Source organism: Lynx rufus, unplaced genomic scaffold (genome assembly GCF_022079265.1).
Source record: "Lynx rufus isolate CCGP_SWC_20201006 ecotype Redwood Valley unplaced genomic scaffold, mLynRuf1.p SCAF_4, whole genome shotgun sequence".
Classification (NCBI taxonomy): domain Eukaryota; kingdom Metazoa; phylum Chordata; class Mammalia; order Carnivora; family Felidae; genus Lynx; species Lynx rufus.
The window spans coordinates 111,475,643-111,547,731 of NW_025814856.1; the positions used below are offsets into that span (position 1 = coordinate 111,475,643).

Here is a 72,089-nt window from a genome sequence, read left to right on the forward strand (position 1 = left end):
CCCAAATAGTATTATATAAATTAAAGTAAACTGAAATAGTATGTTTATCTTTTATTTTAGGCATGGTAATATGGTATGTCTTCATGTTTGATATTCAGAATTGTTGATCAAAGCATGTTATTTGGATTCAGGCTTGGCTTGGTCAGGGAAACAACAAAGGAACATGTTTTTCTTTAGAGCTGTTATTGTTGCCTTTTATGTTGTGGTTGGCATTTTGGCAGGCGCAGGTATTAAATTTGTGCTACCCAGAACTAAATAGAATTAGTTTTATCAGGCTGAAAAGAAAGGGATCTTGGCTTTTTAGAGGTTAAATAAGCTTTATATTCATGACAATTGGTTGTAGTGCAATGCTTCTATTTTTACCAATCATATATTTATTATATATTATTCTTAGATTATCCTTTTTATTTTTTTTCTTCTAGCAAAAACAATTTAGTGCCAGTGTTTTAAGTAATGAATGCTTCCCAGAGAAAGAGTTAACGTTTTCCAGTTCAAGAGGAAAAGTGGTTAAAGTGGAAAACCCCCTCATTCCTAATCTTGTCCTAAAATGCAGAATAGTCATTGCCTAATCTTAATGCCCTCAGGGCTTTAGACAGACATTGCCACCTAAAAAAAAGATAAACATAGGAGTTTAAACATGTTTGATAGAAGTGTAAATAAAGGGGAAATATTAAACCACAAAAAAGGAGATTTATATTTTTTCCTAAATACTTGTGTCTCTAGTAAATAAGCTTCTTAATCCTTATTGATGGAGGATTTTGGCAATGATAATTAGAATACTATTTTGTCAGGCAACTTATTTAAACACTGTATTTCTAAATGAACCATCTCACCTTTTTGTATGAAAGGTGATAACATATTTATTATGGTCCATTTCATAAATACCCACTTACAAATAGACCTCTTCACACCTGGGTGTGCCTATTTGGAGACACTCAGAAGAAATCCTCCCAATGTGAATTACTTCTTGACTTTCAGAAGTAAGATGAAATTGCTTAAAATAAAAAGAAAAATAAAAATCTGCTTATTTCAGTGTACATTTGGAAGGTTACAAAAATTAGGTCAAATATTGATGTTTGCTTTTTGGTATTTTTGTCTTTTAATTGGTAAGTTAATAGGGATATTTCCTTGGGTGAGATCATTTTCTGTGAACTTGGGAAGAATTGGTTTGCCTGTTTGCCAGTGGACATGTGGAAAATACATCACTGAAGCATATGTTGTTTATTTTTTTATTATGAAATATTTCAGTAATACAGAAAAGTATGAATAATAAACTTAATAGTTATCTACACATATGCCCCTGTCAGATCTCTATATTTTGTGCTATTTCCCTCAGGACTTTTTGTTTTAATAAATAAAGTGTTTGAGATGTACTTGAAATACTGTTAATTTCATTCACTCGGAGGTAGCCACTATCCTGGGTATGGTGTTTATCATTCCTATTCATTTATTTATTCTTTAGCTATAATATATTTATCCACAAATATTGCCGTATCATTTTGTATGTTCTTGAACCTCATATAAATGGTATATTATACAAATAATGCTTTAGCTTATTATTTCACTAATTTACAATAAGCTTTGAAATGTATCTGTGTTGATATGTATATCTAGAGGTCCTTTATATTAATTACTATAGAGTATTCTTTTTTATATTAGCATTTATTCATTTTCCTGTTGATGAACATTTAGATTGTTTTCAAATTCTGTTCTAAATAATCTTGCTGTGAACATTCTTGTGCAAGCAGTCGCATGGGAGAATTTCCCTAGGAGAATAATTGATGGGTCATTTATTAGTTTCCTATTGCTGCTGAAACAAATTACTGAAACCTGGTGTTTTCAAACAACACAAATTTATTATCTTATAGTTATGGAGATTAGAAGTCTGACACAGGTCTCAGTGGGCTAAAATGCAGGTGTTGGCAAAGCTGTGTTTCTTATGGCACCTCTAGGGGAGAATCCGTTTCTTGCTTTCACAGTTTTCAGAAAGTGCTCATTTTCTTTGGATTATGGCCTCTTTGCTCTGTCTTCAAAGCCAGCATTGCTGCATCTATTATTCCATAGTCACATCTCCATCTGACTCTCTTCTGCCTGTGTCTTCCACTTTAAAACACTTGTGAATACATTGGGCCCCCCCTGAATAATCAGGATAACCTCCCTACATTAAGGTTATTTTATTAGTAAACTAAATTCTTCTGTAATCTTCATCACCCCCTTTGCTATGTAAGGTAACATATTCACAGGTTCTGGGAATTAGGTCATGAACATCTATGGGGTATCATTATTTTGCCTACTACAGGTCATGGAGTGCTATAAATCTCCCGTAGACTAAATAGTTTTAAGTTTCTATTCTAAGTGGTGTGTGCTTAGAATATTCTCTCTTCAAGTGTAGGAGAATTTCAGTTGTTCCATATCCTTGCCAACACTAGGATTATGCGATTTAAAAATGATATCCAATCTGACGGGTGTGATTGGTATCTCATTGAGCATCTTTTCATGTAATCATTGGCTGCCGAAATTCTCCTTTCAGTTTGTTGCCCATTCCTTTCCTTTTCCTATCCTAAATTGTTCTTTTTTTTGTTTTGTTTTGGTTTCTTACTGATTCATGGATGTTCTTAAAATATTCCTGTTCCTAATTCTTTGTTGGTTATTTGCATTGCAATATTTTTTCCTCAGTGTGATTTATCTTTACACTTTTTGAGAGTTTCTTTGATTGCACAAGTTTTTTAATTTCAAAGTTGACAAATTCTGGCTCATTGAAGAAATAATATCCTATTTGAAGTCATGAAGATATTCCTTTTTATTTTGTTAAATGTGTAACAGTGTAAGTTGTTCATTTTAATATATTTTTTTGTCTCTAGCTGTATATGTTTCTGTATTTGTGACATGTAGCAACACAAGTCTGATTTATTGGGTTGGCTCAGTTTTATATAGGCTGTAACTGAGAACTATATAATTTAAAGGTTGATGATTTTATGAAATGTTATTGCTAGGAAGAACTTCAGAGGTGATCTAGTTTAAAACTGAGGCCCAGAGAGACAGGGAGCAGCAATTCTAGAACTACTTGTATTGATGTGGTGAACTACATAGATACTGCATTATATTATCTTCATGGCTGAGGAGTCTGCCTGACCTTGAAGACATGTTTTATACTATTGGTAGATAACTTAACTCTTGGATTGAGTAAAATAATGCATACTGATTTACATCCAAGAAAATAAAACAAAATTTACAGAGTAGAGATTTTCATGAGATGGTAGTAAATTATTTTGTTTGAACTTACCAGGGGGAAAAAGTATCTGAAGGAAGGAGTTGTTGATTTCTGTGACGGTAATGCTTATTCAACCTTCAGTGATGAGTGCATGATTATAAAAATAACTAGACATCAGTTTTGTTGAGAATAGCCTATTTCCTCTAGAGTACATATTTTCTTTTGGAAAAATTCTGTCACAAACATGCCTTTACTGTGGATCAGGTTCCAAAAGGGAGACTGCCTTTAACAAAGTCTCTCACTTCTCTATCTAGGTACTCACCCACATCACTACCTGTACCACACACACTGTCCCTTCTCCAGTTCACTGAACATATTTATTTTCTCAATATTATTCAATTCACAGACTCTTTAAACTCAGGGATAAAATTAAGTGCATTTCTGATGCCCAAAATAAGCATCTCAAGAATTTTTCAGTATTTTTTTTCTTAAAGGAGTGTTGCAGAGGAACTTAAGAGTGAGTGACAGTTGACAGAAGATGTGGTTGCCCAGCAACTGGCAATTTAAGTAACTAGGAGCTGATATGATTTACCAACCTGATAAACAGCAAGGACTTTAATACAATCTTAAGGACTGCTACAGATGTTGCATTGAGCTATTTATATGTGTTGATCTGTCTCAGTCTATTTTAATGTGTGTGTGTGTGTGTGTGTGTGTGTGTGTGTATGAATATTTTTTCCTGCAGAACGGGAATATGAAAGCAAAGACTGTATCTCTTCCCCTATGTGACATTAATAGAAGTTGCCTGCAGTAAAATGAGTTGGTTTAGCTACCCTTTGTTTTTATGCAGATACTCAGTTTCAAAGGATGCTTTCTCACTGAGAGGAAATAAATGTCCTTTGGATTGAGTTCTGGGTTTGTTTTGAGTTCTGAGATTGTATTTATATTCTCAATAATTGTTGTTACCTTATTTTTGCAAGTTTTATAATTTGAATCTTTTCTCCACTTTTTGAAACAGAGTAGGAATTGCTCTTTATTCTTCATAAGATAATGAGGTTTAATAAGATTTGCTCAGAGTGAGTTGGCTTCATTCATTAGTGTGTTTTACTAATGGGATCAATCTCTTGATCCTGTTATGAGCCAGTTAGCTTCCTTGGAGCAGTTGAATTTTCAGCTTTGCTAAAAAGGCTGCCTTCCTGACCCTCAGCAGACATCTTTCACATGGTTCTTCTAAGAGATGTTAGAAAAGCTTCAACCCATCAGTAATAATATAGTATTCCAGAGTACCTCCTCCTGGCAAGAGTTAGTACTATCATTTTGTATATAAAGAACATGGTATACTTGAGAAGCAGTCTGTATAAAATTTGTCCTCTTTTGGGGGAAATAGAATATGCCTCATAAAACAAACTACCAACATCTTGTTACTAGCATAGAGCTTGAGATAACTTTGAGGATAATTTTATTGTATTTTTTAATTTTTTTAATTTTTTAAAATTTACATCCAAATTAGTTAGCATTTACTGTAGTAATGATTTCGGGAGTAGAATCCAGTGATTTATCCCCTACGTATAACACTCAGTGCTCATCTCAACAAGTGTCCTTCTTAATGCCCCTTGCCCATATAGCCCATCCCTCACCGAAAACCCCTCCAGGAACCCTCAGTTTGTTCTCTATATTTAAGAGTAACTTTGAGGATAATTTTAACACTGAAAATATTTTATGGTAGGGGACTACAAAAATAGATCATTTTAATCATGAAATAGTTGAAGGACACAGCAAGGTAATTTAAAAATTGTTTCTTGAAGCTATTTACAATTCACTGAGGTTAGGACTTAGGGAACTTCCTGCAAAGGAGGACATTTTTGCCAACTATGCATGTTTGTATAATACTCAATATCCTAAAGCTGCATGCCAGCTTTTCCATGGTACCTTCTCCCCTCTACCTCTGAGTGCAGTGAAAGCTTCCTTCAAATCCCTGTAGCCCTTGTGCTGTCCTATTCTTTTTAAGACATGATATCTATTAGGGGTGCAGTGTTTCACAATTCCAGAGGCAGTTTGCAACACAGAGGCCCTGACTGTCATAATGATATCTCACATTTGTTGAGCACTGCGCTAAATATTTTAAATATATTGTTGCTTGTCCCTAGTTTTACAAATAGATATTAGAGTCAACAACTTACCGGTGAGCAAACTGAAGGTCAGAGTGGTAAAATAATTTGCCTGTGAGAATATAATTAGAAAATCAGAGAGGTGTAATTTACAATAAGGTCTGTCAGACTTTAAGTGTGTTTTTCACTGTGTTTCTCTCTCTCTCTCTCCCTCCCTCCCTCCCTCTCTTTCTCTCTCTCTCTCTCTGTGTGTGTGTGTGTGTGTGTGTGTGTGTGTGTGTGTGTGTGTTTTGTTATTTTGTTTCTTAATTGTACACATATATTCAGTGGTTCTCATATTTTAGCTCAGTTAAGAATTATTGTGGAAGCTTGTTAAAAACACTGTTTCTGGGCCTTTGTCCCAAAGATTTGAATCTAGGAGGTTCTTAGATGAGTGCCAAGTATCTGAATTTCAGAACAGTCCTTGGATCACACTATGAGAGATCCTTCACACTATGAGTGAAATCTGCATGGCAGGGGCCATCTGAGCTACCTTCTCAGCTCTGTACCAAACATTCTTAGTGAGCACTCCAAGTACATGTTACACTCAAGCATGGTTAAAACTGTTGCTTTTATGCTACATATAACCCACAAAAGGTTCCATAGCATGAACCTGGGTTGACTTAGCGGAACATAATTATGAAGTTTCTGTCAGTTAGAAAAGTCAGTAATAGGGGCGCCTGGGTGGCTCAGTCAGTTGAGCATCTGACTTTGGCTCAGGTCATGATCTCATGGTTTGTGGGTGCGAGTCCCATGTCGGGTTCTTTGCTAACAGCTCAGAGCCTGAAGCCTGCTTCAGATTCTGTGTCTCCTTCTCTTTCTGCCCCTCCCCCACTTGTGTTCTGTCTTTGTCTCTCAGAAATAAATGCAAAAAAAAAATTAAAAACAAAAAGAAAAATCAGTAATAATTGGTAGGGTAAAGTTCAAAGAACAAGATAGTTGATATGATGTATTTCTTACATATCAGTGTATTCTAGAAATTGAGGGGTATCCTAAGATATCAGTGTGTGTTCAAAGGAAGCCTCTGTAGAGAAAGAAAAAGCATAGGCAAGAAAAGAACCGGAGAGGGATGGAATTGAGGTAAATCTCTAAACTATAGTTCTTTGTAAGAAGATAAGAAGGAATTAAAGATGGAAGATGGGAGGTTGGCTCAACTCATTACTTAAGGAGAGTTTTTTTTTCATTTTGTTAAATGTTTTTATTTTTGAGAGAGAGAGAGCAATAGAAAGAGACAGAACATGAGTGGGGAAGGGGCAGAGGGAGAGGGAGACACAGAATCCGAAGCAGGCTCCATGCTCTGAGTTGTCAGCACAGAACCCAATGTGGGGCTTGGACTCGTAAACCATGAGATCATGACCTAAGCAGAAGTCAGGCACTTAAGGGACTGAGCCACCCAGGTGCCCCAAGGGTAGTTCTTCAGAAAGGGATTAATGAAGTGAATGACCTGTTCAACTGGAAGAGATTCCAGAAAAGGCTAGTGGAAAAGTGGGTCAAAAATGTCCATCGATGGATGAATGGAGAAAGAACATGTGGCATACACACACACACACACACACACACACACACACACACACACATATACACAATGGAGTATTATTTGGCCATCAAAAAGAATGAAATCTTGCCATTTGCAACCATGTGGATGGAACTAGAGGGTATTGTGCTAAGCAAAATAAGTCAGTCAGAGAAAGACAAAAATCATATGACTGCACTCACATGAGGACTTTAAGACACAGAACAGATGAACACAAGGGAAAGGAAGCAACCAATATATAAGCAGGGAGGGGGGCAAAACATAAGAGACTCTTAAATATGGAGAACAAACAGAGGGTTCCTGGAGGAGTTGTTGGGGGGGGTGATGGGCTAAATGGGTAAGGGGCATTAAGGAATCTACTCCTGAAATCATTGTTGCACTATATGCTAACCAACTTGGATGTAAATTTAAAAAAAGTGGGTCAAATATAGAGAAATGAGTAAAAAGAAGCAGTGACAACATGGTTCTTGACTGGGGAGGGAGCCCATGTACCTGCTGTCTTTTGGCAGCTGCCCTCATGGCTCATGGCTCATTGTTTCCCTTCTTTACCATGTGGGAACTCTGCTGTTGTCATTTCTTCCCCTCAGGTGCATGTCTGTCCATGTCTGGAGATATGTCTTGGGTGGCTTAAAATAGAACTGACCACTTTCAGTAGAGCAGTTAGTAAAATGGTTAGTAAATTCCTCCTCATAATAAGAGGAGAGGCCTTAGAGTCTACTGAAATTCCCAAGGTGATCTGTTAAGACAATAGAAAAGTTCTTTATAGAAGGATTTATACAGTGCTCGGGGAATACAGTTCCTGTTTCTTTTCAAATTTCTGCAAAATGATAATTGTTTCTAACTTACTGGATTTGATATTCTTTTGCTTTCCTTTCCATCAATACCTAAGAAGTGATTAAAAAAATATATTAGCAACATCAGTCAGTAAAAGATTAGGGTAAAGAAAGTATAGTCACAAGCAAATATTGGCACATTGTATTTCCATAGAATACACATTTGCCTTCTAAAAGGAAGAAGCAAAGAAAGGAGAAAGCTTTAGTAATTAGATCCCTGTTGTAGCCCTAGTGGAGTGAGAAAGATTAATAGCTGTGGCATAGAACTTGTTCCAGGGTGAGAGGCACTGTGTATCACAGTTTCCTCCTGGGATGGAACTTGGCCTGAAGTAAAACACAATATCTATACTAATAATGATACTAATAGTCAACATTTTTGTGCACTTTCTCCTTACCGATTACTTTACATTTATTTTTTCCAAGCCTCACAACGACCTGGTGAGTTAAGTAATTCATGTGTAAGCATCTGAGGTTCAGAGAGGTTAATTGACTTCCATAGCACCCAGCTAGTGAGACATTTCACATGGGCAATTTGCTGCATGAAGGGATTATCAGATCTTCAAGAGGTACATAGCAGCATTAAAGAAATCACAGACATTTTTTAAAAAATGTATTCAATACTGAAGTTTGGAAAAGAGAACTATGTCAATCTAAATTGCAGCAATGGATAAAGGTCTTTTGTATTTGGCCAGCTGATCATAACCCGTGCCTCCACGCTAGCAAGGGAGTAGACCGGGAGCCAGGCTCTTTTAAGCATGCTTGATCGGGCAGTTTTCTGCAGGGAAGGTTATAGTGTAAGAGTTACAAAGCCCTCCTGCTGCACAGGTATCAGAGGTTGTCTGTTACAAGTTCCTTCACTTCGACTATTACTTCCTTTTCACAATTCTATTTTGGACTTCTGTCTCGTGTGTATTTACAGGTAGACAAAGCTTTTTTTTCTAAGAACCCCTTTGCCATGACTGAAAAGGAGCCTTGTATGTCCTGCAGTTTCTGGGTATTGTGATTCTAGTTTTAAACTCAAACTGATGATAATGGCGGCTGTGACTCCCTATTCCCTATTGTCCAAGGAGGGAAGTTTCAGGTAGGGGCTTTCAAAGATGATTCAATAAAAATCAGTGCAGTAAGAGTTTTTGATAAAATGTTCTTTGTTATCTATCAGAAGCCATTTAAGATATGACTTGGGTACTGGCGTCCCTGGGGCTAAGCCCAATGTTGTAAAAAACAAGACTTACTAAGAAAAGGTCTGTTTTATTAGTGCAGGTACTGTGGTTGGCAGAACTTCTTCTTATGAAATGAAATAACCAGCAGACCATTCCTGATTGTGTTGTATATTTTTAGGTGTTACCATTGAATTATATTTATAGTATAGACTACTGAATTCCGTCTTAAATATGCAAAATACACGCATAACAACTAACCTCCCAAGCTGCGTTCCCTGCTCTGTGTTACACCTACATTGTAGCCTGTACTTAAATGGCTCTCCTAAAAGTCTTATAATGGAGCTTATTATTTGCTTTTAAAATGTAAGCACAGAGACTGCATGTGAGATGTGTGGCCCTCTGGGTGACACGTTCTGTTCTTAGCTGTACTCAAAGGTGAAGTCAGCAAACATCTGGCAAGCAGACAGGGAGTGAAACCAATAGTCTTGTGTAGGTAACTGCCCAGAGACTAGAATGAGCCAAAAGGAGTCGATGTGCCAGTCTTTATGAATGTGTTTGGTAATTTGGAGCACCAGATGTCTGCTGTAGTATTAGGTGAGGTTAAATAACTGGCTGTATCTTTAGTGTGGCTCTTGTTGTGTCCATCAGTTTTCCAGTCCCCAGAGTCCCTGGGGTCCTGTTGCTTAAGACAACTTTTAAGTATTGTCAGGAGCATTATTTGCACAGTCCTGCTTCTGTTGTTAAAATTGAAGGGGAACAAGTATCCTTAAATCTGTATCGCATTCTCTTGTGTCATGATGAATAGTGGTTCGATGATTTTGATGTAATGGTGAAGTTATAAAACTTGTCGAATAAAGAAATGGACTTCCTCCAGTGGAGAAAAAGCTGGGCTAATAAGGTGAGAAGCTGAACCCTTTTAGTGATCTGGGAAATCACTTCATATGATAAGCCATAGAAAATGACAGTATCTTGGATAACATAATTCACAGGCAAATTTGGTTTTGGGTGAATGGTGTCTTCCCCTGATCCGTGAAGGCATCCACCCCCTGTGGGTCTGCTCCTCGTAGATGGTGGCCCACAGTGCAGAGTATTTTCTTTTCTTTTGACCCAAATCAAAGGACTATGTTCTAGTCCTTCAGAACTCTATAATAAAACATTGGATAAATGATTCTGCAGCCAAATCGGGCAACTGCAGATTCATTAGTTCAGCCCTTCACCTTTGTTAACTCATCTATCAATAATTTATCATGTGCCTGCATGTTCCAGGTACTGTACTAGGTGTAGGCATTACTGAGATGAATACAGTATAATCCCTGAACTGAGGAGCATAGTCTTATGGTAGATAAAAGTACTTCACTAACATGAGAGGCATTATTATTATCTAGCACAAGGGGTGTTATTACAGGTACAAGATACAGTGGGAAGGGATATAGATGGGGAAGCTGACCTTTTACTTGGAGTGGCTGGTTAAGCGTTCTCATTGAAGATGGTCTTAAAGAATTTGAGCTGGAAGGTAGTGAAGAGATGATAGTACTCTTTGTAGAAAGAAGTACAAAGGCATGTAAATATGAATATGAATGATACTATACAGGAATAATCAGGACCCACAGTCCGCTGATGTGCATTAGTACAGCCGTACAGGTAGTGTTCATTTTGATTATTTGGTGCCTGTGCCTCAGGAGTAGTTAACAACGTGGAACATCACCCTAGGAATAATGACAGATTGTATGGAACCATAGGATTGTGTGAGGAAAAGAAGGAGAGAAAATGAGGTGGGAAGAAATGAATTATGCAGGAACCTGAATACCAACTAAAGAGTGTGCTGGTCGCCAAATTTTATTCTTTCACTCACGTATTCATTCAGACATTCCCTAGAGGCAGGGATACCAGATAGAAGGTCAGATAAAGAATCTAATTAAGATGAATGATTACTTGGGCCAAGGCAGCACTCATTGAAATGTAAAGGAGGGCCCAGATATGAAAGATATTTTTAAGACATTAGTGTACTGGCTTTGGTGACTATCTGTGGGAAATGCAAGAATCAGAGAAGTGAAATATAATCTGAGCTTTCCAAACTGGTAATGGAGTATCTTGTATGTAATCAATAAGAGTTTGTTGAATTGAATAGAATGTTAAGAGTAATTTTCTAGTGTTTTCCTCTAAATATAAAATTGTGGTAGAATTTCATGTTATTCTAAGGCATAAGAGAGAGAGACTATGGGCTTGATGATACTCAGTGCACTGGCACAGTAGGCTTATTTCACCAGTAAACTCTCTTCGAGTGGATGTTATGAATTGAGTCAGCTCATGGTGCCTACTCTATAGAGGAATAGTGGCTAACAGCTCCATCTAAGAAGAGAAGGACTGCAGATGAGTGTGAATGTCTTTGTAGACTGAGCTGTGCATTACAACATACCCTAAGTCTGGGAAAGATATTTTAGAGACACATAGTTTTTGTTAGCTACATAACAACAGAAGCATTGTTTTCTTGGTGGCACATTGTCTAAGATAATAGCAATTGTCCACAAGGAAAAAACTGTAATAAAAGGTCAGACTATAGTTAAAAAACCAAGAAAGTTTGTGGTAGGACCATGAAGTCCAAGTCTAAGGAAATGAAAGCTTATGGTGTGAGAATTCATGTAGACAGACATTCATTCCAACTTTTTGATTTATTTTATTGTTTTTGTTTGTTTTGTTTTTTGTTTTTTTTGGGGGGTTTTTTGGTGACTGAATTCAGTCTATTCAATGGCTAGATAGGTTCTTTAGTAAGGGAGACCTGTTACTTAATGAGCCATTACTGAAACTGTAATGACTAGGTAGACACAGTCTTGATATTTAAGCAGCTCTGCTCGAAGGGTCTATAATTCGTTGTGATGCTACAGAGAACACTGGGCTAGCAGTCAGAAGACCAGTTCTTCCATTTTACCACCTACATGTCTGTGAACAAATCTCTGAAATTCTCTAAGCCTCAAATTCCTCATCTGTAAAATGGGAATAATAATGGCTTATCAGTGTACTCCAAAGAGCTGTTGTGAAGATCAGAGGAGATAATCCTTGTGCAAATTCTTTATGTCCTGTAAAGTCCTGGTGACTTGCCATGTTATTATTGTAGAACATGTCATACAGGTAGAATGGCTAAAGGACCTGTGGAAACAACCCTACAATGATGCTAATGAGAGCAGTGTGGCATGGGGTGATATAATGTATTAGTGCCCTTCTTTCCCTGGCTGCATGGGCAAGCTGAGACATTGCAAGATATCACCCCCTTGGACTGTTGCACTATGCTTGTGCTATGTCCCACGATATCATAGCAATAACTGACTTGTAGGCAGCTGATCAACCTGCAGTCAGAGGTGGTCTTTTGGAAGCAAGACTCCCAGTGCCTTATTGTGGATTCACAGAGCTCAAAGAATATATTCAGGAAAAAAAATAACCATTCTTGGATCTCAATAGGTAAAAGATTCATAGCAGCAATTTTACTCTTGTTGTGCTTGTGCTTATCTCCTTAAATGTGCACATATATATTTTTATAGCATGAACAAATTAATGTGCAAATTAGTTGAAACTATTAATTGAAAACAAATATATTTCTATATCTGCTTGGGTAATCTGTACACACAATCAGCATTACTTGCTTTCTTTTTCTTTTTTTCATTTATCAACCCACTTGAAGGCCAGTTTCCTATTATTTCTACATTAGGCTTATTTGTAAGAATGACTAATGTACTAGGGGAAAATGTTCCCATTCTAAGAAAACAGTCTGTTTCTCTGGAGCTCATTTGGATAAAGAAGTGTAGGAAGATTTAAGAATAAATTGCCCATTCTCATTGACAGGTGTTCCCTTGCTGACCACCCCTCTTTCTTTTCTAAGTAGCTAAAAACTGTCTTTTGTAAAAGGTTTATTTGCTTATCTTTGAGAGAGATAGCACTCGAGCATGAGTGGGAGAGTGGCAGAGAGAGGGAGAGAGAGAATCCCGAGCAGGCTCCACACTGTCAGTGCAGAACCTGACATGGGACTCCATCCCACGAACCGCGAGATCGTGACCTGGGCTGAAACCAAGAGTCGTGAGCTTAACCTAGTGGATCACCCAGGCACCTCTGACTTAATTTGTGTAAAATTCCGTATCAATTTTGTCCCTATAATGTGTGAATACAGTTGCTAATCTGTCGATTTTGTTGGCCATGAGGAAAGAGAAATTTATGTAGCTGATGATACACACGTGTATGCACATGCACACACATACACACAAGATGCATGTATGTGTAGAGGATCGATACCCCTGAAACATTTTAGGAGAGATTTTGATATGCCCACAGTTCATTTATGCAGCTATACTGTCATGATAATTTTGGTTTAATGCAATAAATGGGAATTGGGATTTATCAACATGGAAATGCACATTAATTTTCTTTATGCAGAGTTCAGATAATAAGACTTTAATAATATTAGAAGGATATGTCATGTTTAGGCATAAAAGGCTGAATGGCAGAGTGAGTAGATTACATTTTAAAAAGTTATTTACTGATATTTTAGAAGCCAAATTCATATTTCCATCTGAGGTTTATTTTGCAAGTCAGGTCTAGAGCTATGAAGTCAAAACCCAACAATTATGTACATAGCCATGAATCAGCATGTCATGGACATTTGTTATGTATGTTTGTGGAAATAAATGGCAGGTGTGTGGAAATAGAAATAACTTTTTCATTTTAGATTTGGGGATAAGTAGTAAAACTTTGGCTTTAGTATTATCACAATTAAAATTTTGGACATTATTGGCTAAATTTAGTTGTATTTGTACATATACAAGTATTTGAACAAAGTAACATAGATAAAAAGAAGTGTTTTTTTTTTTAACACAGAGTAACTCTGCCACTGATGGAAGACACATTTCAGTACTGCCTCCCTCCAAACTCTTAAGGTTTCCTGGTTGTTGCTTTTTGTTATTCCTAATTTAAAATCAAATTGTACATTGGGAAGCCAGAATGTATCAAGAGCATTTATGAAATGTTTCATACTGCATTGTGAAAAAGTATAACTGCCAAAATCCTCAACGTTCACATTCATTAATTTTAGTGTATAAATTCAAATCTCACTCAACTTTGTTTTTGCTTTTGCTTTATTACCTTTTAAATATGAAGTAGATGATATCTCATTTTTCTCACTCATAAAGAGAGGGGAGAGTTACAAGTACCTATTAGCATGGTTAATGTGAAAATGATATTAAATACGATGATAGGTTTAAAAGTACACTGTAACTATAAAGAACTATGCACATGGTGTTATTACTTTAAAATATGACATTGACATCTTTTCATTTAGAAGCCAATGTCAACATGTCTCTGCTGATAGAGAAATCAGAAGAGTTTTCTACTTTTCATTTTTCATTTTTTTGTAGAAATATTGCTTTCTCATCAACATGGAAATTAAGATTCTTAAAACAATGCTAATAAAATAAGCACATCAGCATAATTTTTAAAGAAGATTTACGAAAGTATACGTTATATTGTTACATGTATGTAGCACCAAAGATATGATGAGAAGTAACCAGCTGGACTGATAATTCTCCACTGTTTTAGTAACTAGCCTATTTCTATGTAGAGACCATTGAAAATACTATAGGTGTTCTTGGTGATGTTATTTAGTTCTTCAAAGGAAATATGTATTTATATCCTGCTTTATACATTTGGGCAAAAATAGTATAACACTTTCAAGATACTGATGGGAAAGTGAGTCCCAGTAAATATGTTGGATTCTCAAGATAAAGAGAAGTACAATTCTCAGTGTTCACAGCATTCTCTCTACAAAAATAGTCCAATTGGAATATGCTATTTTAGTAAGAAACTCATTAAGTATAACTTTAAAAGCTTCTTCTTCCTTTTCTTTTTTTTAAACTTTGACATTCCAGTAAACTGTGAGGAGAATGTCCTTCCAATTGCGTTTCCTTTGCTGAAGTGTCTAGAAGTGAGAGTACATTCAAATTGTAAGCAGAAAGTCCCTTAAATTCCTTTCCAGAAGTCCATCCTGTAAGTGCCACTCCTAGAAAGATGATGGCTGTTATTGCTTTTGGCTGGAATAAGACTGCAAAAGGTTTCAAGGAGAAATGGAAATTGTAATGGGGGTTTTCTGTCACTTGTATAGTTTATGGCCGATTTGTTCCTTATTTTAGTCCATTAAAATTTTTTTCACTAAGAACTCCTGCCTCTGGAAGGAAATCTTTGACAGTGATAGTCAAGAATTCTGTGTAACGAGACCCTTGTATCCACATTCCAAAACATGTTTTCAATTTGTATAATAATGATCACAGTGAACAAATTATAGTGAACAGTAAACAGGAAACTAATTATAATTGTGTGAAGTGCTTTTCTCCTCACAGATTCTTTCCACACCTATTGTATTATTTGGTGTTCACAATATTCCTGTGCTTTAAGGAATTTTGTTCTTTTATGGGTGAAGATTTAAGACACCAGGGAGGTTGATGTGACTGTTTCCATGGTCCAGCTGTGGCTGAGCTGAGATGCAAAGCCAGTTCTGTCTCTTTTCCTATGTAACTTGACATAACCTGTATCATACACATCTTTTTTTTTTTTACATTTTAGGTTTCTCCTCTACCAGTCTGTCCAAGACCAACACTGAAAGCGGAAGGAAGGCGGTGAATCTGCATCCCATCCCATTAGTCCTTCTCCAGATTCCCACGATGAGCTCGCCAGTGCAGCCCGGTCAGTCTGGTTCCTTCTTAAACCATTAACCAACTTTATGTGAAAGTTGTTGCTTTGTGTTGCTTCAAAGCAAGAAATTTCAGTCATGAAAGGACTTTTTTTTTTCTTTCTGACAAAGATTGGTTAATATAATGAATTTTGAATGTTGTATTCTACAGCTAATCCTCTATTACATAACCCAGTTTGCTTTCCAGGCAGTAATTTCATTTGCATTGTTATCTGAGCACTAGGCTTTAATCCTTCTGCTCCTAATGTAGCATTTGGATTGCATTTTATGACGTTATTAATATTTATTACATATGATGTTGGCATCTACTTCACACCCATAGTCTTTCTGACCTAATACGTGTCTGTATGCTATTAAATTGTGCTGTGGGCTTGGGAAATCAGCTTGTGGATTTACACTTCTCCATCTCTTTGACACACAGGAAGGATATTTCTCCTCCCTGCCCTTCTTTGCTGCCACTCCTGTTTCCTATATACATATTTAATTATAATCTCAGCACCTGCTTCCTCTGAGTCTAGTGTAATACGTTGCTCATATAGTTGTGATCAGCAGAGCCAACACCCATTCCTACAGGAACTGGATGTCACTTTTGGAACAAACATAATCCAAGTCTCGAGAATGATGGAGTAGGGTCAGATACTACATGTTAATCATAGACACATTTTAAAAGAATTTTCTGCTTGGATAATTGTATATTCTTAAAGAAAAAAAACACCCTTTCCTCATATTGATGTCCTTGAGTTATCCAACTCTTGAGGTTGAAGCTAATATAATATTATTTTCAGGATTTACAAAAGGAAATCTTTTGCCAAGATTTTCACTCTGTGGTGTGCCACACCCAGATCAGCTACTGTGATATTCCACTGTCTCACCAACTTTCCCCACATCCTCAACAAGCTGCCAACTTGTATGTTGAATTTGGAACTGAACATTATTGGAGGGTATATCCATGACTGTTGATTCTAAGTGACGTAGTAAAGGTATTCCAGAGTTTTTAGTTACAATCATTATTTATAATTGGCCTTGTCTTCTGGATACACAGATGAAGAGTTACCTAAGGCCTCTTACCTCTGAGTCTTTGTGCTCCAGTGGTTCTCAAACATTAGCATGCATTAGCATTACTGGGAGGGCTTGTTAAAAATTCGCCCATCCCCTTAGTATATGATTCAGCAGGTCTGAGGTGGGGCCCAACCCTTGCAAATATTATAGGTTGCCCCAGGTGATGTTAGTATTGGCCTGGAGACTACACTTTGGGAAGCACTGGTCTAGCCTGCTGTACTTGTTCCTTCCTGCTCCACCCCCACCCCACAGACAGCCCTGTGTGTGAGCTACATTGCTTATCACAGTTCTGGTATACTGTATTATCCTTTCTATTAAGATGAACTTAAAATCATGTTTGCATTTTATATATGTATACATTGTATTTTAAATGTATTATATATCGTGTATGTATAAATTTAATGTGTCACAATTGCATAACTTACAAAAAGTCATTTAATTTAGAACCACGATAGTTAAATATTTTTTTCTTGTGATGGGATGTTTTGATGTCATTAAAAACCATACTAAAGTCGATAGGGACAAATTGGCTAAGTACAGAAGTGGCAGAAAACTTCTTCTGTTTCTGGAAATTATTGTCTAGAATTTATATAGGGGTTTGTCTTTAATTCTCTAGACCAGAAAGTGGACTTTTTATATATTAAAAAAATTGTACTGTCCCTTTATTATCCACCACCTTGGTCATATGCTCCCCCTATTGTCACCTCTCACTCTGACTGGGAAGAGTGATGGGTAAGATTGAATGATGAGAAAATAGAATTTATGGCAGTGACTACAACTGTATCCACATGAAACATTTGAAACAGCAACTTTACCAGGATATGTAATCTTGAAATGGGCACAAAATGCAGATGCCATCATGGCTAATGAAGGATAAACTATATAGGACAAATTTGGATCCAAATTATAATTAAATTCAATGTATGATGCTCACTCACTTTTAAATAGTGCAATTTCAGTGTCTGTGTGGTTTTTATTTAGCATCTTTCTAACACATTTAGACCTGGACCCACTTATTTTTAATGAGAAACACATAATCCCATTAACAACACTATTTTAAGTGGTTAAATTCCCAGTTTAGGCCATCAAAGGCTATTTAAAGGTTACTAGCTTGCAGTGAATACAGAAATATCTTGACAACCTTAGTTAAAGAAGAGAATCAATACAATATAATAAGAAATATTTAAAATTTTTCCAAGCCTAAAGGAAAGTAGACCACATAGCAGGAAGATAAACAGGTGGGAAATTTTATACTTAATGTGAGCTATGGGTACCTTAGAGAATTTCTCAGGTAGGTCCATATTACATCTAATTTTGTTCTAAAAGTAATGTTTTTTTTTGAAAGGTTGGTGTAAGGGTGATAATAGTCTTAGTTTTCTCACCTTATGTGGAACAGGGTGAGATTTTTGTTGCTTTTGAGATAACTGCTTAAGAGGTAAAGTATATTGGGCAAGAAAGCTATAGAAATGGTATTTATATGTAAGGAGCTGGTGGCCAGAAGTAACATTTACTGAACTTTGTGTGGTAAAAGAGAGAAGTAAAACATAGAGTGCTTGTACCTAACTCCTCCTGAGGGAGAAGAAACATGATTAAAGGGGATTTGAGGTTAAATAGAAGTCTTACTGTACACCCAGCATAGGTGTTTGTTTCATAGAAAGTGGATATGAATCCTTGCTTCAAGGTACATATGGAGAAGGAGGGAATAGTATGTGTAGGTCAACTTTTTTCTGCTCAAGATGATAACAACTTGTAACATTTTTTTTTTTTAATTCAGAGCTTCTATGTGTAAAGGTACTGTAATACATAAAATGGGCAAATACATTGGACTCTCTTTCAAAAAACATAAAGTAAAATAATACCAAATATTTGATTAATTCCATATATACCTGATACAGCTTATAACTGGTAATATTTGACAATTGAAATCAGCATACCCTTCCCCCCGCCAAGAATATTGGTTTTATAATATGAAAATATCCTTTGAGACTGCTGTTTGAATGAGGAAGTTCTTGCCAGCCATGGTAATTGTTCAGTTAGGAGAAGGGAAAAAGTGGGTGATAAATAAGACAACTATTGACTGAAGCTCATTAAAATTTCCTTGTGTACTTTTCTTATAAATGCTCTGCTCTGTTGAGAGCAGCACTATCGAGAGGCCTCGGTCAGTTCTGTTTGGGAAATTTTTATGAATGAAATCTGAATTGAGGAAAGTCATAGCAAGTGGGCCAGGTGGGTTGGAGTCTTTTCTATTTGTTACAAATGCAAACTATGATCAGAGACCTGAAATGCACTTTGCGTATATAAAGGAAAATGTTCTGGCCACAGACATGAAAAAATTCTCCTGCTATCATTAGCCTGTATCTTTTGGTGCCATATATATTCTGCTGGTGAGAAATAACCTAATCTTTTGACTTAGAAAAAGTGTTTTTCTTACATCTCATTAAAAAAAAAAAGCGCTATCTAAAAAGAGACTTAAATTGGCCTGAGGCAATCACCATCCATTTGTTTTGCTTTTGTTCTGCAAAGGGCTCTAAGGAGTTATTGTGCACCAGAAAAATAGCCTCACTCTGGTTATTCTAGAAATTCTTTAATAGTCAGTGTTTTGGACAAAGTATTTATGTTTGTCTTGAAAATTGGTTCTGGGATAGTATGCATTCTTGTTTTCCCCGTAAAACTTCTCCATCCATGTTCAATTATAGTTGATATCAAGTACTAAATATTACTGTCTTGATCATGTATTCAGTCAAACAATAAGTGCTGATTTTTGAATATAGAATTCGCTAGTTTTTATTTTAATCCTGGTGCCTCAATAATGTTCTAAGTTAGAGCAGTGTGTATTGCTTTTGGGCACTGAGGAGCCTGCAAGGAGGGCAGACTGGATAAGATTGGCAGCTAGCTGCTGCACTTGGGATAGTCAATCATTCACATTTCATTAAGCATCCATTTTGTGCCAAGTGGTGTGTTCTTCAGTAGGGACGCAAAGAGTACTAAATTATGGTTTCTACCCTTATAGACAGCACCCTTTAGTGGAGAGACAGAAGAATGAGTAGTTTGGGTCCGTTCAGTGTGTTAAAGTATTTTAATAAATGTAGGATCAGAAATTAATTTCTTCTGTATAGCAGTATGGATGCCATTTATAGTAATTTATTTTTTATCAGGATTGCCAAATCTCAGAAGGAAAGACTTTAGGTCTCATCCAATCTAGAGTTTCCCAACCATGTCAGGTAATAAAAGTCACATGGGGCTCTTGTTATAAATACGGATTCTCAGACTCCTCCCCTAAAGAGAATTATGTAGTCAGCTTGCAGGGAGGGTACCAGATAACAGATTTCATAGTGCTCTTCACTGTGACTTGGCAAAATGCAGAAATGTTTTTTTTTTAAGTTTATTTATTTAATTTGAGAGGGAGAGTGAGCAGGGGAAGGGCAGAGAGAGAGAGGGGGGAGAAAGAATTCCAAGTAGGTTCTGCACTGTAAGCACAGAGCTCAACATGGGGCTTGAACTCACAAACTGAGATTTCATGACCTGAGCCGAAACCAAGAGTCAGACACTTGACCTATTGGGCCACCCAGACGCCCCCCAGGAATGTTTTTTAATCTGTCTAACAAGCACTAGTAATTCTCATTTTGAGACTCTAGAAAAACAAAAAATACATCATTAAATCCTATCTCAATAGAGGTATTTCTCTTGTGAGCTAATATATAACTCAGTTATTTTGCTTTCTGCCAAATGAAAAGCTAGTGCTATTGAAAATTAGAGGAGGTAATCATTTGTGGAGAAATTCTGAAGGCTTCTATGCATTCTCTGCTATCTAGGCCATCCTGTTTTTATGTGGAGGTGAAGCAAAGATATTCTTATAGAGAGAGTGCATTTCCCCCCCCCACCCCTCATATTTCTACCTATTTTAAACCAGATCATATTTTCAGGATGATCTCAAGAATACAGAAGACATGATGTGAGCCTGAACATTTTTAAGAGTAAATAAGATAGGCTGAATCAACCCTAGAATGATTCTACCTTTTACTTTTGATGGATCTATTTTGTATAATGCAGTTTTGATGAAAATGTACCCAAAGAAGTTTTGAAACAAAGAACACAACATACATGATGCCTCTTTATATTGGGCAATGCTGTGGCCTGATGGGCATCTAGGTGAGTCTGGATAGTAGAGATACTCTAGCTGTATTGCAGCATCCTATAACCTTAGTTTTCAAAGCGCATTGCACAAAGGTAGGTAATTTCTCTTTTCTTCACCATTGTGAAGACACTTATAATGCATATGGAGTGAGAGGGCCAGGATTGTCTAAACAGAAGTTAAAGGTTTTGTGGAAAGATCTTATATTCTATTCCTTTTCTGATTGGCATATCTTAGGCAAAAATTAGCTGAGTTTTCCCTGCCTGCCTCTGTTTTGCTAAAGAGCCGAATTCTCTTATAGAAATGTGGTGGATTTAACTAATGATCAAAAAGTTCTTTGAAATATAAATTGTTATGGAAATGCTAAGTAGTATAAACAATTTGAGGGCAAGCATTAATAAAAGCTTCACTGCAAGCATTTTTAAAGAGGACTAATAAAAGTTTCACGGTTCAATTAATACAGCACAACATTGGGTTTTCTAGAAGCATATGGGGCCCAGAAGGCCTGCCCCTGTTTTTAAAATTTACGAACTCTTTAATGATTCACCACTTTTACTCTAGTGTATCACCCACTGTGGTGCCATTTAGTCATTAAGTAGGAAACTAAAACCAGGACAAAGCTACAAACAAATATCAAAATGTCCAAGTGGGTATTTTTTTCTTCAGTTTGTTCACAATATGTTACCATAAAAAATGAATGGTAAATGAAATAGAGTCATAGGACAAATCAAGTAGGTTAAGGCTTCCCCTGATAAGTCTGATAAGCTTTTTAATGAAATACAGGTGAAATCTCATTACAATAAACTCTGTGTAACTAAAATATTTTCAGGCCCCCAGCTAATTATTTATTTCAAAGTTGTGATCAAGATAAATATTCTAAGATAATCAAATCAGTCTCTTCAAGTTTTGTAGCAGAATTTGATTAGAGTACAGTATTGATAGGAGATAATGAACATTAAATTTGTTAAATATTATTTTGGATTTTCTTTTACTACTTTAACTTCACAGTTATGTGACTCATTCTTTTGCTATTGCTAAGTCTAAACTTCTCAATCTGATATTCAAGTTTGAAACAAACCAGATAGAAGATTTTATTTATTCTTCAGTTCCTGAGGGACAGTGCTTGAAACGTGAGGCACAAATCTTTTACCAAAATATTCAGTTTAAATTTATTTTGCACATGTATTTCTTCTCAACTTTACTTTTCACAATTACTTTTGATAGGTAATTCAGTTTATATATTTATTGTGTTCATTACTATAACACTACCAAAAAACTCCTCATAATGAAGTTCAAACAGAAAAGAAGGCTGTTTCTTCCTCACATAAAGACTAAAAAGACTTTCCTGAGTGGTAGGCTCTTCTTTTGTAGTGGCTGTGGAAGCCCCAGATGGTTGCTGTCTTGTGACTTTTCTTTCTTCTCCTTGTGGATTCCAAGGTTAGTATACATCTCTCCGTCAAGCTGATGGAAGGAAAATGGAAGAGGTGGGTTTATGTGGGACGTTTCCATAGGCACACCCACATTTCTTTGGATATAATTTAGTTACATGATCATACCTAACTGCAAAGGAGGCTGAGAAAAGCAGGCTAGCAGTGGTCCAGGAAGAGTAGGAAACAAGTTTGGTGAATAGCTGGTCAGTCTCTCCCACATTTATTGTGAACATTTATAGCTGGGAGTAAAAATATGGTAGTGCTTATAAGAGGTAGGAGTATTTCATAATGTACTCTTGATTATACCAATTATTAAAGAGTTAAATAAGGTTCTTTCAAAGAGGTAGAAACATATTGAAATCAGGGCAAATCATTTTCTAAGAGATTCTTCAGTAAGCCTTTCATTAGGAATCATGTGAAATAGTGAAGCAGTGTAGCTATTAGTAAATTCAAGTTCTGGTTAGTGGAAGCTTCCCAGAAAGTGGGAATAATATGTATAATATAGAATATTATGTGTCCTTAATTAGTATACAAAAGTCATATCAGTGGCAGCTGAAGGCTGTCTGCCAAAAATAAATAAATAAATAAATAAATAAATAAATAAATAAATAAATAAAGTCATGTCAGCTTATCTGAAATTATAGTTACATCTACTGAGGAAGAAGTAACTTAATATTCACAATTCTTATGTTTGCTGTCTATTGCATATTGGCATCACATTAAATTTTTTTTTTTAACATTTACTTATTTTTTGAGAGACGGAGACAGAGCTTGAGCAGAGGAGAGACAGAGAAAGAGAGGGAGACCCAGAATCCAAAGCAGGCTCCAGGCTCTGAGCTGTCAGCACAGAGTCTGACGTGTGGCTCGAACTCACAAACTGCGAGATCATGACCTGAGCCTAGGTCAGACACTTAACTGACTGAACCACCAGGTGTCCTGCATAACATTTTTTTTTTTTTAAACTTTTTTTTTTTCAACGTTTATTTATTTTTGGGACAGAGAGAGACAGAGCATGAACGGGGGAGGGGCAGAGAGAGAGGGAGACACAGAATCAGAAACAGGCTCGGAGCCATCGGTCCAGAGCCCGACGCTGGGCTCGAACTCCCGGACCGCGAGATCGTGACCTGGCTGAAGTCGGACGCTTAACTGACTGCGCCACCCAGGCGCCCCACTGCATAACATTTTTAAACACCTTCAGGATTTCACATATTATGTTGAAAATCTAGGTCAAATAGACAGTGGTTGATAAACACTTGTTTTACAGTGAATGCAGTTATAAAACGATGCTAGGCTTCATTTTATTGAAGATCCAGTGGCAAATTTTAGTACCTTGGCAAAACAAATGGGCAGCCTTTTGTTTATAACTGTATGTGGACCTTTGCAGATTTTTTTTTCTATATTCGTTAGGGTTTGCTGTTAATAATATCAAAGTTGTGGGTGTGTACATGTGTGTGTGCATGTGCGTGAGTGTGATTGTTTTGCAATATTGTAATAAGTGTCAGGAAATACAGAGGTATGTAGAACCATCTAAACTCCACTAAAAAATACTCAAATGCTTTAGTTTCTATGCTTTTATATATATTTAATTTTTATGTGTTATCTTTTGAGAATGTTAATGTATAACAGTCTTCTCCACTTATAATTTATTACTTCTAATTTGTTATAGGATTAGAAAGCAAAGAATTGTGTCAAATAAAATGTTAGTGAGCTAAGAATAAGTTCTGAAGAGATTAAAAAATTCTTTGTTATGAGCAAAATATATATGTTTGTTTTTTCTTACATACTATAATTACATTTTAATTGTCTCCCATCCCCCTTATTTTCTTGTTTTCTTTCTGCCTTTGCTATATAGTTTTTTACAAATTCTAAGTTTCTAATAGGTGAGCCATTATTATGGCTTTGATTTTGTCATGTTCATCCTTGCAAATTATGATCAATACCTTTTATCCACACATGTCTCATGTGTTGATTTTAAGTTGCTTCAGAGTTACTTAAATACCCCAAAGGAGAGACTCATGACATACTATGGGTGAGTATTTCCTTAAACTCTTAAATCGATTTACTGGGAATAGAAGAATTCTGAGATAGTCTGTGAAATTGTTTTGAGTCTTTTTTCATGCTAACTTTCTGACATTTGATTGTGTAAGACTCTTTGCTCTTATGATGGATGGGTTGCTCCGTAGTTAGCACTGCATAATTAACCTTTCCTTCCAGGCTCTTAACTTCTAAGAAGACTTTATATTGGTTTCATAGTTCCACTGGCAACTGGCCTAACTGGGGAATTTCCTTTGAAGTTGGAATTTGGCCTAATAATTTTTCCCACTTTGGAATTCTGTGAGTCCTAAGAGAGGGCAGATAATCATAGGGGCACATATGCAGGCATTCATCTTGTAACCTTCACCTCAGAGGAGATTGTTCTTCAGAAAGAAACACTGAGCGCGTTTGGATTTTCTGAGAATGTAAGCGAGTTTAACAAAAGCTGGTGGTGACACCTGGATCTGTTGTTACTGAAAAGGTTACTTGATTACCTCACCTGTGTTTTTCTGGTTTTGAGATTTTGAGTGCTTTTTGCAGAGCTAAGACTGCTGTACAAATGGGCAAAGACAGAACTGTATCTTGAACTCCTCTTTTGGAATCTCTATCTGGTTGGAAAAAATATAGAAAGTTATTGTAGTTACTTGTTTGGTTTGTTACTGGGATCCCCAAATATCTGCCCAGTGTGTTCATGGATGGGGACTTATGGGGAATGTTACTGTCATTCAGTGAATATTGTCTTTTGTAGTAAATTATTAACCCAGTGATTATGAAGTAATTCTTCCTGAAAACCTGTCTTCTCTGCTTATATGTTGTATTAAAAGAAATATTATAATTAGGGATATTTTGAAAACTACTTTAAGAAAATAAAAGCACACAGCTATGAAAATTGTTTTTAGGTGGTTTTTATGTTATTTTTGAACGTATCTGTATCTTTGTGCCTATAATATGGTGCTTCATTTTTAATGGAGAATTTAATATATCTTATTTTGGCTTTATGTTTAAAGTGAAACAATCTATTGGAAAACAGATTTTAAAGGTATTAGTATTTCAGTGAAAGGAGCTGAAAATTAGAAAAAGTCAGGAGGCCAATTATAGAAAGAAGAAAAATAATACATATGATAACTTGTGTTGGATAATGTGTGCTATTGGATCTCTGAATTTCAATAAAATATGTCAAAGTAGAGTTCATTTTCCCTTCTGTTGGGAGAACTGATAATCCGCCTCCCCATCTGCCTTCTTACCTTTCTTAGTTGTCTTTCTTTCATATTCTTTTCTCCTGCCTAACTCCCAAGAAGGATTTGGGATTTATATAATATGTTTTAAAAAATAAAATACATGACGAGGAAATGAAAGAAAAGAAGGGAGATTAGATAAAGCAAATGTCCTTGGTATATATACTCAAGTTCTGTAAAGTTGCTAGAGAAGTAGATTTGGCTTTGAACTTCTTGGTAGCAAGTCTTTTTTCTACTATGAGATGACTCTCCTTCAGCCAAACTGATTAAGTCACCGCCCTGTTTGAAAAATGTCAGAGACTGTCTATAGCCTCTACCTGAGGGACACAAGGACCCCACACCCTTTTCTTGTTAGTCTTTCTTTTCCTCCTCCATGCACCACGAGCCTGTTCTGGTCACCACATGAAGCTATGTGCCTTCCCCGGTTCCTGCTTTTCTGCCTGTAGACCTTTGGGTGTGACTTTCTCACTGTTGGGAGTGCCCTCCCCTTCATACCAACACACCTCCAGTCCTTGGGAAATTTCTTTATTTATTATTCAAGGCATGCCTCTGTTTCATTCTTCTGTGAAGCCTTCCTTGGTGATCCTGGGCTTCTCTGATACCTGTTACCTCATTGGAAAAGGAACTTATCTCCTATAGCTGGGGGGTTTTCTTAGTCATAGCTTAGTAATAAACTAAGCTCTTTGAAAGCAAGAGACATCTTTCTAAGATTTTTTTTTAAATGTAAAACATTTGGTTATTTGACTCATGGTTCCTTGATTAGCTAATATGTTGCCTAGCACATAAAAGGAGCCAAATAAGTGAAGAACAAAGGATATTTTGTGAGGAGGCTGATAAACTATCTTAGGAGTGAAGGGAAACAGTTGAAAATATCTCAGCAAAACCAAGGTGCTTGATCTCTGTGGTAAATCATGCCCCCTCCCTTTGTTTCTTCTTATTTATTCTTTTGTTGACTTTCTGTTCTTTTAACTTCTTCATGACGGTTTTGAGCTGTTCTTTTGCTTCTGTTTAGGTGCTACCCATTGAAATTTTTTGTGTCCCTCTAGGGTGTCTTGTCTATTCCTTAAACAATAAACAGTGCAAGAGGGCGGTTATCCTTTGCAAGAACTGTGGCCACATACTGAGTTCCCTAAATGTTAAGTCCAAGTTTGGAGCTGCTGTAGCTAGCACAGTAGTAGAAAGCCGACCTACCAGCCTTTTGCCTTTTAGTAACTTGAACTCTCCCTGTTTCAATACTTACAAGCTACCTCCCACCCCATTAAAAAAATACACACTGTAGGTAAGAACAGAGGAAGGAGTAAAAGTATTTTCAATTGTGGTTAAGCAGCAAATTGTTTTAAGTTGAATTCATTGGTACAACACCATTTAAACCTTTAAAATTTTATTTGTTTACTTATTTTGAGAGAGGGACAGTGCAAGTTGGGAAGGGGCAGAGAGAGAGGGAGAGAGAGAGAGAGAGAATCCCAAGAGGGAGAGAGAGAGAAAGAGAGAGAGAGAGAGACAGAGAGAGAGAGAGAGAGAGAGAGAGAGAGAATCCCAAGCAGTCTCTGCACTGCCAGCGCAGAGCCCAATGTGTAGCTCAAAGGAACAAAACTGTGAGATCATGACCTGAGCTGAAACCAAGAGTCAGACGCTTAACTGACTGAGCCACCCAGGTGCCCCAAACTTTTAAAAATTAATGCATTTTTGAGGTGCCTGGGTGGCTTAGTCAGTTAAGCATCCAACTTTGGCTCAGGTCACAATTTCACGGTTCATGGATTTGGGCCCCACATCCTGCTCTGTGCTGACAGCTCGGAGCCTTTAGCCAGCTTCAGATTCTCTGTCTCCTTTTCTCTGTGCCCCTCCCCTGCTCATGTTCTGTCTGTCTCTCTTTCTCTCAAAAATAAGTAAGAATTAAAAAATTTTAAAAAATGGATGCATTCTTTGCAGACTGTATTATTAACAGTAGTAACATTTTTCTGAGGAACTTCCATGAAATATGTATAAAGGAAAACAGCTGGTTTAAAATTTATGACATTTTGATCTCTGTGTTTTCATTTCTTCTCATTTAAATTGATGAACTCATAAGCACTTTAATATGATAGTTGAAGTCTTCATAAAAATTAAATTAGGTTCCTAAATTTTCTGTGTGTCCCCATTAAAGATGTGCTTTGGCTTTATTATTTGCCACTGTTGCAGCATGATATTGGATAGATGGAGTGATCTCTTCCACTGGCATATATGTAGTCATATGGGGTTCCTTTCATATCTGCCCAGGAAGTTCATTACTCTAAAGCTCATGGAAAGAACAGATGTGGAATAGGCAAGTACTGCATATCTTTCACTCACAGCTCTCTGGGGAACCTCTTTGGGTAGGCTCTTGTTTGTCACGCACAAAAGAAGTATGTCTTTACCCTGAGTGATGCAATGGTCCAACCTCCTGTGGGGTAACATCCACTGACAATAACGCCATAACCCATTAGTTGATCGCAAACTCCCTGAATCCATAGGGATTTGCCCCAGTCTAAATGAGTGACTAATTCTTAAACTACACGGCAAACCTGAGGTCCTTGGGGAATTGGGACATGTTAAGGTTGGATTGTTTATTTTGCTTGTTATAACTGTAGGATCATTATGGATATGTTTACATCCTGCTGTCGTTGTATGTTCTTAACCAATATACGAGGTAAAGAGGTTTAGTCTTTTTGCTTCTGCTTTCCTTCTGTTCTTTGTCATCCTACCTCCACCCCATAAAAAAAGTGTCCACACTCATCAGATCTAAGGGAATCTATGTCTTTTGCTTTGAATACTTTGTTACTTTATCTGTTACTGAGAAATTATACAAATGCATATTTGAGGTTATTAGTAAAAGCCCACGGACTTAAAACATAAGCTCTGGAAACAAGTGTTACCTGTCATCTATCTGCTGTTCACTAGATCTCCCTTTGTCCCAGTTTCTTTATTTGGAAGATATGTAATGAATTTGTTATATCAATATATAAAAGATATAATTGTAAAAGAGATACTAAAGCATTTAGTATTCATTTAGAGTTAGTATACACAAATTTGTGCTTTTGTCTCAACTGTGACCTGTAACTATCCTTTTGTGAATGTCACTCTAAATACCCACGTCTGTAGGTCTTTTCACACTGGTGACAAAACCATCATTTCCACATTCTATCACAATTTCTAGTTGTGTCTGCCACTTGCTCAAAAGCTTGTTCACTTTTGAGCAAATGGAATTATGCCATCCCTCTTTTTTTTATATATTGGCCTCCTACTCTGTCCCACCTCCAATAAATGATTGTGTTGCCTTGCTTCACCTTTTGGTGTGTTTTTACTCCATTTGCCATGCTGGCATTCTTGTGTGCCTCCCTCTGAATCTGTTCTTTGCCTCTTCTAACTTCTGGTGCCTTAGTTTGTGCAATTATCACTCCAATCTCTGCCTTTCTGTTCACATTGCCTTCTCTGTGTATGTCTAATCTCCCTTTAATAAGGATATATATGATTGCATTTAGGGCCCACCTGGGTAATCCAGGATAATCTTTCCATCTCAAAATCATTAATCACAATTGCAAAGTCCTTTTTTTTTTTTTTTTTTAACATATGAGATAAAATTCACAGGTTCCAGGGATGAAAATGTGAGTATCTTTTGAGGGGTCATTATTCAACCTACCCTACACACCTGACTTAAATAATGTCTCAAATCCTTCCATTTCGTAATTTCTGTTCATGAATTTGCTCGTTCACTCACCCATTCATCAGACTTTTATTTCATGCCCACTGTATGCCAAACACTGTCCGAGGTGTTAGGAATAACACCCTGACCATACTTTTAATTACTTGATTATTTTGTCGATAAGATGTACCATACAGAGTAAACAGAGATACAGGCAAAAGAGACAGTTTGATCCAGACTGTCAGATTAATTCTTTATATGTCTCCTTTTACCTAATTCTAGAGCTTAAGTCACCATCATGCCTCAGTGCTCATAAATTAGTTCAGTAACTATAGAGGTTATGTGTAGCCTATGGGCCAGAAAGTATTTTACAGGAGGGAAAACATATATCAGCTTAAATTCAATTTCAAAGAATGTGTTGAGTACAAAATATAGACCTTGCCCTCTAAGGAATTTATAATCTTATACAATTCTTATCAACCTTTGCTGCATGTCAACATCAACAATAGAGCTTTAGAAAAATATCCCTGCCTGTTCCCCACTACATATCATGCTTGATTTTGATTTTGGGTGGACCCTAGAGGTCTTTTTTTTTTTTTTTTTTTTTTTTTTTTTTTTAGCTCATCAGGAAATTCTTACATGCTGCTAGTATTGAGCACAAAGAATCTTTGGTCAAGTAGAATTGAGCTGTAACTAGGAAAACAAAGGCATAGGTACTGTTAAAAATGTAAGTCAGAATGCCGTAAGTTCCATTAAGATAAAAAGAAACAAAATAATTTGTATACTTAGAGGAGGATGAGATCATATCTGTCTCAAGGGAAATTTGGAGAAGGAAGTACACGAAATGTCCTTCACAGATGGGTAAGATTTCAAAAGATTTGTTGTGTAGGAATAGGGGAGGTGGGTGGTCATGGCTGGAGGCAAGGGCTGGGGGCTCACATCTAGGCATTAAATTTCCTTTTGCTTAGATTTTCTGTCCTGGAATCCAGAAGCATCTGAAAAATATAACTTTAAACCTGATCTTCTAATCCATTTCAAAGGCAGTAGAGTAGAAAAAAATTTTACTTAACAGCTAATAGGTTGATTTATACATTAAAAAAATTTAGAAACAGGGTAGGTGGACCTCTGAAATTTTAATCTAGGACCTGTAAATATTAGGAGCAGGCTTCAGTGAGAAAAACAGAAATAGAGGGGAAAGTTTTATTTTAAATGTTTCAAAAGAAGACTGGAAAACAGAAAAGCACAGTAGGAAGCAACAAAAGTAATTATGAAGTTCAAAAATGATAATAGAATTAGTGGGAGTAAGTGATATTGATAGAAAAGATAGTTAACTTTTGCTGAATTTTTCCCACAAGCTAGGGGCTTCATTACTATATTGTCTTCATTTCATGGAACTCTTCATAACTCTTGAGGTGTAGGTACTGTTCTTATCCCTGTTTTACAGATACGGATCTTGAGGTTTTGAGAGGTTAAATATCTTGCTCTGTCAAGGTCTCACAGTAAATTGAGTGGAACAGATCTAGGACTCAGATCTAGGAACTCTAATTCAGTAGTGTGTATTCTTGACCATAGTTCTGCTAGTTGTCAGGAATAGCTTGAGACGTAGAGTTGATGAAGAGAATTTTGTCCTAGAGCTAGAAATTTAAGAATCATCTGAATAAAGGTCATAGTTAAAAACATGGGTAGCTTAAAATTAGCAAGCATGACCTTATCAATTAAAAGATGGAAATAAAGAAAAAAGAGAAAAAGAGGAGAGGGCCAAGGACTAAGTCACACTGAAACTTCAGGGACAGTGTCTTATCACTCTTTAAGGCTGCTGCTAACTTAATACATGATTCATTAAAAAAAAAAAAAAAGTTCTTGAATAGTTAAGTAAGCAACTGAACCCATCTTTCCATTCTAAAATTTTCAACCTATGCTTCAGGTTCTACTTCCTAACTTCACTTACTCGAAGGAAACAATCCTAAACACTTTCTTAAATTCTCTTGCCTGTATTTGTGAACCTGGTTTAGTTTCAGATCCTTGGGGTCTTTGTTGGATCCCATTTTTTCCACCTTACCCCATGTTTTCCCCAGTGGAAGAAGGCTACTCTGTAGAGAGGTTATGCCAGTATAAGAGGATTTGCAGAGTGGTTCAGTATTTTTATCCTTTTAAACCATTGGTAAACTAAATTATTGAAAGGATAAATAATACATAAATGGTGATGTGTCTTGGCCGTTGGATGTCTTTCTCCTGCTTCTTTTGGAGTTCCTGCAACTTCATTTCATTCCCTATTGCTACATAGCACACAGGAGACAGCACTATTAAATAACCCAGGAAAATAAAGTTATTGCTGTTGAAATACATAAATTACCTTCTTTTTTGTTACCTGCCAGTATAAGCAGATCAGGCTTCCTATGCTTGTCTGGTTCTTTTTAACCCCATTGTTCTGCAATCTGGATCCAGCATTATTTATTCGAAGGGTTTCAGGAATTGAATGAAAAGGATTTCAGAATAGCTGTATGGTTGTGTCAGATATTTTAATGCTATAATGTTGTATTTCTTTTGCTGGTGTTTTCAGAATCACATTTTTGTCAATGATTTATAACTTCAACTATTACAAAATTAGCATGATACCTAAACTCCTAAAAAAATACCACAGAGCACTAATCTGTAACCTGCCTGACCTATTTTTTTTCTAGTGCTGTAATTTGAATGCTGTGTATAATGTGGTCTTCTTATATAACTCATCCCACCTAACTTTATGAGGAAAATTAATGGAATGGGACTCTCATAAAATCATTTGATTAGAATCAAGGGAAATCTAACTTGCATTGAAGGTCAAGACTGCCTTTCAGAGTAAGCAGTTTTATGGTTCGAAGTAAAACAACTTATTTATAGACAGCAATCAACAAGACAAAAAAAAATCCATCATTCTGTTTGAAAGACGTTGGGTAAGCCAGTGATTCTTGGTTTGGGCTCTGCCCTAAAGTCATCTGTAGCGCTTAAAGGAAACAAAGACAGAACCTGAACTGGAACCACCAACCTCAACAATTTTGATTTAACTGGACTCCTTATAGGTCTATGCCCAGGTATTCATTTAAACCTCCAAAGTGATTATAATGTGTAACCAATGTCCAGAGCCACTATGACAAGAAACATCAGGGAAGTACAAAAAAGCAGGAGAAAGTAAATAAATATAAAATTCTTGTTCCTTAGGAGATAACATTTACTTTCTACAAAAAGGCAATGTTGTTTTATTAGTTATGAAAATTAAACACTTGTTCTCCTATTTTGAAAGCATGCAAATTAATTTCATTTAGATATTAATTGTTACAAGGATATGTGAGAATACATATTGATGTGTTTAAAAAAGCCCTTTTCCTGTGTTTCTAAATGTACTTTTTTATGTTTAAGATTTTTGAAACTCAACTGTGGGTCTAGCTGCTCCCCCCATCATAAATCATCTGATTTATTAACTGAAAATGTACATTAATTTACAAATGAATAATTTAAAGTCAGAGGAATGAATGTGGCAGTTTCAGTCAATGACAAATTCATTGATTATCTTGGGCATTTCTTTCTCCATAAGGAAAGTTACTGTTTCAAAATGATGTTTGGTCACTTTGTGCAAAGTATCTTGATCATTCTGGGCCTGCATTGCTTTCTCTGCAAGACTAAGGTACCACACATTGCTGAATAGCAGAGACCACGTATTGAGTGTTCCTTATATTTCACATTCTAAATGTGCCAAATACTTTGTATGTGGTATTTCATTTATTAAAGTGAAAACCCTATAAGGTAAGGGCTATTTTCTAGAATCCCCATTTTAAAGATGAGAAACCCCTTTCAGAGATACATAAGATGTCCAAGGTTGTGCATCTGCTTAGGGTCAGGGTGTGAATTCAAGCAGTCAACACCATGGGCAGTGGTACAAAGTAACAGTAACTCAATATAAAGACAAATTTTTCTGTTTAACCAGTTGGTTAAGATCAGAATTTAAAGCTTGTATCATCTTTACAGAAACGCTTTCCAAAAAGACAGTTCTGATACTTCCCAAAGGACCGCAGATTTTTCTGTTGTAGCTAACAAGAAACAGGTGTGCTGTGGTGTTAGCATTCGTGACTGGCACTGGACTAGCAGGATGATGGGTGCTCTGTGGTGCTGGCTGCGTTTTGAGGAAGGAGCAGTATTTTCCAAACTTCCTCAGGCCCATAAGACTCTTCCCCACTCTTCACTTCCAAATCGTAGGAGGGAAAACTTTGTGTGAGGGCAAGCATGGAAGAGAGCTCATCTGGAATAACATGAATGGGCTTGATGAGTGTGGGTGGTGGAAAGCTCAACAAACTTGCGGTCAGAAGACCTCAGTTAAATTCCCCTGGCTCTGACACTCATGCCGTAAAAGTACCTCAACTTTCCTGAATCTTAGTTTTCTCATCTTTAAAATGGAAATGATGATAGTAGTAACCGAATTCCTTGACTCAAGTAGCTGAATATCAAATGAGACAATATGCTGTAAAAACTCTAAGGGATAAGGTGTTTTTAATACTGTTAAAGTTAATAAAGCAGATTTTTCTTTTCTAGCTGGAAGCCTTTATTTAACGTGCAGAATAGAAAAAACAAAACAAAACAGCAAAACAATGAAACTCGAAGAAACTTTAATTCTACAATACCACTTGATTTTCAGTGTCCTCTACCAGAACACTTGGACTTTATCTTCACACAAATGTTCAAAACCCCTAGGCATTTAAGCAGTCTCTAAGTGCACCAATTACTCTTTAATGGCCAAATCCCATGATCTTTTTTCAGTCTTCAATAGAATTGTCATAGCAGTAGTAATTCATTCATTCAACCAGTGTATGTTGAGTGCCTACTGTGTGTCTGGAATGGTTTTAAATCATTGAACATAAAAGTTGGTGAAAAGAAAAGCAGAAAAACAATGAAATTGTGCTGTTAGTCACCTACTGTGGATCAGGTGTTACAGATCATTTCATTTAACCCTTACAGCAATCCTGCAAAATTTTTTACTAGCATAATTTATAAACAAATATACTAGGATTAGAGAGCTTAAAAGATGTGTCTAGCATGTGCTAGCAAGAAGATGGTAGAACTGGGGTTAAAACCCTATTTCCTGTCCTTACAAATGATCTTTCTTTTAACCATTCATTTATGAATTCATTTAGTTATACTGTACCTAGTCTAAATTCTTTTGACCTTCTTTCTTTCTGTGAACACCACAGATATCTCCTCAGCCACTTGTGCTTAAAACAATGGTGCCACTTTTGAAACTCTTATTCTGCTCCCCTGCACATCAAGTTGGCTTGGATTTTGATTGACTCTATTTTCCGTTTTTGTTGCTAGCCTTTAGCATTCATTACTTCTGGCCACAACTATTGTCATAGGCTTCCAGCTAATCTCTCTATTTTTAGTCTCTCCTTCATTCAGCCTAATTGTACAATGCTGCCTAGTAAAGCACTGCTGCTAAAGCACAAATCTAATTATTTCCTTTATCAAAACTTTCCATGGCTTGCCATGGTCTATAAAAACTGGCAGTACTTATGAGACATTTCTAGTGTCCATGGTATAGGGTGAACCACATTTCTGGCCTTCTCCTTCAATGTGCTCCTTCCCATACATGCTAACAGTGTTTTTCAGGCTTGTCTGGAATCACATGGGGCTTATCAATACACAAATTCTCAGGCCCCACTTGAACCTACCTAGATAGAATCCTTAGGGATTTACAAGTTCTTGTGGTAAAACCTGCTGGTACTCTGATAGGCTCTGAGCACAGGAACACAGTTGTGACCACCCTGGGACTCTTGCTACCACTGAGTGTTGAGGAAATCAGCCAGTACTGTCTGACATTATGACACTTAGTCATACTTGAGGTCTCCTGACCACCCTTTTACACACGTCACTGAGGTGTAAACCAAGTGCCCCCAAACCCAAACGTTAATTAAAGTGAGATCTTGAGAGAAGTGATTTTCTCATATTTGTGTGAGCATGAGATATTTTTATGTGCGCTCATATGGAATACATAAAGATTAACTTGTAAATAAATGTTGAGTTAATATAAGGATTGTCTCATTTCTAAATTATACATATATAATTTATGTATATAGTTTTATTATATATAATTTCTAATTTATATATAATTATATGTAGTTTCTGGATATAAATTAGGTATTTGTATATATAAGTATATACAAATAAATAACATATAAATATTTGTATTTTATATAAGCATATAAAATAAATAATATATAATCCATAAAAATATAAATTATAAATATATAAATATATTTATTGATATATAATATATGACATATATAACATACAATTTCATATATGTGAAAGAGACAGAATGCACCCAGGAAAGAGACATATACATATATAATTGTATATAATTATGTATATGCATAAATGATTATGGGCATTTATATATAATGTATATGAATATATGTGTTTGTCTATAGATACACACATACACATATATGGCTTTCTTTCAAAAAAGGACGTAAACTGGCTTAGAAAAAGATCTTCAGTATTGCAAAATAAAAGACATTAACAATAAGATTATGAAATAAGAGAAAAATGATGACCAGAAAGTAAGATGGAGTAGAGGTATTATTCTGTAACACCTCTACATTACCATTGAAATGGCTACTAAATAGTATATTGAAATAAGATCATTGCTTTTCTTTTTTTCTTTATCCTTCCCAATTTGTACCACTAATAAGCAAAATTACCTAGTTTTAAAAATCTCCTATGTTACCACACTACATATAAACACATTTCTTTATTCTCAGTAATACCCATTTTCCCCAAATTCCTTTTAAACATAGTATTTTTATGAACTGCAAATTTCAAAATTGTGAGTAAAATAGCATGCAATTATTTTGTTTTGGAACACAAAAATATCTAGATCTTTTGGCTATCATACAAGTTAGGCTTGAAAATAAATATGGGTAGACGTTTAACTGGAAATTGAAGAAATCATTTCAAAACCCCTACATAAAATGAGATATTTAATTATATACTGTGAATGTGACCATTTAATCTGAATCCCAATTCATTTTTTCTTGCCTGCATCCATTCATTCACAGCATGTTTATTAAGTACCTACTATGCAAAGTGCTGGAAAAGGTGTATACTTTTAAAATTTTGCTACAGCCTTGGAGAGCCTGGGTGGCTTAGTCAGTTAAGCATCCGACTTTGGCTTAGGTCATGATGTCACAGCTCGGCTGGTGAGTTTGAGACCTATGTCAGTCTTTGTGCTGACAGCTCAGAGTCTGGAGTCCACTTCACATTCTGTATCTCCCTCTCTCTCTGCCCTTCCCCCTGCTCACGCTGTCTCTCTCTCCCTCAAAGAAAAAAAAAAGTTAAAAAAAGTTAAACAGAAACTTTGCTACAGCCTTAGTACTCACTGAGTCACAATGACTTTCTCAGAGCTGAAGAAAAGTAAATCAAATCTGTATCTCCGTTCCAGGTTAATTTGCTTCAACATGAAAATACTTTTTTTTTTCATATTGGTTTTATATTTCAAATATGTAGGTATCTTTGTTCTTTTGTTAGCTTATGAAATATTTTTTGAGAATTACAGTCGTACTATGTCTGCCATGAAACCAGTGTCTCTACCATTTTACTAGGTAGAGTGTTCTCTTTTGCAAGTGGGACAGGCTAGTTTAGGATCTGTGCTTTTAATTAGTTTCCTGACCTGCTTTTATTGTATCAGCATTCAGGCCTTAGTCATCTCTTATTCAGAGGGTTTTTACATGCTATGTGTGTTTGTACTTGGCTCTTGGAGCTACTCTCTTCCTTGGTAGGAAGAGCCATGCTATATACACCCTAGAAGAGGCACTGAGGAAGGCTGTTGTTGCCCTTGGTTACAGCTCTCTAGTAAAAAGAGGCTGGGCTTTGAAGCTAGGTGGATTCGTGTTTAAAACCAGTCTCCCTCACTTGCTCACTTTTTGATCTTGGACAAATTATCATTTCTGAGCCACAGTTTTCTCATTTGTAAAACATGGAGATTATTGTTTATCTCATGGATTTCATTGATGGTAAAAAATTTACTTTCACTATCAAGAAATATTTGTCGAGTATAATTAAGTGATAATATTTGTGGTATTTCATATATCAAACTAATTGCGATCACTTGTTTTACCTGTCAGTTTCCTGTTATAGGCCCAATGTTTATGGCACCTCCAAATTTGTATGTTGAAGCCCTGGCTCTCAATGTGTTGGTTTTTGGAAGTGGGGCACTTGGGAGATAATTAGGTTTTTTTAATTTAATTTTTTAATTTTTGTTAACGTTTATTTATTTTTGAGACAGAGACAGAGCATGAACGATGGAGGGCCAGAGAGAGATGGAGACACAGAATCCGAAACAGGCTCCAGGCTCTGAGCTGTCACCACAGAGCCTGACGTGGGGCTCAAACCCACAAACCGTGAGATCATGACCAGAGCTGAAGTCGGACGCTTAACCGACTGAGCCACCCAGGCGCCCCGAGATAATCAGGTTTAGATTAGGTCATAAGAGTAGGACCCTCACGATGGGATTAGTGCTCTTATAAGAAGAAGAGAGAAAGATCTTCTTCCATGAGCATGTACCAAGAAGGGCCATGTGAGCATGCAGCAGGAAGGTGGTTATCTACAAATGAGGAAGAGGACTCTCACCAGACGCTGAATCTGCCAGCACCTTGATCTTCGACTTCCCAGCTTTTAGAACTGTGAGAAAAACATTTATGTTGTTTCAACCACCCAAGCTGTGGTATTTTGGCATAGCAACCCAAACAAACTAAGACCACCCTTTTTTTCAATTTCTTACCAACTCCTCAGAGTAAGAGGTATAGTTTACATCTTTGCTGAGGATTCCCAGTATTTAGTGTACTATCTAGTACATAGGACTTAATAAGGAAGGTGTTGAATACTTCTTCATCTTCATGTTCTTATCATCCTTAGCCTCAGCGAAGGCTCTCCCCACGACTCGTCCACAAAAACCTGTGATGGTTTAGACAAATAGGCTAATAAAAAACCTACAGTTTGATCAAAAGGTTCATAGGGAAAACAATGGAATATAGTTTCCACTATGAGGTTGTGTATAAAACTGAGTGGATTTGGATTCAAGCTCTGTCATTTATTAGCTGTGTTAGGAAGGGAACTTATTTAACTTGACCAGCTCAGTTTATTTTTAAATAATCTTGACAGGCTTGTTTTGAGCATTATCACGTAATAAAAGAAATTTGAAGGTTTTCTGAATAGTTTTATCATTCGGCACCATTATTTAAATATGTTTACAGTGTTTCTCAATTCCTGAAAGAATGACTTTAAACACCCAGAGAACTCTCTTTTGAATATCATTCTTTGTTTCAAACGTATTTCCTTGTGGCAGGAAGCGATAAAAACACATGGCACTGACGGCTAGTGACTGAAGAGGAAGTTAATGGTGTTTGTTTTTCCTCCAGAATTAGTAGTTCAAAAATTAAAAATAAAAATGTGGCTTGCCAAGTTTGGAAAATGCACAGAATGCTTTGATTACAGGATTACAATGGACCTAATTTTTGACATTAATATTCTTTCATGTTTTTAATTCAAAGTGCTTTTTAAAGTTAAAACTTTGAGGCTTTACATTTTATTTTATAAACTGTCATGAATAAAATATCCAAATGCTATTAAATACATGTGGAATTTACTTCTTTACCCGGTAGACTTAGAAAGCAAGAGAAGGTTTACAAAGTAAAGCAATTTGAAATCACTTGACAAGCACAGATGATGCTGTTAGGATTCCATGTCTCGATGGTAATGCCTTTGAGGAAACAATGTTTTAGATGGTTTTTAAGCTATAATGGGAAGAAGTAAACAAGACCTTTCCCTAGCTATGTACTGAAAAAACCCCGATTGTGATTGGGAAGTATTGTTTGACTCAAAGCCAGCTCATTTTTCACCAGAGACTCCTGCACACCCACAAGTTTGGGCCATTACTAAAGATGGTGAGGATGAGGTGGGATGAAGAGGGGGGTCTGCAACAGACGGCATCCAATTAAGAAAATCTACAAAAGTGACAAAGATGCTATTCTAGAAACTTAGAATAATTTTATTTCAGGGAACAAATTGTGTAGTTTCGAAGGGAGAATACAACTACTATGAAATATCTTTCATTTAATTAAAACCAAGGTTTATGTGGTTTGCTGCTGCTGCGTGAGTACCATTTTGACTTTTGTTTAGTTATTGCTGGGTGGCTTACAGAGATTCAAATGTACTTTATTACGGGTTAAGGGAGTTCCTTTGGTAAATGTTTAACTTTTTATTGCAAAATCCCCTGTGTTCACCTCTGCTGTCAGGTGGGGCAATAGTTGTACACCCTGGGAAAATCACTTCCAAAGCCTGTTGAATGGAAAGTATTGTGGGTATTTATTGTGAGGAAGAAGGGAAAGCAAAGATGTTACAGGGGTTATATCATTTCATTCAGTAATTAGCTTTGGAAAGGTCATTGAGGACCTAGTATTTAGGAGTTGTGGATATTTTTAGATCGCGTCTACATAAAATCATGATCTTTCCTTTAATGAGCTAGAAAGAAATCATATAGTCCTGTGTTTTCTGCATGTCACAGGCTCTTATCAGGCCATGGAATCAGTTTTGTACTTGCAATTAAATGGTTCAATAGAATAGACCATATTACAAGATACCAGAGTGCACATGCATTATAAGATCAAGTATTAATTTGTGAAAATTGAAATTGAGTTTTCTATAGACAAATATGTTTCTATATATACATATAAATATATTTCATTTAATATGAAATGAAGTTTTAGTGTGAGTAGCAAATGAGGAAGTTGGAAGTTACTGATTGAATCCTCACATTTCTCTGATAGGATACTAAAAGAGACTACTTCTGGTTTATTTGAGTAGGTCTCACTGAGGTGACTTATCTATATCATCTGGCCTGTCTTCTGTTAGAATCTTTGTTTTGATCACCTTCTCATCATTTACATTTCACCCCCATACTTAAAACTTTCTGTATTTTTGTCAATAGGATTTGAGTCAAAGATGTTGATTCTGGGGAAATGAATCTTCACTTAGTCTCTGAGCACCATGCTGCAGGTTGGTTGTTACTGGGGATGCCAAGTGGAAAAGAATAAACCTTTACAGCTGGCTCTATAGATATTTTCTATATTTTCCATAGGTTAAGTATGGTGGAAAGTTGGAACAATAATAAATTTCATCAGTACATACAGGTACTGTGTATTAGCTTCTACCACTTGCTCAGTTCAGTTCAACAAGTATTTTCTTCAGCTCCTACTTTGTCCCGTGTATTTTCCCATAATTAAATTGATCCCTCACTTTGCTTGTGGGATATCCCAGCATATTTACCGAAGTACATGGTGTTTTGGGGTTCTTTGTCAAAGATAATAGAGATGTAGCTCCAGGTTTTTAACACAATATTACACTTTGGGACTCTGTTGTGTTTGGTCTAGAAATGCTCCTGAAGTCAACCTTTCACTCATTCAGAGGTTCCACGATGAATAAAGTTCACACAGACTGTTTTTCTCTGTCTTACTTTCATAACACATTGATTTTTATTGAAATTTCTCCTTGTTGTTATATACAAAATGTCACTGCTGGAGATTCTTAATTTGTATTCTGATAACTTGAGAATTAAGGCAGCAGGACCAAGGGGACCAACTGCCTGGATGCCATATGAGGTTTTCTCATGCTCAACTTGTTACTCCTTTTTACTGGCCTTTCTGTATGGCAGTTACTGAAGGTGATGTTCTGGTTTCTGCCTTTCTTTCTTTTGTTCTTTTCTTTTCTTTTCTATTTCTTCTTCTTCTTCTTCTTCTTCTTCTTCTTCTTCTTCTTCTTCTTTTTCTTCTTCTTCTTCTTCTTCTTCTTCTTCTTCTTCTTCTTCTTCTAAGTGTATGAAGTGTATTGTTTTGTTTAGTTTGGTTATTAGTTGAGTATTGACCATATAAGTCATTGTCTGATGCAGGTACAGCATCGGGGAGGAGTCCCCAGATGGCACCATGAGCCTGCTTTTTCTTGATGGGTCAGTACAAAGACGAATACCCATTAGGCCTAAGCAAATGAAGGATGATGTATAAATAGAACCTGATCTTTTTGGTGGGTCTAGAAAAGCTGCCTTTTTTCTTTTTTAAATTCTCAATATTTTTAATCTTCACTAATTTGAAAGATTGAATATGATAGTTTGTAGTTATTTTTACTTGCATTCTTATTAGTGGTTTTGAACATTTTTCCATGTATTTATTGGATTTTCTTCCCCTGTTTTCAATTTGTTTGTACACTTTGCATATGTTTCTTTTAGACTATTTTTTATTGATTTTAAAGAGCTTTTTGTATATTATTGAAATTATATTTTATATAACAGTAAAATACACATAACATGAAATTTACCCTTTAACCTTCTTAGAGTGTGTACTTCCTTGGCCTGAAGTATTTTTACATTATTGCACAGCTGTCACCACTATCTTTAGAACTTCTACAGCATCCCAAAGTGAAAAATAAAAAAGCAACCATGCCACAAAGTAGGTGGCAGTGTCTTACCCATACATGTATTGTGCAGGCCTGAGGACATCTTTTATCCTTGGCAAGGAATGTGCTAACCTCCTCTTTCATACAACGATAGAAAAACGGCTTGAGTGATGTAATCCTCTCATTGTTTTTCCGAATCCAAAGCTTCCTTGATTATTTCTACTTCACTTTAAGAGATGTACTTATACATTAAATAAACAGGTGAAAATATGTTCTCATATGACCATCTTACTGAGCAGATTCTGTTTTGTTGAGTCTTTATAGTTCCTACACTTTAATATACTGGTGTTTGATGTTTTCTTTGCTTGCCAATGTGGTATTTCCAGCTGTGCATGGAAATTAATTTTCTATTTGAATAGACAATTCCAGGAAACTATCTATTAAGTTTATAGGAGGCAAAGAGAATGTTCTTTTACAATTTTTTCCTGGTATTCTTGGCATTATAAGGGAAGTAAAAAGGTTGATATAAGAGTCCATGATTGGCAGTTTATTTTTTGTTTTTAACTAATACTACATAAGTAAAATAAACTTTGTCACAGATCACAAAGATGGTCAAAAATACAATGTGTTTGGCAATGAGAACTCACCCTCCATTTAACAAAACAATCCTAAATGGATCTTCCATGGACTCTAAAACCTTTCTTGGGCAATAGATCCCCTTCTGTATCTGACTGGTTCTGTGAAATCTCAAAATCTAAGGTCCATAGAATATTCCAAAACCCCAGGAGCCAGGTGTGTTTGGATTTAGAATTGAGATTTTATCAGTTGTGTTTTTTTTTTTAATTTTAACATTTACCAGCTTTGGATTTAAAAAATTTTTAATTCCAGTATACTTAACATACAGTGTTAATAGTTGTTTCCGGTATACAGCATAGTGATTCAACAGTTCTGTACATTACTCAGTGCTCCTCATGACAAAAACATTGCCTTCACCTACTTCATCCTTCTCCCCATCCACCTCCCCTCTGGTAACCATTAGTTTCTTCTCTGTAGTTAAGAGTCTGATTTTTAGTTTGTCTCTTTTTTTCTTTGTTTCTTAAATTCCACATGTAAGTGAAATCATATGGTATTTGTCTTTCTCTGACTGATGTGTTTCACTTAGTATTATTCAGCCATGTAAAGAAAGACATCTTGCCATTTGCAACAACATGGAAGGATCCAGAGGGTATAAAGCTAAGAGATTTTATCAGTTTTTTTAAAAGGTAGCATGGGACATAAATCCTGTGTTACATGGCATGTCACTTTTATTTTTTATTTTTACTTATTTTTATTTTTAAAAATTTATTTAGCCTTTTAAAAAATCTTTTCCTTTTTCTTCAATTTACATTTTTGTTAGTTAACACTCGGTGCAATATTGGTTTCAGGAGTAGAATTTAGTGATTAATCACTTACATGCAACACCTAGTACTTATCACAAGTGCCCTCCTTAGTACCCGTCACCCATCCAGACCATCGCCCACCCACCTCCCTCTGTGAACCCACACTTTGTTCTCTATCATTAAGAGTCTCTTGTGGTTTGTTTCCCTTTCTTCTCTTTTTCCTCCTTCTTATATGTTCCTCTGTTTGGTTTCTTAAATTCCACATATGAGTAAAATGGTACAATATTTGTGTTTCTATGACTTATTTCACTTAGCATAATACATTCTAGTTCCATCCATGTCATTGCAAATGGCAAGACTTCATTCTTTTTGATGGCTGAGTAATATTCCATTGTATATATACACCACATCTTCTTTATCCACTCATTAGTCGAGGGACATTTGGGCTGTCTCCATAATTTGGCTATTAGTGATCATGCTGCTATTAACATTGGGGTGCACATACCTCTTTGAATCTGTATTTTTGTATCCTTTGGGTAAATGCCTAATAGTGCAAATGATGGGTCATAGGGTAGTTCCTTTTTTTAGTTTCTTGAGGAACCTCCATGCTGTTGTCCAGAATGGCTGCACCAGTTTGCAATCCTACCAACAATGCAAGAGGGTTCCCCTTTCTCCTCATCCTTGCCAACACCTGTTGTTTGTTGTTAATTTTAACCATTCTGATAGGTGTGAGGTGGTATCTCATTGTGGTTTTGATTTGTATTTCTTTGATGGTAAGTGATATTGAGCATCTTTTCATGTGTCTGTTAGTAATTTTGATGTAATTTGGAAAAGTGTCTATTCATGTCTTCTGACCATTTCTTAACTATTTGTATTTGGGGTGTTGAGTTTGATAAATCCTTATAGATTTTAGATACTAATCCTTTATAAGATACTATTATAACCCTTTATAAGATACTAACCCTTTATAAGATACTATTTAGATACTAACCCTTTATATGTTGTTTGCAAATATCTTCTCCCATTAAGTAGGCTGCCTTTTGGTTTTGTTGTTTCCTTCAGTGTGCAGAAGCTTTTTTTCTTGATGAAATCCCAATAGTTCATCTTTGCTTTTGTTTCCTTTGCCTTTGGTGATGTGTTCTAGTAAGAACTTTCTACAGCCAAGGTCAAAGAGATTGCTGCCTGTTTTGTCCTGAAGTATTTTGATGGTTTCCTGTGTCACATTTAGGTCTCTCATTCTTTTTCAATTTATTTTTGCATATGGTGTAAGAAAGTGGTCCACTTTTATCCTTCAGTGTGTTCCTGAAAGACACAGGATTTTTTCCAATGACATTGTTGAAGAGCCTGCCATTTTTTCCATGGGATATTCTTTCCCGCTTTGTGGAAGATGAGTTGGCCATTTAATTCTGGGTCCATTTCTGGGTTTTCTCTTCTGTTCCATTGATCTATATGTCTGTTTTTGTTCCAGTAGCATACTGTCTTGATGACTACAGCTTTGTAATGTAACTTGAAATCTGGAATCATGATGCCTCTGGTTTTGTGTTTCTTTTTAAGAATTGCTTTGGCTATTCAGGTTCTTTTGTGGTTCCATACAAATTTTAGGATTGTCTGTTCTAGCTCTGAGAAAAATACTGGTGATATTTTGGTAAGAATTCATTATATGTGTAGATTGATTTGGGTAGTATGGACATTTTACCAATGTTTGTTCTTCTAATCCATGAGCATGGAATGCTTTTCCATTGCTTAGTGTCCTCTTGAGTTTCTTTCATAAATGTTCTACAGTTTTCAGAGTGTAGATCTTTTCCTTCTTTAGTTAGGTTTATTCCTAGGTATCTTATTGTTTTTGATGCCATGTCACTTTTAATGGGGTCTGGGACAGTTCCTCATAATAAAAACATTTAATATTTATTTCTGCAGTGAAATTCATAGCTATTAATACTAAATGAGGTTAAAATAATAAATAATCTCCTGTCTGTTTAGGCCAGTTTTTATTGCCAGATGAGCTTAGATTTGTCACCAAATGAGTAATGAAAATCCTTTGTTCCTTATGGTCATCGATAAGGGACGAATAAAAATCTACCTGTATTTTAGGGATTTCCTAGTCTCTCAGTTAGAAGTGGTGTGGCTCCATGCTCCAGACATGTTTGCTTCTCCTCAGCTCCACACTCAAGTTCTGGACTTACTATTCTCAATATGACAGATACTTTTGTTTCTAGGGCTCTGTTCCTATTACTCAATGATACTTTTACTGAATTTAATCTCTTGCTTTTAAGCCATTTTGTGCCTGGATTCTGATCCTTAACACCCAGTTAGTTTGCCAATGTGGTAAATGTCTCATCATATCTTATATGAATATATATGAATATAAATGTATATGTGTGTATATGTGTATCTATATGTATATATGCATATGTATATAAGAATGTATATATGTATATAAGAATGTGTATATATATATATATATATATATATGTGTGTGTGTGTGTGTGTGTGCGTGTGTGTGTATGTGTATGTTCACTGTTTCTGTTCTTTTGCACTGGTTATTTTCAGTACTTGAAATGCCTTTTCCTCCTGTTAAATTTATCTCCAACCACATTATTCTACTAGGGATATTTAGTTTCATCCTCTGTTATATTCTCTATATTCCCTTAGAGCACTGTATCTACCTTTGTTACAGCATGCAGTACATTGTTCCTTAATTATTATAGTAATTATCTCTCTCTCATATTAGACTGTAAGGCTTTTAGAGTAGCGCTTCTTTGTATGTGTATTGCCTTAAACAGTGCTTGGCACAGCAGAGTTTCCAAGATTTTCAACCCAGCATAAATAGAAGGTGTGTGTTTGGAAGTGATAGGGTGATATTGGGAACCAGGGAAAGAGGGATGTGCAATAGAAATAAATTCATGGGAACACCTGGGTGGCTCAGTTGGTTAAGTGTCTGACTCTTGATTTTGGCTCAGGTCGTGGGATGGAGCCCTGTGTCCGCCTCTGCACTGGTGGTGTGGTGCCTGCTTGGGATTCTCTTTCTCTCTCTCTCTCTCTCTCTCTCTCTGCCCCTCATCCACTCATGCTCTCTGTCTCTTTCTTTCTCTCCAAATAAATAAACATTTAAAAAAATAAATAAATTCATGAACAAGACAGAGTAGTTTAGAATAGCAGTGGTTTTGTTTATTTTAAATGTACGTGAGGGCTAGAAACTAAAAGATTCATGTGGTTTGGAGAATTAGGAAAACTTCAAAAAGGAGTTGAAACTGGAGACAAAGCTTGGCAGGTGGATGGGATTGAGGTAGGCAAAGAAGAGTTTGCAATGGTTTCCAGAGAAGGGGAAGTATGTTGCGGAAGGAATGGTTGTGGATGAGAGAAGATATTTAAGCTGTTGGCCAGTTATAATGTAAGTTCTAAATTAGGAGATTGATAGAAGAAACAGGTCAGTAGGCAAAGTAGGGCTGGATTATATAGGGCAATATATTGTAAGAAAAAGAATGGATCTTTTTAGAGTAAGATGTCATTGTGAATTAAGGTATATAGAACAGGGATGATATGACAAAAACATTTCCGAAAATAAATGTATCCACAGCATATTCACTGATGCATGAACTAAAGGAAGGTGAGGGGGCTGGTTTACATCCTTTTGCTAAAACCAGTAGGGGATCATAAGGACCTGATATGAGATGATGGTGGTGAGACCAAGAATAGAGAAAACAAGTGTGACTTTTGAAAAGTAAAACTGTGGTGTGATGGTGAATTTTTTGCATCACTTTGACTAGGCCACTGGGTGCCAAGATATTTGGTCAAACGTTATTCTGGGTGTTTCTGTAAGAGTGAGATTAACATTTTAATTTGTAGACTGAGTAAAGCAGACTGAGTCTCCGTAATGTGGGTGGGCCTCATCCAATTAGGTGAAGGCCTGAATAGAACAAAAGGCTGACCTCCCCCAAATAAGAGAGAATTCTGCCTGACAGCCTCTGAACTGGAACATTGGTTCCTCCCGGTTCCACAGAAGCCTTGTTGACCTTCAGACTCAAACTGAAACACCAGCTGTGCAGATTTTGGACTTACCAGCCTCCATATTCTGTGAGCCAATTCCTTATAATATGTCTCTGTTTCTCTGGAGAACTCTGACTAATACATGTGGGGTGTGGAGACTGACTAGATATGGATGCTACAGGTGAGGGAGGAATTAAAGCTGACTAAAATTTAGGACTGAGAATTCTGGAGAATAATAATGGTAGCAATAGGGGAAGTTGAAATAGGCAGTCAGTTCTGAGAGAGAATATGTTTGGTTTGGTTTCTGTTGATTCTGAAGTGATACTGGAAATTCGAGTGAAATTGTTACATGCAGGTGTAGTAAGGTGGGTAGCTCATGTGGGTTAGGCTGAGTAAGGCATCTTGGAATCCTGTGTAAGTGAACAGAAGTCATCTGACAGAACAAACCCCATAGGGGAGTGAGAGAGGAACAGAGGGTAAGAATGTGATTCAGGCTCTCCAGGCGGGAATTACGGGCTTAGAGAAGAAAGATGAGTCAGTACACAAAAACTTGGTTGGGGACAGAGTTCGCTCTTGACATTGGTTTGTCTGTATGTGCATGAGAATGTAAGCTCCATGAAGCTGGTGGTTTCCCCCACTCCTGTTTCTCCCATTTTAAATATTGTGCTTTGGATTTGTGAGATCTCCAGACCATTACTTTTACCTTTATTTTTCACCTTAAATGAAAAATAAAACAGGAATTAGGATTTCTTTGCTGTAATTTTGACTTGGCATTTAAGTAGGTATATAGAATCCGGTTTCACATTTTAATTCCTAGGACTTTGATTTCCTTTTCCAAAAATGTGAAGATTGGTTTAAGAAATTTTAGGATTTTTTTTTTTTACAGCTGAAAAATACTGGGGAAAAATATCTATATGTCAAAAAAAATGTTCTAAGCTGCAAAAGTGGCCTTGGGTAAATTCAGAAAATAAATTTTACAGCAAAACTTCCTCATTGCTATTTTGGAAGTTTTTATTGATTTACTATTAATTAGATTATTATAATATATTAAATAATTCAAAGTGTATAATCTTGTCTAAAAGCATCTTTGGACCAACAGATTTCCTCCTAAATTTTAAAGATGTGATTAAAAAATTCTTGGGGTGCCTGGGTGGATCAGGCAGTTGAGTGTTTCACTTAGATTCAGGTCATGATCTCACAGTTCATGGGTTTGAGCCCCATGTTGGGCTCTGTGCTGACAGCTCAGAGCCTGGAGCCTGATTCACATTCTGTCTTTCTCTCTGCCCCTCCCCTGCTTGTGCTCTCTCGCTCTCTCAAAAATAAATAAATAAACATTAAAAGAAATTCTTTACAGGGAGCCTACCCCTATTTTATATAGCTTTAAGTTAATATAACTGTAAAAAGTATTCAGAAAACAAAAACATACTAGCATTATTTTTTCTTTAACTCCAATACTGTAAAGAAATTTCAAGTTCTTATGGTATTTTTATTCTATTACTAAGTCTTCTAACTCTTAAAATCTCACACAATCAACTTACACAAAGAAAAAAAAGAGAAGAATCATTGGTTAAAGTGATCATATATGTTTACTATGCCTTATTCAAAATTATATTGTACCTCCTAATGTGTTTCTAGATCTGTGTTAACATCACAATACCCATTTTTAATCAGTTTTGAGTATTTGATCAATGTGTGATATTTAAATTGTAGTCAATACCCTTTAACAATCTTTTGATTGTACAATGTGAAACCTGATGAATTTCTAAGAAGTTTGGAAAAAATAAGATCTTTCTATTTAAAAAATGTACAGTGTATATGTTGATATATGACACAAGAACTATTGAACAGATGGAGAATAGGTGCCATCAGCTTTAATCCGAAGACATTAAAATACTAATATTAACAAAACCAACATTTTTTTATTGAATGGCACTTGTGCCCCCAGGATATTGTGTGTTAGGTATTGTAATTCTAATTGTGTGCCTTCCTACTTTCTGGTAAGTAAGGGGAGACTGTCTTTGGCCATTCGTTCTTATTGAACATTTATGTGCAAATTCCATAAGGAAATAATCTGCCTTCAACAACAAGGTGCTGACTTTTTTTGTCATTTAATGTCTCTTTTGTTTGCTTTGAGGCTGTCTTTAATTGAGGACAGTTGATAGGTGCGAAATCTCTTGGGAAGGTAATCAGATACCTGCTTTTATGACACAATTCTTCTATCTACAAAATGATATCTAGAAATAGTGTATTTCCAGTAGTGATACTTGAAAATGATTTATTTTTACTTCCCAGAGTTTCCCAAATTTCTGGATTTCTTATGAAGGTGAGTAATTTATCCTTGAATTTATTTTACTTTTGTGTCTATTTATATTCAAGTCATTTCGCCATTCTTGTTGGTCAGCCAACATCTTAGTTCTGTTTGTGTTGTGTTTGGGTATGAGGATTTGCTCTGCAATCAGATATAGAAGAGATTAGGGGCACCTGGGTGGCTCAGTCGGTTGAGCGACCTACTTCGGCTCAGGGCATGATCTCATGGTTTGTGACCTTTGTGAGTTCGAGCCCCGCGTCAGGCTCTGTGCTGACAGCTCAGAGCCTGGAGCCTGCTTCTGATTCTGTGTCTCCCACGCTCTCTGCCCCTCCCCCATTCATGCTCTGTCTCTCTCTGTCCCAGAAATAAATAAACATTAAAAAAAAATTTTAAAGATATAGAAGAGATTAAAAAATAAAAATACATATTTGGGAACATAAAAAAGCATTAGAAAAACTTTTTTAACATTTCTGCTCCGTTTATAAGTCACACTAATGACTGCTTTGCTTCTCAGTAATTTTCCATTTGTAACATTTTATACCTGGATACACAAATGTAATGCAATTGAACAAGAAAACAATTATCTGTCTGGTGGAAATAAATGTATTTATCTCATTGAAACAATTGACTTGTTTAAAAATACACAGAAGTTCTGTTCAGACTGCGGTTACCTGTAATTTGTAAAGAATTTCCAGGAAAGAATTAAAATCCTTTGATGTAATGGGATCAGCTATTGAAGCCATTGGTTGTGAATGATAAATTTCCATTCAGAATTCCTCTGTCATAGAAACCTCTATTTGGAATCATTTTGGTTTTGAGAGCTTTTTTCAATAATCTCTGAGTTTTGGCTGGATCCCTGGAAAACTGCACGCAAATGCTGTATCTTCCAGTGAAAGCTTCATGTTGACTTGTGGGTTCTATGTCAGTGGAACGTTTCAGTGCTTTTTGGCCTGGCTCAAATGTTTCTTGGCATTTTCTGAGGAGTTTGTCCCATCCCATCTATAGGATCACACTGGATTCTGGATAAATTCTTAAAGCCATCATTCATCTGCAAGCTAATTTGGGATTTTATTGGGTTTTGGAAGTGGCCTAATACCATTGGGCAATTGAGGATTCAATATTTTTAATACTATTTTCAAGGACATACCTACTTTAAAAATAATACAGGGAAAAACTACTTTTCCCTTAGTCCAGTAATTATTTTTCTGTATCTGATCTTTTCACAGAGGTCAATGTCCTGTTTTAATTTCTCAGTGTATTTTTTGCTCTCTTCACCAGTTTCTAAAATTACTGCAGATCAACAACATTTTCATCTTTCTTAGAGAGTGCTCTGGCTCTGGGCTGACTTCAGTCTTGTGATGTGGGACTGATGTGTGTTTTCATTTTTCACATTAAAAGTACTGCCACAGCTAGTTACTTTTAGTTATAACATCATAGAATGTTGGTGCCCATAGGTGCCCTGAAGATGGCCTTGTCTAGCCCTCTTGTTTTACACATCAGGGGAACCAGGCCCAGTTCCTTAGCTCGCACTGGAAGCTTAGGGTGGAACCTGTGGCCACTTCACAACAGAACTGGTCTATAGGAGCACCCCCTCACCCCCTACCAGAATGCTTAAGATCCAGCCCTATTCCCTGTCTCAGGTTTTGTATCTTAAATCTTAAATCTTAGTTTTCCCTAATGCTTTTTAAATAACTCCCCATACTTCCTATGAATTTGGAAAACCAGCAGGAAAAGATTTGTTTTATGTTTGGTTGGGATTTCAGAGTGTTACGTATGATACCATTCTCTTCATGTTTTGAGCCATCAAGAAATAAATGTAGGAAAGTGAAAGGGATCAAAATTACTGCCTTCTTACAAATAATGTTGGGTTTGGGACCACATGGTAGACTCAAGGCTAAAGCAGGCTTCCTGTGCCTCCTACAGAATGTAGCCACCCACTGATAGATGGAGAAGTGTCCCCATCTGACCCCCGTGTAAGACCACTCTCAGGAAGAGCTGTCAGACTAGTACCTCTGAGAGACCCCAATGGAAGGCTAGGGGCCTCCCACCAGAGCACTTTACAAGGACTCTGGCAAACTGTAGCAGCCCTCTACCACCCATAGGAAGCAGCTCCTTTCAAGTAGGCCATGGTCTGGTGAGTCTTTGTTTTCTATTCTTTTTGTTCTTACCTTACTATTCTTGCTTCCTGTAAGCCTTATGACACCAGCGTCATTTACATTCCCCCCCCCTTCCCCCTGCATGATGAGTTATTTTCCTGTTATTCTCCCGAATAGAGTTGAAAAGACAAGTACAGTAAAGTCAGCCTAGGCAACTGACCGTTTGCATTTGAGGAAAATAAATGAAAATTAGGCAGTGGTGATGAGAACGCCTTGAACATGTGCTCAGAACATTCACAATAACAGGAAATGAAGAACTCTTCTACTCCGTCATCACCAGGGCATTCTTCTGTCATTTTTAAGAGTAAGCTGGGGGAAGACTTTTCCTCTTTATCTGCTGTCTTTATGTAAGCTTGGCCAGAGCTCACTGTTATAGTTTAATAAATATATTCCCAGGTATCTGTAGACAGTGTCAAATTATCTTGTTTTGTTTTGCTTTTGCCTCCTTCTGGACCTGAATTAAGTAAAATTTCAGGTCATAGAATTGTCTTGGAATTTTTAGTTGATTTTCACTTTTATGTAGATAGGTATCTACTGGGTTTCATGACTTCGTTTTATTTTCCAGATGTTTTCTGAGTGATCATCTTGTTTCTTTACCTTCTGCATTAACAGTTGAAGGTAGTTACCTACGACAACCTAGAGAAGATTTAACAGTATCCTTCCTATTAAGAGACTTGTTTTCTTTAGGATTTCTTGCCTTGTGGAACTTGTCGCACCTGTGTATAGACACTTTTACTTAATTCAGAGGTAAATTAAAAGTAATCAAAAATTATAATGTTCTGGACAATCACGGATTCTTCCCCACTGTTATGCTTACTCAGAGTTTGCTTCCTTTTATTAGGTTTAAGGCCATTTAGATAAAAATACTGAATTGTAGAGTAGGTTTCAAATGTTATGGTTTAAGATGTTAAGATTTAAGATGTTTCAGTGCATTCTTGAATTGAAACCATCACCTTTTAGATTAATTGTTTCTGAAGAATTGGTTTCACTGACATCTCTTGAATCATCATCGTGTTTTTGCTTAGTGTGCATGTCAAGTGTCTGTTACAGTGAAAGCTGAGATGTGGCACACAGGAAATAACACAGAGGTAGACATGGTACACAGTGGAAGGCATGGGGGCAGTAGAGAGTAGTGGTGGAGTCCTATGGACCTGGGTTGAAACTCAGTTCTATCAACTGACTTTCATAATCTCTCTGGTTCAGTTTGCTCATCTGAACAATGGGCATACCAATTAATGTCTTCTACTTCAAAAGTCTTGTGAGGATTAAGTGAATTAATACCTGGAAAGCCTTTTAGAGCAGTGTCTGAAATATCATATGAGCATTATAAATCTTAGCTGTTAAACAGTCTTAACATTCCTGGGGCACCAGGGTGGCTTAGTTGGTTGAATGTATGACTCTTGATTTCGGCTCAGGTCATGATCCCAGGTTCATGGGATCAAGCCCGTCTTCAGGCTCTGTGCTGAGCATGGAGCCTGCTTGAGATTCTCCCTCTCCTTCTCCCTCTCTCCCTCTGCCCCCCTCCCCTGCTTGCTCTCTCCCTCTCTTTCTAAAATAAAATTTAAAAAATAATAAAAAAATAGTCTATATATTCTAATTGGGTTAATGGATCAATGTTTATCTGTATTTTTAAGTGTTTTTCTTGGTACATTATTATTTGGGAAAACTGGATTAGAAAGATTTCTGATGTATTCCTTGCTTGCATTTGTTAAAAATTAAAAAAAATTTTTGTTTTAATGTTTATTCATTTTGAGAGAGAGAGCCTACAAACACAAGTGGGGGAGAGCAGAGAGAGGGAGAGAAAAAATCCCAAGCAGGTTCCGTACTGTCAGCACCGAGCCCGACTTGGAGCTCAAACCCTAGAACCCCAAGATCATGACCTGAGCCAAAATTAAAAGTCCGACGCATAACCGACTAAACCACCCAGGTGCCCGCTGGTTTGAATTTTTAAAGGTGAATTGTGTATCAGAAGACTAGGAGCCTCAATTGTGTATAATTTAATACTAATAAATAAAGTTGGGTTTTGGGTTGTCTGTGTGAAATTATTTGATGATTTCAGGGAATTTATTTCCCACTGCCAAACTGTATTTAATTGTCTTCATTGTTGTCATTGGTTTTGGCACTAAAATTGTCGTATAGTCATAATTGCTCAGATTAGAAGGGAAATATTGAAGAAGTCGTCCTCCAGTTATTAACAGATTAACAAGCATAAAATAGTTGGATATTTTTGAGGAATGTAGGATAACCTAATACCCAGGGGCATAATATCCCAAGGAGAAAATTTCCTAATGTGTGTTTTGGGTGTATGGAGTATTAATGTGGGTATACCAATTTTATCATGTAAAGAATTGCGAAGGAAAAGTTTTAGGGGAACCTAAAAGTTTTACTTTAGCTTGTGTAATAAACTTGACTACATCAATATCTGGAAAATAATTAGAATACCAGATTATGTTGAGTGCCTAAAGAAATATGTTTGACAACTTTTAATTTTCTTTCCTCCTACACACTACTTCCTAGTTTGTTTCTGGCACACCAGATGTGTCTCAACACAGTAGCTGATCCGGGTAGAGTTGTGTGAACACCCGTGGCATAACAAATTTTCTCATTTTCGTTACATTTAATGAATCTAAAATTGGAAGGAGCAGTGCATGTGGCAAATAGTGTTATAGAGACATAAGGGGTAACTTGCCCTTTTTCCAGACCTCTGCATCAATGTGCCTTTTTTTAAGCTAATATTAAAGTTTGTATGCAAATGATGAATGTACACAAACAAGGCTCATTGTAACCTTGCTTTTCATAGTTAGGCACCAATGGGCTACTCTTGGTGCACAGAAGTGAAGAGGGATGACTGGTGGGGGAAAGTGAAAAAAAATTACTCACAGGCAAAGTTTTTTTTATTTTTATAATACTCTATTTTCTGTTTTCTAGCTTCTTTGAATGGACCAATTCACTCCTGTTTTCTTAGCTTAAAACCAGCTTTAGTTCTTGATCTCCATGGAGAAGATACTTTCCATAGGCATTTTTATTTTGTCTTTCATTTCTTTACTGTAGTAATTTCCCCATTATTCTTACTTAGCCTTTTCTCCATTTAAATGCCAGGGCATGTACTATATTTCAGAAGCTGTAATTTTCTTTCAAAGACATTAATTTTGTTTTTAGCTTTGGCTTCATATGTGATCCGTTTGTGGGTCTCTAGTTTTGAATATCTACCAATAATTTATAGAACCATTTTTTTCTCAATTTTTAATTATAGAATAAATAATATTAAAAACAGACAGGAAGTGTTCCTTACCTTACCAACCTGTGCAGTTTGTTTCCTTTTGGTTTCAAGTCGTATTTGGTTTCAACTTATATTGCCGTTTTCAGGTATTATACTCTTTAATGAGTGGTTTCCAGGAGCAGTTGTTTGGTAATCATTAGTTTACTTAATCATTCCTCTGATGTTGAAGATTTAGATTTATAATGTTTTGCTATTATAAATTGCATCACAACAAAAATCTGTTTGAATATGGCCTTTCTTTTTTTTAATTTTTAAAATTATTATTATTAGTATTATTATTATGGGTCATTATTCACTCAGTTTAAACTTTCTGGCCTGATCTTATTAAGTTAAAAGTTTTGAATATTTTTATGGGTCAAAGGATGTGATTTTTAAAAAATGATTTTTGAAGTGCTTTGTCAGATGGCTTTCTACTATAAATTGCCAACAATAATGTCTTGGTTTTATCAATTTTATTTTTCTAAGAACCTGGGTATTGTTGGATATTGTGTCTTAGAATTTTGTATTTGTTAGTTAAATGTAAAATGGTACTTCAGTGTTGCCTTAATTTGCCTCACTTTGGTAAATAAAATGCTTTAATGCTCTTTTTTTCTGATGTGTACCTAATAATTTGATTCCTATGTGCATGTCCATGTTACTGCCTTATTTTTCTTCTGCATCTTATTTTTCTGTCACTTTATCCCCTTTTGTAACAACCTTTGATCTCTTGTATTTGATAAACATTTCTGCAATATGTTGTTTTCCTTTTACCATGACTATTACTTTTCATAGTAAAAGTTAAAGATTAAACTGTAAAAGTTACATCTTTTTGTTTCTTTTATTAACTCAAGGTTTAGAAAGCTACCATTGTTTCAAAAATACTCAATTTTATGCTCATTTTTATGAGCTAAATCATATATGTATTATATATGCAAATATACACAGACACACACACACACACAGAAAGACAGAGAATAAGGAGGCATTAGTATTGTAATTATATTATGCAATATAAATTTTGACCCATTTTCCCCTCAGATCACTGGTTACCTCAATATAATTTATTAAATAGCTTTCCTCGCTGATCGTTTTGAATTTTTATTATATCATTACATTCTTACATATAATTAGATATTTTACTGGACTTTCTATTCTTATTTGTTGATGTATTTCAAAATACATGTCAAAACCACATTATTTAAATTATTATTGCTTTATAATACATTTTAAAATCTAGTGGGCTCAGCCCTTCTTTAAAAAATCCTTGAACTTCTATTATGTACCAGAAAAAGTGAGGATAGAAAAATTAAAATTGCCAGTTTCCCCACCCCTGGTAATCAAAGTCTTGCCAGGAAAACAGATATGAAAAAAACCCAAAAACTGGATACATGTAGAATATGATAAAAATCATGATAGAGAGGTGAATACAGAACTGTGGTAGCACAAAGGAAAATAGTATGTTTTCACCTCTTTATTTTTTCTAGTTCTAATGAAAGTTTTGTTTTAACTATAATTGCTATTTTATGTCTACAAAATACTTTGAGAACGTTTGGTTTTTTTAATCTTGTAATCTCATTTAGGATTATTGTATCTTATTTCTAAATTAAGTTCTATAGTTTTCTTGAATATGAAATACTTGTTAGAAGAATTTCAAGTTAAACATGTACATGTTATGAATATTATTTGTGACAGTCTCCAGGTAATTCTACATTCGATTTATTTCTTTTAAAAAGGCCTATCTTTTGGGTTTGCTCTTAAATGAAAAATTAGAGCACATACTCCTTCATATTTTTTGGGGGGGCACTCAAACATTCATTGATAATACTTCTGGGTTTGATAGGATTTGATACACATACAAGACACAAATGTGGAAGTGTTATCGATGTTAATTTTTGAAACCAATGGTAGGTCAATGAGAAATTCCTGAGCCAAGGAAACCATATTCTTATGAAAATGTGATTGAAATTATAGAAAACAATCTGTGTTCTATAGCTGTGGAAACTTTAGACGGATCATCTTTGATATGTGAATTATAGTTTCTATCACTGCAGCTATTAATTGGTGACAAGGAGGGATAAAGTGTATTAAGGAGTTTTGGAAAATAAAACATAAATACATATCAAATAGTAATTATTTCTGGAATTCTGTATACATAAGGTGTTTAAACCCTCCTTTTTAAATGCACACTAAAACTCATTATTTACGTTTTATAAGGTATTCTTTATTTAAAAATAGTTTTGTATTGGCAAATTAGGTCAGGAATAAGCAGGACCTCAGTGACGTAAATAAATAAATCCCAATGGATGACTTTCTTTGGACTTCCTCTTTTGTGTAATTCTTTTTATGTATAAGAGCACATCTCTTGGCAAGGTCCCATTATAAAAAAGAAAAGAAAGGTGGGGATGTGGGGGGATAAATATTCCCAGAGAGACTCCTTGAATTTCAGCCCTTTCAGTTACATGATTATTCTTGTGGTTACAGGAGATGAAAGGATAATGAGGACTTGGTTTCCTGAGTCATAAAAAATAATTTGGATATACACAGGGCCATTTATGTGAATAAATAGATGCCTTATAAAAATTCTCTTTGGGGAGGTACACTAAAATTATTTTAGTGGTCCAAGTTCTGTGACCTCAGAGTAAGTTCAAGTGTAGGGAGAAGCATGGCAGGCACTTGATAATAAATTTAGTCCAAGTGTTTAATTTATGTACTTCTTCATTCAAAAAAATGATTTGGGACATCTTATAAGAATATATTTGACTTAATAATGAGAAAAAGCACAGAGAAGTAAAGATTCACTATCAGGAAAATATAAATAAGTGGGGAGTCTTAACCACAAAAAAGAAAGTAAATATATTTATATTTATTATTCATATTATGTCTCTTATTACATATACACATGCACTTGTTTTTTATATATTAAGTCTTTACATTTGTGTTTTAAAAACAGTTTTTAGTAGTACCATTTAGCTTTGTAGTATTTTTAAGTGATTCCCTTTAAAAGAATTGATTTACCTGTGGGTGATTTCAGATCAACCTTTTCAGTACCTAATTTAAGAGTAGATGGATTAAAAATGTTGGGAAGAGAACAGCAGCCATAATAAACAAGATGCATAAAAGTTACTGAATTCTCCACTTGAGAGAGAGTTTCAAATATTTCTTAATAGTTATCCAGATCACAGCCTTTCACATTTTCTGTCTTAATATCTATCTCCCTTTTCTACCTTACCATCACCTGCAGCCAAAACAAAACAAAACAAAAACCAACCAAACAAACAAACAAAAAAAAACAAAAAATAACTCCCCTAATCTGAAATCATTTTTGTGTGGGGCCTAAACATTTGTATCCAAAATATCCTAGCACATCCATTCTAAATTGTCATGAAGTCATCATTGATAACATAGAATATGGAAAGAAGATTTAGAGAAAAATTTCATCTAGTTGTCAATGATAAAGGAAAGAGAGTTGAATAATAAAATAGCATGAGTTAATAAAAAAACAATGAAAGACTAGAATTTACCATGAAAATTATGTAGTGTGTAAATCCTGAGTAACAGTTTTGAAATATTGAGTCTGAAAATCAGACCTGCAATTTCTGCATTTGTTTTTTATTATATACAACTTAATTGCCTGTTAGTTAAGTCCTAATCCATCAAATAAACAAAAATAATTATCAACCTACCTTAGCTGTTTTCCCTTTCCCTTAAATCTTATTTTCCTTATTTATTATGTCATTATTTCCAAACTCCATTAGTCCCTTTGGTCTGTTATCACCCTTATACCGCTGTAGGTATGGATATTTTAATTGGAAGGGACAGGTAGTAACTTTTTGGTTTTGTGATCTTTTATATTCTGATTCAATAAAACTTTATTGATAACCTACTTATGTAATAGGCACTGTGTGAAGAGCTTTTTCATATCTTATCATACATTACTTCTCATAATAACTTCATGAGGTAAGTACTTTATGGTCCTAATTTAATATAGGTGAAGACTTATTTTAGGGAGAGACTAGCCCAAGGTCACATTGCTAATAAGAACTGCATTTTGGCTCAAACCCGTCTTTGACCTTGAAACCAATGTTCTTTCCGTAGCCCTATCTCTTGCTAAGTACTCCTGACTTTTACTTAAGACCCTGTACTCTCTGTTATTAATCATGTTTGTGTAAAATGTAGTCTTCTCTTAAGTAGATACAGTAAGGCTGCTATTGTTATCTGGGCCAAATTGAGGAATTGAATCATGGAGATGGAGCTCTGTTGACTATACAGTGGTCAGAAGAGTTGGTTCAAATTTCCATTGGTTCAAATCAGAAAGAGGGACAGTTTTTTAAGGGAAAAGGAGTGTGTAGTGGGTTTTTTGTTTGTTTGTTTTTTTGACACTGATGTTAGTTTTCTTTTTGCCTACTAAGGACAACTGCAAACACTATGTACTGTAAACATTGTATCTGATATAATGAGGAAATTGTGAGTTGCATAGTAGGAATTCTTTCAAACTTGACATTTATTGAGCACCTCATAAAATCCAGATATTCTACTGTGTTCATTGCTCCATCCTTGAATAAGACGTAGATCTGACTCTCCAGGAACCTACGGTCTAGTGAGACTTTCAATTTGTAATAAAGTAGCTATTTTTCAAACAATTCAAATCTAGTAAATTTCTTACTAGAATCATCACCTCTGGGAGTGCCTGGGTGGCTCAGTCAGTTGAGCATCTGACTCTTGATTTCAGCTTAGGTCATGGTCCCAGGGTCATGAGATCAAGCCCCACATCGGGCTCTTTGCTGAACAGGGAGCCTGCTTAAGATCTCTCTCTGTCTCCCTCTGTCCCTCTCCTCTTCTTGAATGGCTCTCTCTCTCTTGCATTTATCACTTATCTAATAAAGAATGTAAGTTCTGGTTAAGAGAGTTTCTTATTTCAGGCAATGTAAGGTAAATCAGTTTGTACCATGATTTTAAACCTTTTTCAAATACAACCCGCATTTTAGCTTTAGAATTAAAGGATGTTGAAAAGAGTTCAATATAATGTAATCGAGTCACTTAGAAGGCCTATTTTAAACCAGTCACTTCCTTTTCTTTCTTTGTGCCCTATGAGACACGGACTTGCAGAATCAGGAAAGTATTGTTTTTGTTTTTTGGGATTTGCTATATTATGTGGAACCAAACCCAAGTTAATATGAGTAGTGCTTTTAAGCTCAAGGTAGTAAGTGACATTGAAATTTTCTTTTTCCCTTCTAAATTTGGGCCTGAAGGAGTCATGTTATAAATTGACAATTTTTATTTATTCATAATGAAATGATCCTTTTTATCTGTAGCCAAGTTCATCATTTTAACACTTAATCCTCCGTGACAGTCTGGAGGAGGGGAAACTTGGCAACCCTTTATTATTATCTGTTTTTACCATCAGAAAGTATTTATTTGTAACGAGAGCATGGCAATGACGTAAAGGATAGGAATGAAATACTCCCTGACATTTTTATACAGGGCGGCCTTTCCTTTGGAGTCATGACGGTAAATATGACCATAATTACTTAAAATACAGGCAGAGTCCCCTGTAAAATACAAAAGCATGTAACTATAGGTGTGGAAGGAGAACATCTAATGATAAAAGGAGAAGATGTTGGCCTTGGATTAATGTTTCAGAAACCCCATCAGTAACCATCTACACAACATTTCATGGACATTTTAAAGCAACTCACAAGCTCTTGCCATGTTTCATCACCTTTGTGACTGTAAAAATCCACCCACCAGAGAAGCCCACTAATTCACACTGCCAATATTATAAATCTAAGATATTTAAAACGTCAATTTTCAGGCCCTGATAGTGTATCTTGAATACAAATATAGTACTTAGTGGATGAGTTTCTTATATTTGTTTTGGGCCTGGCAATGCTGTCAGATCTTGAGGGAAGCCCAGTGTCAAGGGCATATGAAATGATTTGACTTTTGCCCCTGCATGTGAGAATGATGAGCTTTGATGAAAGTGTTGGTATCCTCATGATTTCCTTCTGACACAGTCATAGTATATATGGCTATTAATTGACTTGGTCTCTGTGACATACAGATGTCTGCTGGAATCTACTGATGACAAACAGAAAGAAAGACCTACTTGATAATGGGTATTTTAAACCTGTGCCTGAAAGAATGAGTTTTGTGGTCATGCGTTCAGCAAGTGCTTTTGAGTGCAGGTTATTGTGCTAAGCTCTGAGGATGAAAACTGTGCAGTGAAGACCTGGCCCCCATAATGATAGACATTGAAGTCCATTTGTAAGGACATAAATAAACAATATTTAAAGCAATATAAAGAAGTGAATTGTTGAAATGCATTATTAGCCCTGTCAGTGGTCAGCTCAGGCTGTGGGGTCAGAAGAAATAGGTGTGAATCCTGGTTGCCTTATTCACTGTCTTTTTTACTCTGAGCATGTTACTTAGCCTCTCCAAACTTTTATTTCCTCATTTGTACAATGGGATGATAATTGTACCAGCCTGCTAGGCTGGATCAGGCAACGCAGTTGAGTTTCTTGTTGAGACTCTTCTTTTGGTTATTTCATAAGACAGAGGAAGTGTCTTTTCTGTGTCCCTCTCTTGGAACATCCAGAGAAGAGCGCATTCTCAAAATTAGGTGTCAGACTATCATATTCAAGTTGTAGTCCATCCTGCATAGCTGAAGACCAAACCACAGTTTTACATAAACCTTTTCCTTATTGAAGGTAGTTGTTCATTTATTAATGCAAATGCCTTGTGCCTTGGGTGTGTGAGCCCTAAAAATATACTTCCAGGGATAAAAATAGATCTCTTGGAGTTCTGAGATGCTGCTTAATCAGAACCAGCTGCAAGCTGTCTAGAAAATGCAAGTTATATGAGCCAGATGGCTTTTGCCCTTTTTGCTTTAGACAGCATGTAATTTGGATAACTACAGCTACAGTAATACATTTTGCCAGTCACACTGTTTGATAAACATATTTGTTGAGAACAGCCACTTCCAATTAGAGACCCAGTAAAATGTTAATTTATTTTAATAATTTTTCCCTCTGGGGTAAGACAAGGAATACTTTTAACAGAAATGCCTGTTCACAGAAGAGAGTACTGTTGAAGGTTTCTTGTATGCCAGTGGTTAATTTTTAGGTTTGGCATTTAAATAATGATGAGGAGTATTCATGACCTACCCTTCCAGTTTTTTTCTTAAAATTTAGTGTATATGTGAGGAACCATGATTTTCTATATTTATTAACTATATTCGTTTTACCTGTGGAAAGATGGTTTGGCTAGTTTTAACTGTCTTCGATACGAAGCTAATTACTATAAACTCTGATAATAGTTATTGAATTATTGTTTGTACCCACAAACCATCATTAATGTGGTATTTCTGGGATTTTGCGTTTATGACTGTGATCTATTAAGAAGGAATTTTCTCTAGTAATTGATATAACCATGAGTGATTTCCACTGACTGAAGATAACTGTAAACCTAGTCACTAATATTAGCTAAATTCTAATTTTGTCTAGTTCTTGTTCAGCTCTGATAAAACCGCAAAACTAAATGTTTGGGCTATTCACACTCTAAGACATAAGCTCAGATACAGCCTGCTTTTAAGCGATGTGAAATTATCAGTTCCATTTTTCACTAGTGGCACCACTTCTTGGAAAAGCATTTTGAAGCCTTGATCATCCATTACATGTGATGAAGTATTCTCTATTTCTTGAGACATCTACCAGGCAGCAAATAATAGATTGCTGAGCACCTCTGAAGGATCTCTCGTGTCATAATTTTTCTGTAGTTGCAAGCCTTCCAGCCTTGTGAGTTTAGCATTCCCCCAGTGGTCTTTCTTCATTACCCAGTTTAAAAAGGAGAGGGTATTTCATCTATAGGATTAGTGATGTTAGAACATAAATTTCACTATAATAGTAGCTTCAGGTTTATTTACTGTTACTGTAGTACCAGGAACTCTGCTAATCACTTTATACATTACTGCATCTAAGCCTCCCAATAACATAGCATTACAGGGTGTATATTTTTATCCTGTTTTACAGATAAGGAAGCAATGGCTTTGGAGTATAATTATTCAACATCATACCGAAAGTGTCAGAGTCAGAATTTGAAGCTACTGTTGTTTTAATGGTTTCTCTGACTCATGCTCTTTAATTCCACCCATTAAGCTATGAAAAGTGGCATTTGACTTAGCCATAGCTGTTTTCTCAGAGATAAACAGATGCCTCTGTCCATTCTTGTATAGCAGTGATCTTCTTAGAATTTATTTTAAGCTCAGATTAATATGTGAAAAGGTCTAATCTCTCTCACTCCGCTTCATTAGATATATTGTAACTAAGGTATTTTAAACCTAAAAGTCATATCACTGGGGAAAATCTCATTTTGGTGCTTTTCCAATATGTAGTTAAGAATTATATTGATACGTAGTGCTTTGAGAAACTGGTAAACACTTGTGTGATATGAAACGGCATAGGAAGCAAGTGTTTACCAAATTTACCAAAGTGATATCCTACTTTTATGTCTTTAACAAACTAATAAGATAAAGAAATTCAGTAATGAATAGAGCAGTTCATAACTGTATGTTGTGTCCCAGGCAGCAGGAGATAAAGCAAAGCGTTATTTATAAAGACATCTTAGTTGTATTACTGTCCACTCAAAACAAACTGAGGATCATGGAACTATTTTATTATACTGTTATAATTATTTACATATGGAACCATAAAATACTTTCTTGAAAGATAATATAAAATGATAGAAAAGCTTGTACTTAAGTACTATGGTTTAATAATGGACTTATGCTATCTATTAGCAAATAGTTGATATTATTTGTTGTTTCCTGGAAATGAAAGGGGGATATGGGTCAAAAAATATTACTTTTTAGTAAATTGATTATTTCTTTTCTCATTTAAAATAGTATATTTAAATAATTATTAACCTGTTTTTCATATCTCACACAGTACACTCAATTAACATATAGATTCAAATGTGAAATCTGATAGTGCTTGACCCAGTTGAAGAAAACGTTTAATGTCATTATATGGGAGACATAAATGGCCTAGAGAGAGTTTCAGTCCTTTCTTTATGTGGAGAGATATAACTTGGAATGACCCAACAAGGCTGCTTTAGTCCATATGTATCAGTTTTCCATTAACATGTGAGGTGGTGCTATGGAAAGGAAAAGGATGCATGAAAAATGATCTTTTCCAAATTTATCTGTGTTTATCCTAAGTGGGTAAATTGTTCCTTTTTCACTGTGTGAGGGTTTAGTAGGTTAGTAAATAGTCTGGTTTGTTTAAATGATTTAATAAGGAAGTATTGAGCATCTAAAGAAATGACTTTATCCTTGTCCTCAAAGAGCTTTTGGCATTTGGCACCAAAAGGGTACAATGTTATGTGACTTAAAATGTGGTCCCAGAACAATGTGATTCTTGGAGGTTAGTGACTCCAATGAAGGTAAGATAGATGAAGGGAGATCTTTTATTCTCTTTATCCCATAAGGGACTTTTTTTGCTTTTGTCTTCTTGAAGAGAAGATGAGTGTTCAGCTGAAAATGTATGTTATCGACCCTTGGGCTCCATTGGCATATTTCAAGCTGTTATTGTCAGTCGTATAAATACATGTTTAGACAACTTCTGAAACACGTCTTGTTCCTTGAAAATAGAGAAGTCATTCATCTTGGTGTATCAATTCTATATAAGATGGCTCTCTAGAATTGTGTCATTTCTTCATTATCGCTTCTCTTATCTTGTACCTCTTCAGAAGGCCTTTTTTTTCCCTCCCTTTCTTTTTGCATTAGATAAACATAATTTTATTTCTAGGTGTGAAACAGTATGAGATATAGGGATGTATGTATGCATGTGTATAGGTGTGAGAGAGAGACAGGGAGAGAGAGAGAGAGAGCAAGAGGAAAGAATGGGAAGAGGGAAAGAGAGAAGCAAAAGAGAGGAAAGTGATGGAATGATTGAGTGATTGGTTGGTTGTATGTGACTGTGGCTTTTCCTGAAAATTTTCCAGCTGTTGTTGGCGTACTGAAAAGTTCATCCAAATCTCATAATTTCTTACGGTTTTCAGTTAAATCTTGTAAAAAGATAAGCAACAATATTATATACGCATATAAGTTGCCTTTCCAATATTTATAAATCTTAATTCTTTTTTTATTGTATTGGTAAGAATGTCAGGCTTTCATTCCCATGTTAGTGATGGGCATCATATATACATCTGACTTTATTGAAAACAACTCCGTTTAATGCTTAATAGGGTGATAACTACATTAAACTATCCTGGTTTACTAACCCATGAACATGTATCCAGATAGTTACATTTTTTTGAGGGAGTGTTCTGTTTTAATTGCTTTTGACTTATTGATGTCATAAATTTATTAATAGCTTTCCCAATATTAAATCATCCTGGATTTCCTGAAATAAACTCAACTGGACATGTTTTATCATGATTTTAATATGCTGCTGTGTTTGATGTATATTTCGTCTAACATTTTTCCTCCATGTTCATAAATAATACCTGTAGTTTTCTGTTTTGTCAGCTCTTTTTCAAGTTTCAGGGTTAAGTGTTAGTAGGCTCGTCATTTATGATTGAACAACCTGCACGTCATCACCTATCCTATCATTCTCTGCCTAGCTACAGTACTTTTACAGATGAAGGTAGTATGGTATCTTGAGAAAGGGACCTTTTTAAAACACACAGGCTACCATATCACCTAGCAGAAAGGTGAGGGTTACTTGAACATCCTACAACAGATTAAAAAATATGTATATCCCCGTATTTTTCTATGCCTTCACTGTTTAAAGAAGTAACATATTAAAATCATCATGGCCTGGAAACTTTATTTGGCAATAGTTGTTTACTTCAATTTTTTCTAGAATTGTTGGTCTGTTTTGACATATATTCTACTTTAAAAAATTTTTAGCAACAGACTGTATATAGGAATCTATATAATTTTTTAAATCTTTTCTGAAGTAGTGATTTTTACCTCTCATTTTATTTTTGGGTCTTTCTTTTGAGAGCAAAGATTAGCTCTTTCTGCTTTCTCTCTCCAAATCCCTTTACTTACTAGAATTGTACATATTTGACTATTTTTAAGAAATAATTGTTTATATCTTTAGTGTTACTTTCCTCTTGCTTTCCTTAGGTATAGTTTACTCTCTTCTTAAAAAATTATTTGCATATTTGTATTGAATATTTAGTTAATTTATTTTTTTTCTTTATTTGCAAAGGGCCTTTCAAGGTACATTTTAGGCTTTCTAACTTAACTGTAACTGGAGCATCCGTTTGTAGGACCTCTCTGCTGCTGGATTAGTACAGGTATGTTACCTGCGTGAGGATCCTTTGGAAATATTTAGCTTGAAAAATTGACACTGGGACTTAATCTAAAATCTGTATCAGGATTATACTGACAATGTCTAGTGTTCTAAAGTGGCATTTTGGCCAGGCGTGGTGGCACGCACCTCTAGTCCCAGTTACTCGAGATGCTGAGGTAGAAGGGTTATTTCAGCCCAGAAGTTCTGGACTGTAGTGTGCTACACTGATCGGGTGTCCACATTAAGTTCAGCATCAATATGGTAACCTTCCGGGAGTGCGGGACTACCAGCTTGCCTAAGGAGGGGTGAACCAGCCCAGGTCAGAAATGGAGCAGGTCTGAGGTGGCATTTTGTTCTCTAATTTTCAAAGCAGTACTAGTTATCCAAAAAAATTTGGAATACATATAGAGAAACACACTTTATAACTGTATAACTACTGTATAACAAATTACTCCAAAATTTCATAATTTAAGACAATCATAGCCTTAAAATATTTATTTTCTCACAGTTTCTGAGAGTCAAAAATCTGGGAGTGGCTTATCTGGGCTTTTCTGGCTCCGTGTTTTAGGAAGTTGCAGTCAAGCTGTTGGTGAGTGCTGTTGTCATCTGAAGGCTTGAACAAAGCTGGAGGATCCATTTCCAAGATGGTTCACTCACATGGCTATTGGTTACAGTCCTCAGTTCCTCTCTGGCTGTTGGCAGAAGGTCTCAGTTCCTTGCCATGTAGACCTCTCCACAGAGTTGATTGCTTTCCCCAGAGTGAGTGATCCCAGAGAGTAAGATAGAAGTTCAAATATCTTTTATGAACTATCCTTAGAAGTGACATAAGGTCCCTTCTCCTTGATCCCACCTTACCAACCTTGATACAGTGTGGGAGTTGACAGCACAAGGAAGTGAATGCCAGAGGTGGGGGTCATTGAGTTTAGTCAACACACATATCTCAGATTATAAAAATTGTCTTCAGCCTACCATCCACACATAGTGGATCTTCCAGTGTTTTATATTTTTCCCCTCCCAATGCAGATATGACCTTGAGCATTTGCAAAAACAAATTAGAATATATGTTGTTTTTAACCTTTTCTCACATAATGGCACATCACAAACAATTGTCATGTTATGAAATAGTGTTCTAAAATAGGATTTTTATTTGCTTGGTTGACATCCATTCTGTGAGCATGCCATAATTTATTTCTTCCAATCTACTAATATTGTTTTTAATTAGGTCATTTTGGGTATTTGACTAATGTAAATTGTTTATTAATTTTTTTGCCTCTAATATTGTAACATAAATTCCTAAAGATGTCATTGCTGGGATGAGGCATATAAACATTTGAAGGCTTTATACATATACTGCCAAAATATTCTCTGGAAATTTGTATTAAAGTTATGCTCCTCTTGACATAATAAAAAAAAAAGTCTGACTTCTTTTATGCTTATCAATACTATGTAGTATATTTGAAAAATAAAAGGGCCTTATAGGGAACATGGTATCTAACTGTAGTTTTAATTATTACTTTTGGACTACTAATAAGGTAGGAGAATTACTCTGACAGCCTTATCTCTGAATCTGCATATTCTTTTTCTTGATGTTTAAGAGTATATCTTTCTTGTAATTACTTTTAAAGGTGCAAGTAATTCTCATTAAAAAATATTATGGTTTTCTTTGAAAATGTATTTTATTGGACTTTTCCTTCAGGGCTACACAGTGGGACTGTTCTGCAGTGAGCTTGAAAATGTTGGGAAATAATTAAATGACTGAAGCACTTTCAAGGTACTGATCACTTAGTTTGATGGCTACTAAAGTATCGCTTGCTTATATTTTATTGTTTGAACATTTGCTAGAATAATCAGTTAAAAGTAAGAAAAGATACTTTTTTTTTACTTTTGTTGTCAGCCATCTGCCAAAATTTGGTGAGTGTTAAGGAACATTTGTCCAGGGATAAAAGCATAATTGAGAGTTGTCTAGTCTTTAAAAAAAAAAAAAAAAAAAAAGAAAAGAAAAGAAAAGAAAGAAAGAAAAAGGAAAGGCACTCTCAGCATTCTCATGGCTGTTTTTACTTGAAAAGTCTTCCTGCCCAGCACTTTCAGATCACTGGTGTTCACAGTGACGTACCAAAAAAATTAACCTCCTGGACAGTTTTCTGGATCTCAAAAAATTTTCCTTTTGATAATAATTGATTTTAAACTTCAAATGTCATTAAGAGGCTGACACAGTAAGCTGCGGTGGAACATGAGCACACGTTGTCTGACGAGGCAGAAGCAGTATAGCAGGGAGACCTTGGGAGTCTGAAGGGCTTTTTGACAGGCAAATCTGTTCCTTACTTGCTTTGTGATGTTGGCCCTTTTAATTTCCATTTTCTCACCTGTATAAAATAAAAGAAGCAAAAAGCCTCCTTTCCTGCATTGTTTTCAAAATTATATGCTAAACACATAATGCCTGGCATGCATGGTACGTGGATGAAGCAACAAGAATAACTACAGAAATGTATAATCTTCTTGGAAAGTGATATTTTCACAAGACCTAAACAAAATGGAAAATTCAGGGATTTTCAGGTGAATATTAAATTTATGCCATAATTTTGATCAAGAATGTATGTGATGTTGTATGTGGATCTTGAGAAATTTAACAGAAGACCATGGGGGAAGAGAAGGGGAAAAAATAGTTACAAACAGGGAGGGAGGGAGGCAAACCACAAGAGACTCTTAAATACAAAGAACAAACTGAGGGTGGATAAGGAGGGGCGGGAGGGGGAAATGGGTGATGGGCATTGAGGAGGGCACTTGTTGGGGTGAGCACTGGGTGTTGTATGTAAGCCAATTTGACAATAAATTATATTTTTTAAAAAAAGAATGTATGTGATGGATGGGGGAGGCGGGAGGCATGGGCAAATACTTGTGTTTTTGCACCAGTGAAGAAATTTGCTGTTATTATACTTATAAAAGTTTTCTAAAGGATTCAAAATAGAATAATATTAGCCATGACTTTCTATTCCAAAGTGACCATGCCAGACAAAACAAGTCATAGACAAATCATATGAACATAAAAAGGAAACGAATAGATGTGATAGATTCTGTGAAACTGGCTCTAAATGTATAATACATACACATTCATGATTTTGTTGGGGGAGGGTTAGATCTTGAAGTGGATTTGAAGAGTGGATTGGCTTGCACAAGACTAAGGGAGAGGCAGTGTTCTAAATCTGGGGATGGTATGAACACCCACACAGACTGGCATCCACCTGGTATTTTGCTGGGAGTAAACTGACATAACCTTGCCTAGAGAATCTGTATTTGAGATTCAGTATGAATAGGGAAAGTGTAATCAGAATACCGAGAACCTTGATTATCAGGCAGAAGAAATTAAGCAGATAGTAGATCATCACTTGAAGCTCCTGGAGCAGGAGAGAAGTCATGATTCTCAGGTTTGAGAGTCTTTAATCTAGAAGTGATGCAGTGTCCCTGTCACAATCCAGATATGAAGATGCATGCTGAAAGTCAATTTGATAACCCAGCAGTGAGGTGTTTAGAGTCCAAACACTGCATCTATCACTTCTCTCTTGCTCAAGAACTTCTAGTGGTGTGTTCTTGTTCCTTTATGAATTTATTATTATAAAAAAAGGGAAATTAAAATGTGAGGTGGTTAGGGGCGCCTGGGTGGCTCAGTTATTTAAACATCTGACTTTGGCTCAGGTCATGATCGCCTTGGTTCATGAGTTTGAGCTCCATGTGGGGCTCTGTGCTGACAGCTCGCAGCCTAGAGCCTGCTTCAGATTGTATGTCTCCCTCTCTGCCCCTGCCCTGCTCACTCTCTCTCTCTCTCCCTCTCTCTCAGAAATAAATAAACATTAAAAAAATTTTTTTAAATGTGAGGTGGTTGGTTAATGGTTATTTACCTTTGTGTGACTTTCCTTTGTTTTTCTTGTTGTTGTTGTTTTTATCTTAGCACCTTATTTTTCAAGTAGGCCAAGAAAATGCATGCTTTTAAAATCATGTAACTATAATTATACAATTACATTTACTCTATTGTTTCACATTTTTTTTTCTTTTTTGGGCTGCTCACTATTAGTTATCCTGGCTTGTGAGCATATTTTGAGCCCCCTTTTTTTGTATTTTGCATTAATATTAGCCTCAGCATCCCATTTAATATTCACACATCCTTGTAAAGCAGGTGATGTTTTCCCATTTTACAGATATGTACACTAAACTTTCTCAAAATTAGACATCTGTTGGTGAGTGTTGGTGTAGAATGCTCTGCTGTATAACATGATGCTTCCTAAGAGAATCTGGGGGATGCACAATTTTTGGCAGGAGGAATGAGTTCTAAACTAAGAACAGTAATGTTCATTTTTTTATGCCATAGAGAGATAGATAGGGAAGTTAGTCTCTCTTGCAGGAATCCAGTTTAATTCTTTCTCAGGGGTATAATATCCAGTCATATGGCTGTTCCTCTGCTTCCTGAGGAAGTGAAATTGTTCACTAAATTGGGTGGTGGCCTTCCATATTTAAATATAGTTAGAGCTTGCTTTAGTAAAACTGTTCAAAACCACGGAAAATGTAAAATATTTGCTCTCCAGAAGATTCTAATACTCTTCAATGATGAAAAAGAATATCTTGTTTCTACTATACTAATTATGAATTTTCCGTATAACTCTAGCTTTTAAAGAAACGAATTTGTTTACCATTAATGAGAAGAAATTACTTTTTCTCCTCCTAAAAATTATGATGCATAGCACAAGTTTTATAGGCTGTAGGGAAGTTCTTAGTTTCTAAAGTGTAAAAAACATTTTGAAAGTCAAATTAAATTGGACACCTTCTTATTATTAAAATTTCTTTAAATGCTCTGCCTGCTATGGGTTATAATTCTTGGTTTCAAGTACTAATGGAGATGTTACTTGCAAGTTAAACTCTGAGAAACATGCTTGTGAATTCTATTGTAAGTATCTCTTTTAATTGCAGTTCTTTTAAAGAGGAAGTTAACACTTAAGTATATATTAATTCTTGACAAGGACCTTATTGAACCTAAGCAAAAAATGTTTTAAAAAGTCAGGTAGCTGTTAGAATTATGTGAGAATCTGAAACTAGCAGAGTAATTATTAGGAGTTTCTTAATCTCTTATTTTTTTCCAAAATGGAAAGGTCTCTTTTTTTCCTTATGAAAGGAATTCTCAAATGTAAGAAAGTATCCAAACTATACTTAACAGTATAAATTAAAAAGTGAAAGCTTCTTATAATCTTATCCCACTGAAATGACCACTGATTACAGTTTAAAATATATTCTTCCAGAACTTTTCTTTGCAATTACAAACCTATATTGCCACTACATATGTTTGAAATAGGACTGATTCATACTGCATATGCTATTTTTTTTTATTTTTTAAAATGTTTATTTATTTTTGAGAAAGAGACAGAGACAGAGAGAGTGTGTGAGTGGGGGAGGGGCAGAGAGAGAGGGAGACAGAATCTGAAGTGGGCTCCAGGCTCTGAGCTGTCAGACAGCACAGAGCACCCCCCCTGGGGTTCAAACTCACAAACCACAAGATTGTGAACTGGGCTGAAGTCAGATGCTTAACTGACTGAGCCACCCATGTGCCTTGCATATGCTATTCTTTAATTTGTCTTTTCTTACTGAATATTGACCTATTGATCTATTTCTGCATTAGTAATTACAGATTTACCTCGTGGGTTGTTAACTTGTTTGTTTTGCTATTTTAATAACAGTGTGAAAAATATCTGTTTTGTTTGTTTTTGTACTTCTCTATTTCCTTAGGCTATGTTCATACAGTAGAACTGTTAGGGAAATGTAATGCATCTTTAAATTTCCATATACCTTCATAAACTGCTCCCCAAAAGGTTTTACCAATTTATTATCTCATCAATATTGCATGAGAAAGTTATTTGACCTTACTCTTTTACAGTACTGTGAATAATCAATTTTTGCTAATCAGAAAAGAAAAAAAAATATTTCTTTGATTATTAGTGAGGTTGAAAGAAATGTCCTATGTTTGTGGGGCCTTTGTATTTCTCTTGGGGAGCAGTTTGCTTGTGATATTTGCCACATTTTTCTTAAGGTGCTTAT

General features: G+C 35.8%; 1 non-coding gene across 1 annotated transcript; it reads right to left on the bottom strand.

The window, feature by feature from the left end:
- Nucleotides 1–41,650: 41,650 nt before the first annotated feature.
- LOC124525261 (U6atac minor spliceosomal RNA) lies at nt 41,651–41,776 on the bottom strand. Its single transcript, XR_006965468.1, has one exon. It is a non-coding gene; the product is annotated as a U6atac minor spliceosomal RNA (small nuclear RNA).
- Between the last annotated feature and the right edge of the window lie 30,313 nt (nt 41,777–72,089).